The 72,089-nt window shown below is 32.7% G+C and overlaps 7 protein-coding genes across 9 annotated transcripts in view; 5 read left to right on the top strand and 2 right to left on the bottom strand.

Moving 5' to 3' along the window:
• Positions 1-2,084, top strand: part of LOC120579871 (heterogeneous nuclear ribonucleoprotein A0-like) — a 3,631-nt gene extending 1,547 nt beyond the window's left edge. The window contains exon 4 of the mRNA XM_039832604.1: positions 2,002-2,084. Within this exon, the coding sequence (XP_039688538.1) occupies positions 2,002-2,084 (83 nt within the window). The remainder of the gene's footprint in view (positions 1-2,001) is intronic.
• A 6,905-nt stretch (positions 2,085-8,989) lies between these two features.
• LOC11424035 (protein DETOXIFICATION 53) lies at positions 8,990-10,431 on the top strand. Its single transcript, XM_024781770.2, has one exon. The coding sequence runs from the start codon at positions 8,993-8,995 to the stop codon at positions 10,400-10,402; it is 1,410 nt and encodes a 469-aa protein (XP_024637538.2). The 5' UTR covers positions 8,990-8,992; the 3' UTR covers positions 10,403-10,431.
• A 14,818-nt stretch (positions 10,432-25,249) lies between these two features.
• On the top strand, positions 25,250-32,848 carry LOC25491698 (MACPF domain-containing protein CAD1). Its single transcript, XM_039833110.1, has 7 exons — positions 25,250-26,069; positions 27,940-28,178; positions 28,943-29,138; positions 29,242-29,319; positions 30,609-30,792; positions 31,142-31,305; positions 31,660-32,848. Exons 1-7 carry the CDS (start codon positions 25,812-25,814, stop codon positions 32,293-32,295), a joined length of 1,755 nt encoding a protein of 584 aa, XP_039689044.1. The 5' UTR covers positions 25,250-25,811; the 3' UTR covers positions 32,296-32,848.
• Positions 32,849-38,984: 6,136 nt separating this feature from the next.
• LOC11423089 (non-specific lipid-transfer protein) lies at positions 38,985-40,181 on the bottom strand. The gene is made up of 2 exons (XM_024781667.2): positions 39,791-40,181; positions 38,985-39,222 (listed from the first exon to the last, which is right to left on the bottom strand). Exons 1-2 carry the CDS (start codon positions 40,126-40,128, stop codon positions 39,210-39,212), a joined length of 351 nt encoding a protein of 116 aa, XP_024637435.2. The 5' UTR covers positions 40,129-40,181; the 3' UTR covers positions 38,985-39,209.
• Positions 39,088-53,643, bottom strand: LOC11425012 (non-specific lipid-transfer protein). Of its 3 annotated transcripts, none has more exons than XM_039833783.1 (2): positions 53,233-53,643; positions 39,088-39,222 (listed from the first exon to the last, which is right to left on the bottom strand). In XM_039833783.1, exons 1-2 carry the CDS (start codon positions 53,568-53,570, stop codon positions 39,210-39,212), a joined length of 351 nt encoding a protein of 116 aa, XP_039689717.1. In that variant the 5' UTR covers positions 53,571-53,643; the 3' UTR covers positions 39,088-39,209. The 3 variants fall into 3 exon arrangements, with proteins under 3 accessions (XP_039689717.1, XP_024637315.2, XP_003605266.2); XM_024781547.2 differs by lacking the exon at positions 39,088-39,222 and adding an exon at positions 47,056-47,100; XM_003605218.4 differs by lacking the exon at positions 39,088-39,222 and adding an exon at positions 52,621-52,815 and having other exon boundaries at positions 53,233-53,640.
• A 5,364-nt stretch (positions 53,644-59,007) lies between these two features.
• On the top strand, positions 59,008-68,176 carry LOC112420737 (uncharacterized). The gene is made up of 13 exons (XM_024780349.2): positions 59,008-59,246; positions 60,052-60,160; positions 64,253-64,488; positions 64,613-64,765; positions 64,844-64,999; positions 65,136-65,285; positions 65,367-65,768; positions 65,874-66,121; positions 66,208-66,411; positions 66,519-66,611; positions 66,737-66,838; positions 66,943-67,323; positions 67,769-68,176. The coding sequence occupies exons 3-13, from the start codon at positions 64,272-64,274 to the stop codon at positions 68,000-68,002; spliced, it is 2,340 nt and encodes a 779-aa protein (XP_024636117.2). The 5' UTR covers positions 59,008-59,246; positions 60,052-60,160; positions 64,253-64,271; the 3' UTR covers positions 68,003-68,176.
• Positions 60,518-63,944, top strand: LOC112420824 (uncharacterized). The gene is made up of 3 exons (XM_039832603.1): positions 60,518-63,054; positions 63,143-63,307; positions 63,338-63,944. The coding sequence occupies exons 1-3, from the start codon at positions 60,518-60,520 to the stop codon at positions 63,942-63,944; spliced, it is 3,309 nt and encodes a 1,102-aa protein (XP_039688537.1).
• Positions 68,177-72,089: the final 3,913 nt, after the last annotated feature.

The raw sequence follows: 72,089 nt of genomic DNA, 5'->3' as shown, positions 1-72,089 counted from the left end.
AAAGGCCTCAAGGTAAAATCTCATAAAATTATTCCAACAACATATTCATAAAACTTCACAAAATAATACGTAAGGAACATAAAGCAACAATAAAATTCTCATCCAGTTACGTATCAGAGCACCTAAGACACACATGAGAGAATCCACTCACGACCGCAACTATTCTTGGTTACCTGCAAGTTAGCCAATTGTGAGGGCAACATTTCCAAGCAGAAGGGGTGAGATTTTACATTCAATAATAATAAGCATTTAATTCATCAAATGCATATAACAACTTAAACCTCATAAATTAATAATAATAATTCCTCATATAGTACTTCATTAATAGCTCAATCAACTTCTAATCATCATTAACTTCATATTCATCACATTATATACATCATCATATATCACATAATAATCAAATCATAAACATCATCATATAACAACATAATCATCACATCATAAACATCATCGCATCAAGCCCTCAACGTAAGAGCAAAAGCTCACAGGGCATCAAGCCCTCAACTTCAAATGAGTATGCATGGACTCAACAACTTACAACTTGGACACCATCAACAACTTATATGACTCCAATACTTTGGAAAAACATCTTACAACTTTGTAACTTAGACCAACACTTGTAACTTAATGACAATAATGGTTCAACAACAGCAGAAACAACAACATAAACATCTTGCAACATAGAAACATCAATAATAACAACTTGACTGATATAAACAATAATAATTTCTATATCATACATTTTCAACACATTATATAAATATCTTAAACTAACCAACAATCATTAATCATTTGATTCAGGCTCTCTGTAAGTCTATAACTTAATAACAACTTCCATTCCTATCCCAAGATAAACTCACAACATAGGTTAAATACTCTTAAACACCTTAATTGAACTCATAGTACTTCTAGTTTTGAGGTTTGGAATTTTCAAGTCAAACCAAAGTCATTGAAAAGCTAACAAAATTATCTAAAACTTTCATGTTTACACCAAAACCCAGTTCAAAGCGGAAAGGGGTGAAAAATAGTGAAATATGAAGGATCTGTTTCACAAAAATCGTGCCACATTTTTATGCCCAGAACCATTGAACTTTCGGCCAACAAAATCGTGCCACTCTTGCAAATTCGTGACACGTTTTGACAGCATCAGGTCCAGAAATCTGCTTCTCAAAAAGTGCGATTTTCACCATTTCGCGCGTAAAATTCAAACCGTTAATCAGATTTTGATGCCGTTTTCGCCTCCACTCTCCTGACACTTGACTATATCATAATCTACAGCTATTTCAAGTCTCAACAATCCTAAGAATCATTTTCCCAAACCTCACATAATCCCTTACTTGCAAAAACGTTTAGACACCGACTTTTCAAGCGAAAATCTCAATTTTCATCAACTAAACCCCAAAACTGGTTCTAATCATTGTACTATGAATAATATAAGGTCTGAACACTGTTTCTTCATTAATTCAACAGGTTTCTATCATCTAATCAACCAATTACAACTTCTAACCCTAATTTCCCAAATTCCCAAAACTACAACCTACATCATGTCAAATCCAATTTTCAGAATTATACAACTTAGAATTATGGAAAGTTAGTCCCACCCTTAGCTTAGATTGATCGACGAAGGACTCTACCACTTTCTCTCCTATGACTCTTCTCTTTTCTTGGTTTTCTCCCTTTTTCTCCAAAAACAGGTTTCACGTAATCCTTATTTTCTAATTCTAACTCTCCCCTTTTATATAAATCCTTAACCTACTTATTTTCTCTTAATTTCAAATCTGCCCCCAAAGCCACATAATTCTATTTTAATTATATTTCTCCACTAAATAACATATATATTTCTACACTAGATAACATTTATATTTCTATACCAAATAACATATATATTATACTAATAAATACTAATATATAACATAACAAAATATCACTCATCAAAATAAATCGACTAAATTATAAAAAGACATCTTAACTCAATAAAATAAATAAATATTAAAATAGGGCGTTACAGAAATGGGAAGGAGGTTGGTGGTGGGAAGAAAGACAAGGGGAATTTGGTTGGGGGACAAATTCATGTACGGTGACAACCTTCAATCCAAAAATTGGTGTCAATGTATCGGTCCCGAGAGGAGGATTTACAGTGGGCTCGAAAAGGTTTTATGGCTACGGTAATTAATGGTGAGGCTATCCCGATTGTCCGAAATAGAATTGATGATGCGTGTTTTGAGGACATTAACATAATTCCATTGGGAGCAGACATGGTATTTATCCATAGTTTATCTGATGCAGATGTTTCCACTATTATTACTGAAGCTCGGGATTTTTTTGCTCATTTTTTCACTAATATTGTGCATTGGGACAAGAAGGTGGTTCTGTTTCAAAGGGGTGCAGGGTTGAGGTTGTATGGCATTCCGTTACATGCATTGAATGAGAGCTTCTTCAAACTTTGTGTTCTTGATTGTGGTCGGTTTCTAAGTTCTGATCCTTGTTCAATGGAAAAAGAAAGATTTGATTTTGCCCGGGTTTTGATAGCGACATCCTCTTTGGAAATTGTTAATTGTACATAGTCGCTTTTGATAGATGGTCAGTTGGTGGAGGTGAAGATTATCGAGGAATGGGGTTTTAATATTGGTGAAGACGCGTGTCTCATGGAAGATGGGGATGGTCTCATTCTTCGCAGTCAGATCACGAAGACTTGAGGGTGGACCCAAAACACAGTAATAATGCATATTTTTTGGTTGACAAAATTGTGAATGAGTTAGTGGATGTGGAGGGTACTGGTGTGCCTAAGGAGGATATGGCGATGTCGGTTGAAATAGAAGTTGTGAATTGTGAGGTTGAAAGCATTCCGGTGGCGGAAAAAACCTATGGGAGTGTCAACTCGGCAACTGAACCATATCTGGCTATCTCTTTCTAGCGTGTAGAACAGCCGGTCGGGTGCATTTCTGGTAGTCCTATTAACAGTGTTCGATGTCAAGGTGACGCTCCTGTTGTTGATGGTGTGGTACGCCCTTCAGATTGTGATGGTCATGCACATGTGGCCTCACGTAATTTTAGGTTGGTTTCTAAGAAGTGGGTTGCGACACTCGCACAACTTCTTGCCCTCCACAGGCGGCTCGTTCAATTGTATCTAGTATGTGGAGCTTGAAGTGGTTAAGTGATCAACATCATAGTGAAGTCGAGGTTGTTTCTTGAACTCGTAAAAATATAAAAAAAAAAAAAAAAAAAAAGGTGGTGCGATCGAAGGAACATATTTCTAAGGCAGACATTAATCATCAGAAGTGCATGAAAGTGGATGGGGTGTTGCGTCATTCAGTTCATAATTTAATAAAAGTGGCAAGGCTCCCTAATAAAGATCGGACAACAGTTATGCATATTTTGTAGAAAAATGCATTTAAGTATCAAGGCTCAGTTCAGCTGAAAAAGGCGATGATGATGATCTCTAAAGATTTATCTCAAGAAGCTTCTTCTTCAAGCTCGGTTAATAATGATTAAAAGCATTGGGTGGTCATGTGTGGGAGTGAGAAGGTGGTGAGGGAGGATGTGAGGAGTATAGGTGAAGCAATTGGTGTTCAGTTTAGTGGGAACAATAACATATTTAGGGTGTTGGCAAGGATGGGGAAGGGGATGAGGAAGGTGTCGGTTGAGGGTGAGGGAGGGTCAGGGGGTAAGATTGAGCATGTATCCAATTCAAACTCTAAGGTCCTAACACATATTAACACTAGTGTTTGTAGGAGGTAAGATTGAGCATGTATCCTCTTTGGCACATCCTTGCTCCTCTTTCTTATCCAAGGCGATATCAACCCTTTTATCTTTATTCCTCTCTCCCCTATCTCCCTCACATAATCCCTCTTCTTCACCACCCCCTCCCCTTCTCCACGACACATTTCTTTTCATCTTGAACATGACTATAATGAACAAGCACAAAAACCTATACGCGGACATTTCTATTTTTGAGACAAGTACACATCGAACAATATACCACACACATCAAACCCTTTCCTTAATTCAACATACAAAAATTGCTTTGGAACATTGGTGAAATATAAGGAAGCGACGCCAGTCTCTCTTTGATCATGATTTCGCCATGCATCGTGAATATGATGATTGAATCATATTTGTTTAGCCATGCATGACTAAATTCCACGTTAATAAAACTTTTCTAGATGGTGTGATCCAATTACCACTACGATCGCTACTAAAGGCAAACCACAGTCGACTAGTCTTTTGCGAATGTACCCATGAGCGCCCATTCCTTGACCCCGTAACCACAAAACCCTAACCTCTGAACCATGTTGAAGTCTTCAACCCTTTGATGACTATTGATTCTCCCCCTTGCCGCGAGAAACTCTGAAACTTGGCATGTCCTCGATCATCCTCCCATGACCCATATCCTCCCCTCCCCCACGTTATATCTCACCCTTAGTGGAACCCTTCCGCTCCCATGATGTCTCACCTCTGGCGAAATTGCATATTTTGTAGTGGTTTTATCCTAAAATTGCATAATATTATTTACATAATATAAGAAAATATTCAATCACAACACTTTCATGATAAGTTGTGATTTTATTTCATAATATATATTCACGAATATTCAAATAATTAATTATGTGACTGGAACACCATGTAAATTCTTTTTACATTTTTTTATTTTGGGGAAAGTTCTTTTTACATTGTCAATTATACTAATTAAAATTTTAATTCAATGAACTTTGATATTGGGATAAGTAGAAAGTTAATAAAAAAAAATGATTTTGTTCCACAACTGTTTTTGAGTCCCAAAACTTCATATATTCTTTTGCAGTTACACTTGTTCTATAAACAATCAACGAGACTTGGAAAGCTTAACGACATCCTGCAGTGTCCGTACACATTTTTTCTTAAGATACTATGCATAGGTTTATAATTATTATTTTATTTAATTAGGTTATAAGCTTTTGTTTACGATGTTTCATTGGCTATATGAAAACTCCTTAGTTTAACCATTCAATCATTTCAAAACCAAGTTGATAATTTTTTTTAACTTACTTTACATTTCATCACTTTTAAGACATTTTAATTATTCTTTGGTCTTTTGGGGGGATGGGGAAGGATCAATGTTTTGCCGTTGTTTTCCTTGCATTCTTATAGTGGCTTTTATAATGTTGACATGCAATATAAATTTCATATCTATGAAATTATTGTGTTGTGTTGTACTTTTTAAGGTTTATTTTTTCTATCTTGTTTTACAAAAGGTTTGGGAGAAGCATGTGCAATGGTGCTGAATCTCGAGGAAATATAAATGGTGAGGTAGTGATATCAAAGGTTGAGAATTGCCATGAAGAAAGAATGCGAAATACAGAAGGTAGTGAAAGAGCTTGCAATTGTGGCACTGGTCTTCTTCAACGTATATATCTTCATCTTAGTACTCTTCTTCCTACCATTTCAGTATCCGAGGTTAGTAATCTCTATCTATCTATCTGTCTGTCTATCTGTCTGTCTGTTCGTGTTTTTGTTATGTGGACTGAGCAAATTTTTTCTCATGTTTTCTAAACTTGTTTGTTGGGTTTAAGAACATTTTGAAAACCTAACATAATATCATATAATGAACTAACTTTTTTTGTTGACACATACACATATAACAAAAACAGAATATAGGTGTCATGGGATCCATGTCCAACCCACACACCTAAACTATGTCCCAGTACTAACCACTGCACTTCAACAACATAAGGGGCACATAATGAATTTAAGGGTTTCCATAATTAATGTTTGTAAGGTGACTAGAAGAACATATACATTTATAGCAAAATGATAATGATATTTATGTGAAAAATATTGTAGGTTTAATATAATTTTTTTAACCAACCGACATCAGTCTTAACAAGCATGAGTAATAATGTACCAAAAAAGCATGAGTAATACTTGGCTTAAAAAAAAAAAGGCCATGGTATGGCGTCACCTCGTGAAATTGTTCAAATAGGTAGGAAGCCTCCTTTACCGGGATGGGTTAAGTTGAATACGGATAATTCTTATAGAGGTAATGGGTTACCCGGTTGTGGTGGTGTTAACCGTGGAAGTGATGGTGAATGGTTGGATGGCTTTGCTAAAGGTGTTGATATGTGTAGCGCCTATATAGCAGAGCTTTAGGGAGTGTTTGAAGTATGTGAATGTGGATTTTCTAGTGGTTTCTAGTGTCCTTTCTAACAACGAGAGTGGAAGCCTTGGTTGTGAAGATTCGTTGATTGCTTGAGTTGGAGTGGGAGATAGTGAGACTCTTACTGTGAAGCCAATCAGTATGTTAATGTCTTGACAAACTTCAGATTCTTGAATGTCGATATTGTTTATTACTAGAGTTCTCCAACTCAATTATCTCTTTTGGTTGGCGTTGATATTAAGGGATTTACGGCCCCGCGTTTAGCTATAAATGTCGTTTTGGTTGACTCATTTTACTTTCTACATGAAAACTCTATTTATTTTACACCGACAAGAGTAAGAAAAATATAATCTCTTATAACTAAGTGATTGCTTTCAAGTGGTTAATGAGTTTCACCAAATGACGAATCATTTGAAAAAAAAACTAGAGTTTGATTTTTGGTCAAACCGATTCTGAATTACTAGAGACCCCTTATCTTATGTGCCGGAGGGTTAACACACAAAATATATATATATATATATATATATATATATATATATATATATATATATATATAATCTCATATTGTTGCAGTCGGTTATGTATGCCACACACGCTCAGGCATTAAGAAGATTTATGATCATTAGATTATCGTCGTACTCCAAAAAGTAAGCAGATATTTTTTTGTAAAGATTAAAATTACTAAGCCTTAAGTAAACTAAAACTACTTATTTTGATCACATACTCTTTCAAATCACAAATTCATATCCTTAAGTACTTTGTCATGAATTGGATCTACAACCTTAATTAAATAATTAATCTTTTCTGTTGTACGATGAGCTAATACAAATGAACTTCAATAGAAAATTGTAAACACAAAAAAACACAAATGGAAGACATGCCCATGAATCAGATTTTGGGTTTCCATCTTCATTGTTGTGAATGAGTCAGCAGTGTACTATTCCATATTATTTAATTAATACTACTATATATTACTATTATAATACTACTATTTTTTTTACAATATATTATGCGCGTGCGTGTGTTTAATACAGTTCATCATCATAAACCATGTCTTGTTTTATTTTTTTGAAAGAAAAAAAAAAACATGTCTTGTCCTTCATAGGGTTTGTCCATAATTATTGAATATTTTATTTTTGTCTTTAAATAAATAAATTATGACTATGATTATGTTGTTCAATACTATGCTTTTAAAGCATCCATCATTTCTTTAACATTAAGTTTTAGATTCAAATGATTGTTGTTTTATATGACCCCCTTTTTTTCCTACTATAAATTTATGATGACGTCATGACATGGATCATCTTCCCTTAAAAAAAAAATGTAGAACCATATCCTAGCTAGTCTAAACTCTAATTGTCTAGGATGCTACTAATAATATTATGAGAGAAGTGAGATTTGGGAGCAACTTTTACGGTACATTATTATTATTATTATTATTATTATTATTATTATTATTATTATTATTATTATTTCCTTTTATTCATTTTCACTTATTGTGTCTCTTTCTTCCTCTTAGCTACGTTATCTTGTTATTTTCTTAAAAAAGAAAACATCTTATTATATTCCTATAATGTGACGAGTTAAGGTTTGAATTCTATTTGAGAAGGATGTTTACATTTAGTGGCCTACATTCATCATAAAATAGTACCTCTACTCTAGGGAACTTAACCAAAAAAAATACTTCATTAATTCTACATTAACAATCTAAAAATAAATCATAGTGTTGTGAATTCGTTGAAAAATCACATCAATAAAATACTTGATGTGTGGAGAAAAAATAATCAAGAAACCAAAATAAAGTGGGAACAGTTATAAAATCACAAGCAAAAGTAGAAAACAACGAGAGAAAGAAAGAGAGAACACACGAAATTTGTTTACCCAGTTCGGTCCAATACTGACTTAGTCTGGGGGGAGAGAGCAGCTCTCCGTTCCACTATAATGATGATGAGTAACTTTACAAAGAGATATCAAAAGGTTACAAGAATTAGTCTTCAAACTTAATTCTACCCAAAGTCTCAATCTCTTCCCGTGACCAAAAGACTCAATCCTAATAGGGTTTCCCAAGGTGAATCAAACCCAACCTTAGTGTTTGTTGCCAAGAACAAACTCTACAAACCCTAGTTTTTGTTTTGGCTTCTAAACCCTTGTTTTCAGCTCTCTACTATCTCAAGGTTTCATCTGATACAAGGTCTATATTTATAGAGAAATATAACTTGAACAGATATCACGCTGAAGATACTTTTTTTTTTTTTCTCCTTCAGCACAAAATATATTTGCATCAAATCTTCCTTCATGCACAAAAATATATTTATTGTTCATAAATATATTTTTAGCACAAAATATGTTTGAAACAAATCATTTATATTTTTAGTAACAATATATTTCATCCAACAAATTTTGAGTCATATTACAACACATAGAATGTCGATAATATTTATAGAGATGTTTAGAAAGTGATCTCAAACTGAGAATATAGTAAGATATGATGATTAGATACATGTGTAATTTTTTATTATTTAGTTAATGTATAGTACGTATTCTCCATTAGAATTGCTCATTTCATGGACCTTTTGCCAGCAGTTTTACTTGAAAGTTTGGCATGGGTTAGTTTTTCATAATACGCACACACTTTCTTCCCTAAAAAAATGGTTATAACTTTCTAAGTGTTTCCCTAAAAAAAAAAAAAAAAAACTTTTTAAGTGTTTATATATAAAAGTTAAATAAGTGTACTTCTGAAGTAATTAGTTTTTTTTTTAAGGATTTAATATCTTTTTGATGAACAACACAATAGTAATTAGTAAAATTACAATACTTTTTGTTTAAATATATGAAATGACAATTCAAATAATTTGCATGCAGGTGAAAGAAGAGCTGCGATCGCTCTCAAAGATTGCGTGTCCCATAACAATGACAGGCCTAATGATGTATTCTCGGTCAATTATCTCAATGCTTTTCCTTGGTCGACAAGGAAAAGCAGAGCTAGCTGGCGGTTGCCTAGCGCTTGGTTTCGCCAACATCACCGGAAATTCCATTCTCAAAGGCCTAACAATGGGAATGGATCCACTTTGTTGTCAAGCATATGGAGCAAAAAGATGGTCAGTTCTAAACCAAACACTTTTCAGAACACTCTCTCTCCTCCTACTAGTTTCAATTCCAATTTCGCTTTTATGGCTAAACATGGAACCACTCCTTCAATTACTAGGTCAAGACCCTAGTGTCACAAAAGTTGCACAAATTTACATGCTCTACTCAATTCCTGAACTATTAGCTCAATCTTTTCTCAATCCATTAAGAACTTTCTTAAGAACTCAAGGCTTAACAACACCAATTACTATGATTGCATCAATTGCAGCACTATTACACCTACCAATAAATTATTTCCTAGCTACATACTTAAAATTAGGTGTAAAGGGTATTGCATTAGCCACCGGAATGAATTCAATAAACATAACATTAGGATTGTTGGTTTATATTGTTTTCTCAAATAAACCACTTAAGCCATGGCAAGGTGTTAATATATTTGACTCAATTTTTCATGGTTGGAAACCATTGCTTAGCCTTGCAATTCCTAGTTGCCTTTCAGTTTGTTTAGAATGGTGGTGGTATGAAATAATGCTATTTCTTTGTGGTTTATTAAGTAACCCTCAAACTTCGGTTTCTACAATGGGGATACTTATTCAAACACTTGGTTTTCTGTATATCTTTCCATATTCACTTAGTGCATCTTTGACAACAAGAATCGGTCATTCGTTAGGGTCAGGACAGGCCTCTCGAGCACAAGGAACAGCTATAATTGGAATTTTGGTCGCATTTTTACTTGGAGTTTCGGCTTTTATTGGATCGATTTTAGTGAGGAAAAATTGGGGGAAATTATTTACCAACGAGGTACAAATTATTGATATGATAAGAAAAGTACTTCCGATTTTAGGGTTATGTGAAATTAGCAATTGGGCACAAACGGTATCGTGTGGGATTTTAGCTGGCACCGCACGTCCTTATGTTGGTGCTAGGATTAATTTGTGTGCATTTTATTTAATTGGGTTACCGGTTTCAATTTTCGCTTCATTTGTGTACAAATTTGAATTGGTTGGTTTGTGGTGTGGAATGTTGGCAGCACAAGTTTCTTGTTTTTGTATGATGGTGTATACATTGATTCAAACTGATTGGGAGCAACAAACTAGAAGGGCATTGGAGTTGGCTAAAACATCAACGGAGCAAGAAAGCGTAATCGATGAGGAAAGTGTATTGCTTGATTCTCTTTAAGTGAATGTTTAGATCTGCGTTTGAAAGTTGCAAAATTGCATTCCAATGCATGTAATTGCGGAAGTTACAACTTTTTGTAGCCGCGGTTCCAAACATTCTACAAGGCTTATAATGCTATTAGAAGCATTTTTTTCCCTTTCAAATTACACTTTATTAATAGGTGGATTTTGTTCAAATTTCATTGATATGAAAGAATACTCAATTCCATTATATTTTCAGTGAAATTCATGGAATACCCCCTATGATAAAGTGTTAATTTTGAAGAGTTTGCTTTTTAATCAATGAGATTTTTATAATTTTGAAGAGTTTAGCAATTTTTGTTTAGTGATGGTAGTCTTTTTGAGTGTAAGTTATTTTCCTTTTTGAGTAATTTTATTCATTGTTCATTCATTATTTGTAATAGGCAATTCAATTTGTAAACTTGCTGGTGATTAATTTTTTTCCATGATACATATTCACTATTGTGTGCAAAGGAAAAGCTAGCGGCATTGTGAACAACTCGTTCACAATCAAGCTTTATCAATATTGTTCAAGTGTTGATGGAATTGGAATTAGTATTAGTTTGTTATGGAGTAACATTAAGTTGGTTAGAGGATTCATTTAAGTTTGATTATATTAATAGGTCAAATACATCCTCCGGTCCTTTAAATTTCTTGTTTGTTTCAGATAGATCTTTTAAGTTTCTAAGGTTTATGTTGAATACTACTAATTCCATGTTGAATGATTTTTTTTTTTGTTTGGAATGTTATTCATTTGTCCTCAATCTATGGTAAGAGATACAAAATTGACAAAATAGAGGTAAAGATTAAAAAGGATTGCTCATTGATCCTCATTTTCTAATCCCCACGATGTTTAGTGTTGGGAATTTGTCCCTAGTAACTACATGATTTATCCTCTTGCAACATAGTTTTGAAAGATATATTACAACAGAAGCATGTAAACAAAGGTATATTAAGTTTGCCAGATTTATTAAAAAAAGTTTTGAAAGTTTTTCCATTCAAAGAAAAACCCAATTTTTTCTTTAAAACATTTTGCTACTGTATTTTTCAAAATTTAATTTTCTTCTACTAAACTTGCAAAATTTCGCATTTGAAAGAAACATTAGAACATCTAGTAGTTTGGGATTTTTTTTATAAGAAATCTTTAAGGATTTGCTCAAATCTTTTTTTAAAATGGAAAACTGGTTTTCTAAATCTAAAATATATATAGTTTTCTTTTGAAAAGCAATTAGTTTAATAACCACATTGGGTTTCTCTTATAATTCCTCATATGTAGGCAATGGATTAAGTATATCATCATAATGGCTTGCCATGAGATATGGTTTGGAACTTCATAAGTTATTAGGTCCTTCTTCATTTCTTGTCATTTTCAAGTGACCAGGTTTTCTTTTTCTATTACATTCATAATTATTTTTTATAAGCAATTTTTTTGTTGATAATGAGTAAACTAGCACAAAAAGTGCAAAGCAACTCCAAATAAAACATATATTTAAAATACACACATTGCCTCCCAATAACTTAAAAAAATAAGGAAAATGCTAACAAGTGTTCTTGAGTCATTTGTTAAGAAACAGAAAAAGTAACTTTCTTCTACATAAAATTTAACAATTGTTTCCTTTTTCGAATCATTAACTAACGTCTTAAAACACTTGTTAGCTTAACCCTAAAAATAATTACTGATGATATTTCAGGACAAACCAGCCCCCATAACATAAAACCAATTATTTACAAAAAGAAAACCACCTAATGTACAAAGATCCATCTCTTGGTGCCGGGTCTCGAACCGAGAACCTCTTGGTTGTAGGGCAAACTTCACAACCAAGTGACTTCTCAGGAGACAAGCAATGTACAAAGATTCATCAACAAAGCATCGCAAATCTCCAACATCTTTCATTGTATCACGGTAAAATCAAACGCGTTGAAGACAATAAAGTGGATTCGCCACCAATCTTAAAAAAAAAAAAAAAAAAAACTAAGCTTTTGTTTCCTACTTATTTAACTTGTTGAAGAGCCTTCCATTTTTGTTTGCTCCATTTTGGCCTTTCTTTCACTTTGATACTATTACATGGTTACTTGGGTAACTTACATTCAGGTTTTATTAGAGGTTATATGTCAAATTAGACACTTGACAGTTGTGTGATTAGGTATGGTGAAACTAAACTTTTGGTACCATTGTCTAGAGACTTGCCTAAGACCATATAAAGATTTGTTTAATTTACAAACAAGGTTCTCCCCCTGACTGAATAACCTTTAGGTAAATGCATATACACTTCCTCAAATAAATCACCATTAAAAAATGCATTATTAATGTCAAGTTGAAGGCGTTCCCTCTGCTTTTTAGCAGTTATGCAAAGAAAAGTTCTAACAGTGGTAAGTTTGGCTACAGGTGAGAAAGTATGTAAGAAATCCACTCTAGCTTGCTGAGTGAAACCTTGTGCAACCAAATGTGTCTTATATTTGTCTAAAGAACCATCTACCTTGTATTTTACTTTATACACCCGTCTACAACCTATTGCTTTTTTGTTAGCAAGAAGAGGTTGGAGTTTCCATGGTGTGATTAGCTTCTAGTGCTACTAATTCCTCGACCATTGCAAGCCTCCATTCAGGTTTAGTCACATCACAACTTGGTGATAAAACAAGGTTCATATATAGTGTCAACATGAGAGAGATACTCCTTGTAGGTAGAAGACAAACAATCATAGGAAATGTGATTTTGAATGGGATATTTTACATTGCACTGATAGTTATCAAGAGTTGACAGAGGTCTACAGATTCTGGTTGACTTTCTTAATGGTATAACAGGAGCAGAAGGAATATCTTGGGATATTCAAAATATGTTGATGCTTCCTTTAAACTAGAGTTTTGTTGTGACCTATGTGGACAAGAGAATTGATGTAAAACTCCCAGTTCCTGCAAAAAAAGAAGTTAACTGTAACTCCTTTGCATTGTCAGTGTGAATTGCCTTGATAGTGATATTAAATTGAGTTTTAATGAATTTAAAAAAGGAACTTCTACGGTACACCTGCAAATTAAGGTGTACCGGTACTCTTACTTCAAAAATTTATAAATTAACTATTATTTTTATGAAATAAAAAGCTATTTGTTGATATTTATATTTTAGAAAATATCATTTTATAAGAAAAAAAAAAAAACATCAATTCATTGTTTATAAAAATCATACTAATTTTTTTACATTTTACTGTAAAAAATAATCAAAATTCTCTACTACGAGTACTAAAAATTCTAGAAAAAATCAAATTTTATTCGTTGATGTTTTTGATAAATAAGATTTAATTATTATAATTATAGGTGATAGAAAACAATTTTTCTCTTCAAAAAATAACACATTTAACTATTAATTTAATGATTTGGTGTATCAATACACTCATATCTTTGGGTGTACTATAGAATTTGCCTTTAAAAAATAGTTTGTATAGAAAAGGTCTTTCACCTTATATAATTACAAAATAATAACTAATTGAAGTAGATACCTAATCAACAACTTTGAAGTGTCTAATTTGACATCTGTCACATAACCTCCTATCATATAACCTCTAATAAAAACTGAATGTAAGTTACCCAAGTAACCATGTAATAAATACATGGTTTCAATATTTTCATCATCCTTCGTCTTAAATAGTTCATATTGTTGTGATGGGATAAAACAGCAAGTGCACGGTTCTACTAAAGTAGTAAAAATAGAGTATCGTTCCAACAGGGAGTTGTTCAATTCAATTAACTTTAGTTGATGATTAGAAGAGATTAAGTTGCAAAGCTAGGGTTTTCAATTGGTTGAAAGAAAATACAATAATAAAAAGAGCTTTGGGATTATTGGTTCATCATAATGACAAATCCTTTGCAAACCAAAACCTTAAACCTAGAACCTTATGTTAGACCTAATTTCTAAAGATAAGTTTCTCTTTAGCATATCACATCTCCTTTCGGTCTCAGTGAATGTGTTCCTCTAGCAATCATGCCTATTTCGCTGACTTGATTGCTATTAGAATGTTTTAAGTTCGAAACTTTATATATCTTAAGGATTGCAAAGACTATTTCGCTGCCTTTGCAATCCTTGTCTATATTCACTTGTTCCAATATTAAAATTTCATTATTCGATCCTTCGCTTAATATTTGTGATGAGTCAATAACAACTATTAAACTTCATCTTTCGATCCTTCGATTAATACTTGTTATTGATTATAAGAATGGTGAAATAGATTAGAAATTAGGGTTACGTAAAATTAGGGTTTAAAGTTTGGTTTGATTAGGATTATGTCATTAGACTTATCCAACAATCCCAAGACAAGAAGAGTCTACTCACTCATGTTCATCGTAGACATGGAGAAGAAGAAGAAAAGCATAAAGTAAAATAACAAGGAAATAAAGAAATAAAGAAAGAACTTTAATTAAGAAAGACAATTGTCACTTATTGAATTCCGAGAATAAAAGATGAATGTTAATGATAGCTAGCTACTCTATTTATAGTCTTATGTCGACTTAAAACCTTAGCAACTATTCACTAGAATGTTCCACAAGAAACCACGTGCTTTTCGATCAAAATAGGCAGCTTGTTCATGAAGCAAAAGCAGCAAAAGTAGGTCTGAAGCTTGGCACGGCTGTGCCAGTGGGAGCACGGGCCGTGCCACCTCTCTGACTTAGGGAGATCATATTTTTGTCTTCAATCTTCGTATTTTCAACCCGAATCAGCTCCAAATCTTCTTTCTTTTGCTCCATGACTCAATCTATCAAACATTCGTTCCTGAAATATAATAATATGCAATTGAAGTAAAATAGTTCTAAAAGGAAATAATATTTAAATAAAATAAACTTAAATCTAAATAAAACGAAATCAAATATTATATTAAAATAACTAATTAATGACTCATCAGTTGGACAAGAAGATTTGTTTTAGTTTCCTTCAATTATTGATTTCCCTCATAAGGTAAACAGATGGAATTGAATATACTCTTGTAGATTTGTCAACAATTTTGGTATATTCCGGAAAAGGAAGAGTTTCAACCATGATTTCATGAGCTTTGTAATGTTTCTTGTAGACCTTTTTTTTTTCCTCTATCAGCCCTTTTTTTGTTCCTCTGATGTCATCTTTAATTATATCTCATAGTTCTTCATCAATGTCAATGATATGACTATACAACTTGTTTTTTCCACCAAGAAATAAGAGCTTTTGATATTAGAATTTGAGGTGGAGTTGTTATAATCACCAGAAGAAGGGACAACATTGTTAGAAGTGGAAGTAGACATGTATTTCTCGAGATCTTATAGTTGTTACATGATTAAGTGTTGAATCAACAAACCGTGTGCTCTTGTATCAATCGAAGGTGAGAAAAACACAAAAATGAAGGTTGAATTGTGTTGGTTTTTTTTCTTATGAGAATTATTGTCTAGGTTATAAAACAAAATAGAGTATGAAAATATATACAGAGAAGAGAGTAACACAAGAAATTATATTGGTTCATCCCATAATCCGAAGTTAGTCAAGTCTCATAACACTTTAAGGGATCGCACAAGAGTACAATTACTTAGACGCAAAGGTTTAAAATTTCATGTCTCCCCTTGAGGATTTCTACAATCAGAGTTTACAAATAAAGTGATTTGTGTTTACACTTGATACTCAAAGAGTGGTAAACTAACTTAAAGTTCAATAGACTTCTCAACACTTAAGAAATTCTAAAACTGACAGTTTGTAAGATTTTTTATTTTTAGCATTCACAAATCTCGGCCCCGGGTTTTTTATATTTACAAGTCACAAATCTTGATCCCATTTTTTTTTTATATATATTTATAAGTTAAAAATCTTGGTCGAATGTTTTTTTCTCCTTCAATTTATTAGTCACAAATTTTGGTCTCGTACTTAGTAGAAGATATCTAACTCTGCTTTTTAGCTTACATTTTTTCTAAATAAAACTTACCTTAGCCTAAGACAAGTTATAACCATTAAAGACCTCTAAAGTGTGTATGTTTGTAATGACTATTTAGAATTTCTTCAAGCCCTTTGTAAAATGACATTAACATGTTGACTCAATGGTTAACTAGAACACTTACTAAGAGAGAAATTGTGAGTGAGTTAATACAAAATTTAGTGTAGTTTAAAGCATGGACTATATTTTCTACGCCTGCCCTGATTGAATTTTTGGAGAATGGAAGTGGTAAGATACTATGTAGTCAGAAGTAATACACGATGAGGATATGAACACCGAAACAATTTAAGTTACTATGTAGTCTAGAAATGTATGACACTCTACTGATTGCAAATTGAATCTACAGAATTTTTTTTACTTGAGGACAAGAAAGTTTCAAATTATGAAGACTGCTCATCATATGATATTTTGTTGGAGTTTTATCGAGTCGTCTATTGTTTATTCTATGACTTCCTAGAGAAATTTAGAGTCAGCTTCTCATGGTTTGGGAAATAATTTGTAATATTTTGTATTGAGTCGTTGTATGTCTTTTTATTCCATGACTAGACAACTCTATAGGTAATTTTAGTCTTTTTTTGGTATAAACCACGGGGTTAATCCAATGAAAGGCATCTCATAAACTTTATGGAGTCAGGGTACAATGGAAACTCTGAAGTCTAAAATACCTTGGTAAATTTTGTCTAAAGTCCCAAACTCATATCAAGGATGAAAAAAACATGAAGAATGAAGAAAATGAGAGAAAATATCATTGACTCGTGTGCCCTATGTAACACCCTGAACCCCACATACTATTTTAAAGTAATAATCCAACAATTAAAAGAACATATTAATGTGTTACTCTTCATCTTTCAACACATATCAAGTTTTCATCATAAAATATCAAGTCACAACCGAAATAAGTCTCAACATTCCATCATAAAATATCAAGTCACAACGGAAATAAGTCTCAGCAACATAAATGTCATACATCATATCTCAGAATAAATACATCATTAAAATGAACTCAAAGTTCCTCAAACATAATCTGATAACATAAGTAAAATTCCAACAGTTCTAATCAGAGCACCACTAGATAAGACTCCAAAATCAAAGCGGTAAAAGACGAGTAGGCTCCAAGTTGTCCTGGAGAAACTCATGGAAACTATGCATCCTCAATCTACAAGTCTACACCATAGAGGTGTAGGCGACCATTTGCCACACATAGGATAAGATATAAATTCAACATAGGGGAAATATAAACGAATGTATAATATTAGGATCACAACATCATATATACACATATTCATCTTAAGCAATATTATATTCACATTTATTCTCATTCAATCATTTAAATAGATACAATAAATCTATTTAAATAAGATATAAATAGTCATGTATGCATCTCTCACCACAAGGATATAAACAAGTATTCACATCATCAAATTATCACCAAGTTGAATACATGTCATTCACTTCATCACCATCGTCAAATCACACATTTTTCACATAGATACACATAGTCATGTATGCATCTTTCACATAAATTCACATAGTTAAGTACACGACTCCCACCTAGACTCATATGCATGCAATATTATAATTCGACTCTATATGCATGTGGTACCGTTTTGGTTATTAGAGGTATTTTTTTGAGTGATCCCACCGTCACTTTGGATATCAGAGGTATGTTTATGAGGGATCCCACCGTCACTTGGACTGATCATGAATGCATGAGCATCTCATCATGAATCAACAATGCATAAATTCACAGAACTCAACAAATTACATCAACAACATCGTCATATATTCACCGTCGTTACTAAATAATCATCATTTACGTCATCGTTATATCATCATCATCATATCAACATCATTATATCATCATCATCATCATCATTTTCATCATCATTATATGAACGTTTAATCAAATCAATAATTCAACATCGTTATAGCAATCATATTCATATAAAAACATCATCATATAAAGTCAACCAACATTCTTATATCATCATATCCTCAACTCAATTAATCATGCATATTATCAAGCATATCAATATGTATTCACATTATCTCATAATCACATTCACTCTCATTGGATATTCATAACACATTATGCATAACCAATTACAAGTCTATTACTAGTCATGATAATCTCTATGTTCACTTCCATCAAGAACTTGGTTAATTACACCAACAATGCCAAATCATACTCCTATTAATTCAATCAATCACCAATACGTCATATTTTAAGAAAACACATCATTTTACTTAAATTTAATCATGGAAAAAAAAATTTTGTTATTAGAGAAAGTTCCTACCCATTTTATAGAGTGTATAAACATTTGAAATGGATAAAAATGCATTTTTGGAGTTTATGTCCTGACAAAATCGTGGCCCGATTTTTTCGATCCAAAACACCAAATTTCTGGTCCAAAATTGTGGGCCGATTTTGGCAAACAGACATCAACCAAATTTCATTATTTCAAAGCTTACCAAGTTGTTTCTACTCAATTTTAAACTGATAATTCTACTTCTAAACATGATAACAACAACAACAACATTCTCTCATCTTCAATGCATGCATATCTCCACATTCAACTTTGCATACCAAACATTAATTATGCAACAACTTCATGGCATTCATCAATTTCAACATAGAACTCAAGAACACAATACCCATATATTAAAATCATGTAATTATCATCTCAATATCAAGGATTTTCAAATAAACATATACCCATAATCATAACAACATACAAGAACACAAATTCAACATTATTTCATCACAAGATTCATGAAAGTAGAAAAATATCATACAAACCCATAAGTATCCAATTGCTCATAAATCTCATAAGGTGAAAATAATATACTCATGTACCTCTTATCTATTCAAAATTAGCATCCCTCTAGCTTGGGTCTCACTCTCCTCTTGATTCCATAAGCTCACTTCTTTTTTCTCTCTAGATCCCCTTTTCTCTACTCTTGCCTCTATCGCAAAAAGTGTGCAAATGATTTTTTAACCCTAATTCATAAAGATTAAGTTGACAAATTTATACTTATTTTAAGAATCAATTAACATATGTCGTATAAGGATTAAATATATGATTAATTGACTGAATTTTTTTGACAAATAAGACAAAGTTCAACAAAATTACTAGTAAAAAAAAGTAAAAATGCAACATTATGTCCAAAAAGAGGCAAATGAAAAATAATTTGAGAGTGGAGATTAAAAGTGGAAGATCACGAATTGTACAAATGGGCACATAGAGGTTATGGTTAGCAGCTATGGACGTAGGTGAATACATTAAAGTGTTCATGTTTGATTTTGGGGTGAGAAGAAAAGTAACCCAATAGTTAGCAAGAGTAAAGAAATTTGACAATTGTTTACACATTGAAATATGTCTTTGCAAATGGAGAATAGGACAATATCAAATACAGTAAAGAAAGTGACACATTGGATTGCAGGGTTATTGGGAAGTGGCTAGTAGAAATTTGTATTGTAGTTCTTAATTCTCTTTGACATGTCTGCTTCCACTGACTACATAGGTAGGTGCATTGTTCTTATTGGTTGGGGACTGTTTTTGTGGTGTGTTGCATGTTTCAGCGTTTCTTTCTTCTGGTACATCATGTACCTTTTAATTTATTTTTTTGGTTTATTACAAATTAATTTTTTCTATTAAAGATATTATCAATTTTTATAGAGAACATATTATAATTTTTTTACAAAGATATTATCATTTTATTGTCCAAAATTTAAGTTGCAATATAAACACAATTTATAAAATTATACAATTCGTCTCTTAACTTAATTTTAAGTAACATTTTCGTCATTTATTTTTTTTTTGTTCCCATTTAGTCCTTTTTGTTATATAATGAGAACATTTTATCATTTTTTTATGAGATTTTTTCAATGAAATCCGAGTATCTAAGTTTATATGATTTCCCTAAAATAAAGTTTATATCCACTTGTTTTGGATTTGGTTCACATAACTCTTAATGGGCTTAGTCTCTATTCTTCTTCATAAAAAAAAAACTACACAATTACTTCACTTAAACCTCTCTTTTACTCATACACCTCTTTCTCTTAATTCCTCAAAGTTTTTACTAACTTCACAAAAATACCATACACTCATAAATTACCAAGATACTCTTCACTTTTAAATTACTAAAATACCATTTACTTCTCAATCTCTAATAAAAATCAACTAACCCATCAACTCAAACACATTAATTAAACAATTAAATTCTAAATAATTAAAATAATAACAAATTAAAAATCGGGATGTTACAACTCTCCCCCACATAAAGAATTTTCGCCCTCGAAAATTACCTGAAGGAAACAACTTCGGATATGACTCCTTCATCCGACTCTCCAACTTCCAATTAGTTATGCTTTCTTTGGTAGATCCTCCGCAAATCACTTTCCCCCTATCCATTTATTGGAATTAAATAATATTCATGTCGCGTTTAGTTATCTTGAGTAGAATATACAGATGATAAGCCTGTTGCGACATTCTAACCTAATCGATTCATCAAGTTGCACCTGCTGATAGCACAATGATCTTTACGTGCAAGGTCTTACTCTCTCAATTGATTTCGGTATATCCGTCCAATGTTGAGTTTCACCTACTAGTCACACGGTGATCCTTAAGCATGGGGTCTTAGTCCCTCAAAGGTAATTGAACACATAGACTTAACTTGGCATTCCTAAATTTCCAAAGGAAATGAAGGACAATGTTCCTAAAGGGGTTTCCCATATATAAATCTTAGGTATCAGTTAGCACACTCTCCCTCTCTGTAGTTCTACAAACGGACAACCCTATCAGTGTCTACCTTACCAAGGGTCAAGGAGAATGGTTCTACTAGGTTTGTATTAGATCTTGCAGTACTTGTTTCCTTAATTAATAAATAGTTACATCCCAGGTTCATCAGATTTTACTCAATATTAGTAATGTCATCTTCTAAGTACTTACTATTAGGGTTAACTCTCTTTCGGTATCTTTTGTCTAGTTATTAACTAATTACTTCCTAGGTAGGAAAATATAAATATCAAGATATAAGCATCATTATTAGGCCTTGTCACAACCTAAGTACCTAAACTAGGGTTGCACTACAATACAAATAAACTAAACCTAATAAAACTAAATAGCGGACATAAAATAACTAAATAAACGACATAAATAAATAATTATCCAACAAAATAAATAGAGGTTCATCTTAGAACCATAACCTAACAAGATTTAGTTACTCATGGTAACTAAACGACTAATTACAAAAGAAGTAAAACTTACCTTATAAAACTTGGAGAGGAGAGAGAAACTCCTCCTGAAAGCTCCAAGAATCTGCCTTCCTCTTATACCAGAATAGTTCTGAACGAGAAATTATGAATGAGGAATGAGGTATTTATAGGAAAAGTTTCCACCAAAACTTGGGCTAATAATGCGGGATTTAGGGGCAAAAACGTCATAAAATACAACATTTTCAGCAAGGCAGCATGCTCGGGGCGCACAAAGCATCCCCGAGGCGTATGTGCCTGCTTCCTAAACCGCCATTAGGTATCTGGAGCACCATTTCATGCGCCTGGCATATGTGTTTGGTTGCTCCATACTCCAGGCGCATACTTCATGCTCGGGGCGCATGTACCTCATTGCTTCCTGGCCCTGAAACACCAGTTTCTTTGTCTTTTTAGGTGTTTGTTTCTATGTAAGTTGTCTTGGAACTTTGGGAACAGAATTCCTCCCTTTGTAAAGTCTTCTGAGACCTCTTGAATTTTCATTCTTTATCTTCCCAAGGACCACATAATCTTTGGATGTTTTTGCTTTGCCGATTTGCATGATTTCTTCGTGAATTACATAAAAACACCCTAAAATTGCTATGTTTCGGGAAGAACAAAATTACATACTCAAATATAGGAAACTTTACAAATTTCTTGAAATCATAGGCAATTGATCTAATACTCCTTTGTTTTGTTGGTAAAACCTACTAAAAATGACTGAAAAACATACTAAGAATAACGTAAGATGACCTGTCATCACCACTTCTCATACCCTCTCTATAATCTGATAAGGACCAATAAAACACGGTGTCAACTTCTTGGACTTCAAAGCACGACCAACACCGGTCACTAGGTCAACTCTCAAAAACATTTGATCTCCGACTTGAAATTCAATATCCTTCCTCTGTTTATCATGACAACTCTTCTACCTACTCTACGATGCTTTCATCTTCTCCTGAATCATCTTAACCTTCTCCATAGTCTGCTGAACAACTCCTGGTCCAATCATAGCACTTTCTCCTGACTCATACCAACACAACATTATTCTATATCTCCTTCCGTACAACACTTCAAAAGGTGCCATACTAATACTCGAATGAAAATTGTTGTTGTAAGTGAATTCAATCAACGGTAAGCATTCACTCCAACTCACTCCCTGCTCCTAAACACACACCCTTAACAAATCTTCTAAAGACTGGATGGTTCTCTCCGTCTGACTATCATTTGAGGTTGTTAAGTAGAACTCAACCTCAACTTCGTTCCCAACGCTTCTTGCAAACTCTCCCAAAACTTTGATTTAAACCTCAGATATCTATCTGGCACAATGATAGATGGAATACCATGCAATATGATAATCTTCTCAATGTAGATCTCTGCAAACTTCGTTAAAGACATACCTGTCACGCTCTTGACATCGTGCGCTGTGCACGGGCAATGCGTAAAATTGCCTATTTAAGTGTCCTCTTCACTCATAAGTATTCATTCAAAGTCCTAAAGTCTCAGAGACATAAAGCTGCGACTAAAGCGACCAGAAGTGGCATTTTTTAACATTGGAAATAAGATTCAAGGCAATTCTCTTCGCTTCATATATTTTTAATTTATATAAAATCTTTGATGATGTATTTTGCTACCATAAGTAACTAAACACTCTTAAATTAGGGTTGAATGATGAATCTCTATCGAAATGTTCGAACCATGTAATCTAATTGTCCTCTTTTGATGCAATTTGAATTATGATTGTTTAATATATCTTGTTCTTAATGTTTTTCAATTACTGATCAAACATAAATGAATCAAGGTTATATAACTCACTACTAACTGTAGGCTTTCTAACCAGATCTAGATATATTATTTGCTAAGGTAATTCACCTAGACATGGGAGATTAGTTAGTACGACATAGTTGAAAGTACTCTCATGCTTTCGATACTATGTGTTCCATTAAGATATTATGGTTCTATATTAGATAAACGGGACATTAAATCGTAATTGGGGTAGGTCTACTTTATTATGTGTTGTCCTCAAACTCTAATTGAAGAAGGAACTTGTATTATCGAACAAAGAGATAAAAAGGATTCCAAAAAACCCTAATCGCATTCGCATCCATCATTCTGATTCTCTCTATTTTATTTTCTTTGCAACAACTCCTATGTAAACCCCTGAATTTATTATTTTTGTTTAATTAAATATTGCTACAATATTTTACTTACAACTTTGTTACTTGTACGATTTGCAACAACTTTTTTACTTACAATATTTTTTATGAAATAATGATGGTTTAAAACCTTGTTGAAGATGATATTCCTAATGAGTATCTAGGCCTACGAGGGGAGGATTAAATGTTAGGGGTTTTGTAGCGGAGATTATTTTGTCATCATCTAGGTAGAATTTGACAAGCTTAAGTGATGTTGAGAAAATAATTATAAACGAATCACGTAAGTGTCTTGTGTAAGAGAGGGTCCATGGGGACAAAGCAATTTTGATGTGTTTGTAACAACATAATACTCTGGCGTGTACATAAGAAATTTGATGTGTTTGTAAGGATATGATATTTTGATGTGTCCGTAAGGAGAAGACCATTTTGACATATTTGTATGGACAATACCATTTTGACGTATCTGTAAGGACAAAGTTGATTGTGATTATTTCTCGCCCATCCACGTGGTGGCATAGTACTATCAACCTCCTAGCAAAGTACCTTATCGTGAAATTATCCTGTGAGAAGTAGAGTCTAGGTACTATCGACTATCTTAAACTATTTTATTTATCTATAAACTTTAAATATACAATATTTAGGGTTTAGGGTGTTACACGGGATAACCTCTACGTGAAATTGTATATACTAATCCCACGAACCAGATATGACTGTCATGAGTGACAAAAGTGTTCATCAAGAGATTAAACATTAATGCATTCCTAATTCTGGAGTTGAACTTATGAGCTCTATTAAAGTTTGAATAGATCTCTTATTGTATCATCCAAGTGATTTGGGTCTTATTGATTTGATTTTTTTCTTTAATTAGGCTAGTGGCTCACCTTTTTAAGATAAATAAGTAGGATGTTCGAGATTCAAATTCATGAAATGAGTCTTATTAATTTTATATATTATGCATCGTCTCTATCAACTGAACTAGACTCACGGAATGTGTCTTATTAATTTAATATACAATTTTTACAACAACTTAATATAACTTTTTTATTTATTATTTTTTTTATATATTTTGTATGCATTTTAATATACCGCGTTTTTTTGGTACAAATTTTAATAAACCTTAATTTGAGGTACTTCTTGTAATGGTTTATTTTAATTAATGTATATTTAATAACAAAAATAACCTGACCCTAAAAAAACAACAACGTTTAAGTTCATTTAGGTGTCCTCATGAGCTTAGCTCAATTGATATGAACAATAAATAAAAATATATGCAAACCACGGCCACCACAAAAAGAAAATCTATTTATGTAAAAATCAATTAAATTATAATAAACTTGTGTGAAAATCAATTTTAAAATAAAAAACTACAATACTAACTTTAAATAAAATCAATTCCACTAGACAATAACCAAACGCAACATCACTTATGCTTCATAATCAATTACTATGAAACTAGTAGAAGTGGAATGAAACATAAATGAATGTTTAATTTCATAAAAAACGGAAATGTTTCCATTTCTTTATACGTTGGACACACAACCAAGAATGAATGAAAGGTCAAGATATTAGACAAAACAACACGCAAACGTTTTCAGATGAAAAGTAAACTGAAGCTAATGAAGTCAATGTCTCTTTTGACAAACTAACCACACGGAGTCTCCTATGGTTAGAATTTCCAACACTATTCTACACTGTACGATGATGTCTAGAAGTTAGAAAGAAACAACGAGGTTTTGTTTTTGTTTTACAGAGGGAAAAAAAAACATTTAGAGAGAGAAAATCAATTAATCCTTAATCTCTCCGAGATCCATTGTTTTCATCTTCAATCAATTGTTTCACATCAATACAAAAATGGGGTGTCCTCAAAAGTCATGATTTTGTGGGATTATTCATCTGGGTCAACTTTGTTCAATGACTTGTAAATTCAGATGGTGAAAAATCGTGTCTTTTTGATGTTTTTGTAGGATTTATTCATCTGGGTTATTGTAATTTTGTTTGATTGTTGAGGTAATTTGGTTTTTGGTTTAATTAAGAATCTGGGTTGGGAGAGTTTTTTGATGAGATATGGAGGAGCATGTAGCAGCTTTGCACACTGCTACTAACGCTTTGCAAGCATTAGGAAGGGGTTTTGATGTTAATTTTGATACAAGGTTGCTTTATTGTAAAGGAGGTTCAGGTTCTAGGGTAGTTGAGATTGATGAACAGTATCAAAGGGATTTATTTTTGTATGATGATGTTGTTGTTCCTAATGTTTCAAGGGATATTAGAAGCTTCCCTGAACCTATGGGGCGTTTGAGTTCTGGTGTCTGCAGTTTTCAAGAGGTAAAGTTGAAGATTCAATTTTTGTTTTTCTTTGGTTATGTGATAAAAGGTTGCATGTTGACTTGCTGAATGTTGTTTTTCTGTTTTTCTAAATGTTGAATGTTTATTGATTAATTGTGTTTAGTTATTTGTATTAGGATGTTTGGCGAATTTGAGTGTGATTTTAGATTTCAATTCATGATTGTGAAGAAAAAGTTGTTGGTTTAATGAAATTGTTGTGTGGAATGGTTGCTAACAATGGATGTGTCGAAACCCCCAAACCCAAAGTGATATCAGGACCATCTTAAACATTTTGGAGGCTCTGTTATAATTTTGGGCCCTCAAAATTTTGGACACTGAAATTGATGTAGGCAGGAATTTGGGTCCTTAAAATTGGTATATGTAGTAATTTGGACCCTTATACACTTTGGAGGCCTCAAAATTTGGAATTGATTGATATAAATAAGTTAAGAATTTTCAATTTGATTTAAAATTTGGGTAGTTAAACATTTCTATTTATTGTGTTTGGGGGGGAATTTGGGCCCTCAACATTTTGAGGCCCTGTGCCATGACTCTCCTTGAACTTGTTAGCCGGCCCTGAGTGATATTATTGAGGATGATTTTGTTTCTCGCATATGTATAATATGAAAAGTGGTGGTTTAGTATTTGTCAATTATATAGGTATGGCCTAAACTAAAGTCACTGGAGGCTCTACCTTTAGCTAGATATAGCCAGTCCTTTTTAGCATGGACACAAAGATCAGGGTTTTAAACTGCGGTAGCGATTAGCTGGTTATGGTGTGAATCTTTATATTGCAGCCGATGCAGCGAAATTGCAGTTTTGCTGCCTTTGCGGGGAGACCTCAAAATCCTTTATATTGCGGCTGCAGACTGCAATTCAAAACCATGACTAAGATGATTCACTTGTTTGCTAGGAATTTCCAATCATGTTTAGTAGTGAAATTTATATCTTATGCTGTACTTTGTCTTTGTAAATTGCTTTGATAGTGTGCTGTGCAGGATGATTCCCTAATATTTTGTGTGCATTAAGTTTTTTGTGGCAATCAAAGTATAATAATTTCAGTATTCCCTGTATTATAGAACTAGAGTCTTATTTTTACTTTTTTAAGGCCTAGTTTTGTTAGTATCAAGTTTATGGCAGTTGTTTTTAATTGAGATAAGTGTTTAATTCTTAACCACTGGTTATGGAGAAGTTATATGGAAGAGCTTCCCTGTATTAATCATTTCAACTCATAATCATTGCTGGATAATTGCAATTTTATTTTGCTTCAAGTTGTTGTTGAAAAGTTTATCCAATTTGGCTAGAAATCGTAGCTGCAACTTCTAAAAACTAAAGGCCATAGCTATTAGTTGTCACTTGTCACATAATAATGGAAGCCATATGATGTAACCATGGTTTTTAGTATCTTACCATACATATGATACAAAACTGAACTCAATCGATACAAATTCCTAATGTGCATCTATTTTGGACATGAATCCCATCTTTAATACCGATTCACAGTGATGAAGTTAGATTCGTTCTGATAATCACTACCTAAACTAATTGTAGCCAGTCAGTTTTTGTCAACTTTGTATAGTCTGTCACTTTTCTTGTCATTTTATTTATGACTTGAATCTTGAATCATTAAGTTCTGCTATGATATTGTAACTTATAATTTTTGCTGTGTCACTTGTTTTTTATTTAAAAATGCCATTTTTATTGGTAATGTGTTTTACGATTCATAATAAGATTCGATTCACAATTCTGAGATTCTGAAAATTAGTCGTCTGATTTGCCATTTGAATCTCGATTTGGTAACCATAGTTATAACCTTTTTCGTTTCATATTTTCTTAAATCATTGATTGTTCATTTGTCACTTGGCTGCAGATGGTAGATTATTTTAATCATAAGGCAAGTATATCAGGGAGCTTTCCTCTTGGAAGCTTCAACTCTGCATTTAGCTTTACTGGTTCAAAACATGTTGATGCCGCAGCTACAAAAACCTTGTCTTCAGATGGGTTTTACATTCCCCTTGCAAAGGTTCAGCTACAAAAATCGAACTTAATGTTGCAAGAAAATGTCAAAAGGGCTATCCCAGTCAATTGGGATCCACCGTCCTTGGCAAGGTATTTATATTTATACAAGTTATCATTATGTCCTGTTTGGATAAACAACTTAAATAAGTGCTTATCATATAACTGCTTATGTATAAGCTATTTCTATAATATTTTTTTGCATTAACAAGAGTTAGCAAATATTAAAACAACATCATCAATTAGGGGCACTTCGGATTTCCTCTTTTGAGTTGTCCAGTTGTTATAGCACGGACACTCTTCCTTGTTTACTCTAAGTCCCTGATGGGACACACAAACATGTTGCACTGCACTTGTTGCAAAAAAACAAGCATGGCTTCATATGATGAGTCTGTGAACATCGATAATCACATGCAGCACCGTTTTCTTCTGCAAGAGGTGATCCCTCACCACCAGCAGAGAAAAGTTGGATCACAAAAGCCATGGCAAGGATGAAAGTAATGACATCTCTGAGAGATACCATTTTAGCCGTAAAGCCTTGTTGTTTGATATATATTTCAGACTTTTCCAATGAAGATGACTAGTATGCTCAAGCTATTTCTATAATAAAGATTAAATAAAGTCAAATTATTTTCGTATACTTTAAAATATGTTTGTATAAGTTATTATGGAGAGCTTGATGAAATAAGCTGAAAACAACTTATGGATATGTGATTAGTTGTTTTCTTAATCTCTTTGAAACAGTCTCACAAGTGGTTATTGGTAGATACGCAGAAATAAGTGAATTCAAACAGGTTCATAATGCTGTAACAAGGTTATCTTTGGATGACCTTTGACTTTTAATTACATTTTGACAGCTTCATCGAAAATTTTGGGACGCATGTCATTACATCAATAACCATCGGTGGTAAAGATGTTATTTACGTCAAGCAACACCATACTTCACCTTTGTCGAAGTTGGAGATAAAAAACTATATTCAAGATATTGGAAATCATAGGTTCTCTGACATCAATAGCCACACAAGTTCAGGTCAAACAAAATCCAAGGACAAGGCTAGTTCACCAGAATTCCACTTTTCCTGCATTAATTAATATTATTTAGGTTAAATATATAAGGAAATATAACACTTGGTTATATAAATTTTATAATTTGCAGGGCGTTGAACCATTTTCATTCAATAGTCAAGGGATTTACCCTCAACCTACGACTGCAACATATCCTACCGGGAAAGAAGTATGTAATTTATGTTCTAACATACTATTTATAAGAATTTATTTGCACTGATATCCGAAATCTTGGTGATTTAACTATGTTCTGATGAACCATTTTTATATTTGAAACAAGTGCACTCTTGTTATAGAGTCTTATGATAATCTAGTAGACATTTAGGCATGATAACATACAATTACCAATGTTATGACCCATTCAGGACTCACCTTAGAGAACCTTATTTCAATTTCTCCATCCCTTTGCGAATGCATAGACTGTAATTTAAAAAACAAAAAGAATCTAGCTAGAAAGCCCTGAATGGATATGACACCTTTATGACGCGTGTATAACGCAATTCTGAAAGCACTGAAGCATATATTATTTCTTGGTTACATGAAGTTTAAGCAAGTTGGGCGCCTGAGGCTCACCAGGGCCAGAGAAAGCCGCAAGGTTTAGAGAGCGCGTACAAAGATACTTACATATTATCCTCCAATGAGGTCCTCATATCGGCAGCAGGATTTGAACTTGAGTTCTTTTAAAATCTGAGCTGAATAGGTTGACAGTGAAAGATAGATTATGGAAGAACACATGACATTTACCTAATAAAAATAGGCTTAAATACCTTTTTGGTCCCTTAACTTATTTTTTAAGTTCTGTTTGGGGCCTCATTTTTTAATGAATCAGTTTGATTCCGTAAGTACTGACTGTTGACGCAAGTTGGTCCTTTCTATGAAAACTGAAATAGATGCCTTTAACTCTTGCTGATGTGGCATCTTCTTCCTCAAATCTATTTAGGGTTTATGAGTTTTCTCTTAGAGACATGAATGTCAAATCTGTTAGTGGATTTTTTTATTTTTTATTTTTTATGATTTTCTATAACGGATTTTGTTATGTATATTTAATTGGAATCTGGTCCTCTATAAGTCTGGTAGGTGATGTTTCTTCCCCTTTTCACTTCCACTTTCTTTGACATTTGGGAATATAAGTGCATAGTAATGTGTGTATAAGGATCTGTGCACCAGCATGCAGCTGTACTGTGAAGCATTCGTGCTTATTGTTGAGAGTGTGCTTGCATGTTTTTATGGTCATCGATTGTTAGTTACTGGCTGGTCTGGTGGAGACAATGTTGTTAAATGGCGTCACCATGGTGGAATAACATGGAGGTTTTTTTGACAACTACCACAGTAAATTCATGAAAGGATGTCCACCATGGTGGCACCATACGCGGTTTCTCCATCTATTTTATCTTCTGAAAAACAAAAAAAAAATCAAGTTTGTTTTCCTCTTAACACCATCAAATACTTATTGTTCAGGATGTCACAGTCATTTTCAGAAGAAGAGGAGGGGATGATTTGGAACAAAACCACAGTATATGGTTAGAAACTGTCAAGTCCTCGCCCGATATCATAGAGATGACTTTCTGTCCAATAACAGATCTCCTTGAGGAAATACCTGCTAAGGAGCATTTGACCCGCGCCATTGGTCTTTATCTAGAATGTAAGTCAACTTATCCTTTATATTAGATGATTTAGGGCCTGTTTGATTGACTTATTTGAGTGTATAGACTGGCACAAGTACTTATGAGACTATTTGGGAGAACATATCGAAACAACATATGACATGTCCATAAGCTGTTTTTCAGCTTATTTTCACAAGTTCCAGGATAGCTTATGAAAACATCTTATAGCTTATATGAAAATAGGTTGTGTTCATTAATTTATCGTTTGTTATAGAAATAGCTTATATTAGCCCTTAATTGGGTTGTTATCCAAATAGGGGTATATATTTTTTTTTTGGTTCTTCTAGGAGTGTGATCTAATATCAATTTCCTGCATTTTGTGCTCAGATAAACCACCTATTGAAGAACTTAGATACTTCCTAGAGTTTCAGATTCCTCGTGTTTGGGCTCCTTTACATGACAGGGTTCCTGGTCAACAAAGGAAGGAACCTGTTTGTCCATCTTTACAATTCAGCATAATGGGCCAAAAGCTTTATGTCAGTCAAGAACAGGTAAATGATCATTTGCTAGCTTTTCTTTTGAAACTTTTATGTCACAATTTTTTCGAAGATATTTAATGTATTTGCAGTTTCTAAGTACACGGGGGTTCCCCCTTTTTTTACTGCGATGTTTTTTGCTTACTGTGAGTTGCTTTACAAGATGGTGCCTCTAGCAAACTTCTATGAAGTTTTAGGAAACAAATGATTGAATTTAGTATTTATAGTACACAATAAAATGAGTAACTCCCTCGGTTTCTTTTTATTTGTCGCTTGTAAAATAATTTGTTCCTATTTATTTGTCTTTTTCAAAGCTCAATGCAACATTAACTATTGTTTTGTCAATATGATGGTTCTCATTGAATGCAGATAACAGTTGGACGTAGACCTGTAACTGGCATACGTCTTTGTCTTGAAGGAAACAAGCAGAATCGGCTGAGTGTTCATCTTCAGCACTTGGTATCCCTACCAAAGATCCTCCAACCATATTGGGACAGCCATGTAGCAATTGGTGCTCCGAAGTGGCAGGGACCCGAGGAACAAGATAGCCGGTGGTTTGAGCCGGTTAAGTGGAAGAATTTTTCTCATGTGAGCACTGCACCCATTGAGAATCCCGAAACATTCATAGGAGACTTCTCTGGTGTTTACATAGTCACTGGAGCACAGCTTGGAGTATGGGATTTCGGATCACGTAATGTACTTTACATGAAGCTCTTGTATTCAAGGTTACCTGGATGCACAATCCGAAGATCACTTTGGGATCACATACCAAATACTTCACCTAAATCTTCGACTGCCGGAAACACTTCGAACACAGATAACTCAACAAACTTGGGTTCGAGAGAAAACAACATAACAAACAAGTTGGTGAAGTATGTTGACTTGTCGGAATTGAGCAAAGGACCTGAAGATCCTCCTGGTCATTGGTTAGTTACCGGCGGAAAGCTAGGTGTTGAAAAAGGGAAAATTGTTTTGCGATTGAAATACTCATTGCTTAATTACTGAGTTCACCATCAATGTTTTTTTTTCTTTCTTTTTCATATCCCTTATGCTGGTTTCGATCTAGAATTTCGGAAGGTGTAAGAATGATCTCAAGACCAACCAACCAATGAAGAAACTGGCATTCCATCAATGTTGTAGTAGACTAGTGCTGGTTTCGATCTAGAGTTTTGGAAGGCGTAAGATGATCTCAAGACCAACCAACCAATGAAGAAACTGGCATTCACCATCAATGTTGTAGTAGACTAGAGTTTAGTCTTCCCTTGCGGGTAATGTGAAAATCATTTTGCAGTTTGGTAAACTGAGTCGAATAGGAAACTTAATCTGTTTAGACGGCTGCTACTACTTGATCCATATTGTGGTAGCAAATGCTGTTTTCATTGCTGCTGCTGATATGGTGATGTTGATATCTCATAGGTGTTTACTTAGAACCTTTTTACAACCATGACAAGTTAAAGTAATGTCTATATTCTTATAGTATTGATAATACAAAATGACATTATCCTTTATTTTCCTCTCTGCCTCATAAGAAAACAAGAGGGTAAAATGTGTTTTTGAAGTCTTGAACATCCTTAACCAGTTGTGCATTTTTTTTTTAATGATAAATGTTAATATGTTAATTGTGTTGTTAGTTTTTTATATCTTTGTCGGGACTTGAACTCTGGACCTCTAACTCTTAACCCTTAGCTCAAATCAGTTGACCTACCTAACTCTACTTAACCAGTTGTGCATCTCTTTACCTTTTTGTAAGTCACAATACCTATTTGCCTCGCAACCTTCTAAACTCACGGGCTAAGGATTCTCCATTTTTCCTCTATTACCATAGTTTTGAAGTCTACTAAATAATTGGATCTACCAACTGTCATATTATTGTATTTATATTCTCAAAACTTTGGTAGCGGAATAAATGGAAAGAGCAAAAAATGGAGAGGATCTTGACTTATTTTTCATAGAGGAAAAATGTTTCATGGGCACTCATACACCCTTTTTACACCTTGAGGAAGAAAACGTGGTTTGATATAAGCGATATGTTAGTAATGTGATAGGAAGATAAATAAGATAGAGAGAAAATGAGGTGTTGAGTGAGTGTCGTGGTGTTATGGGTGTTTGAATAAGATAGAGCAGCTATAGTTCCGTTTTTATTACTGTGATAATTTTGGGTTTAAGTATAACAAATAACAGCAGGAGGAGTACACCCACCCCCCCCCCCCCCCCCCCCCCCCCCAAGACTTTATGCATGCCAATCACATATTGGCAACTCAGAAGGTACTCTTCCTGCTTAACACCGAGAAGTATGTAATAAGTCTAAGGAGTGCTTGAACTTGTCACTGATGAATGAATTGGTCAACATATCAGCTGCATTCTCTGAAGTATGAACCTTTTCAAGTAATTTATGTCCAGATGCAAGTAACTCCCTGATCTTGTGAAACCTCGCATCAATATGCTTGGTCTTGGCATGATACACTTGATTATTTGCCAAATAAATGACACTCCAACTATCACAGTGCAACCAAACTCTACCTTACTCAACACTCGATTCTCTCACCAATCATGTAAGCCATACAACTTCTTTGGCAGCTTTAGTTGCTTCCATGTACTCAGCTTCGGGTTGTCGACATGACCACTACGGATTAAACCAATGATTTCCATTAAATAGGTCCTCCTGCTATAGTAAGTACATTACTGTTGGTAGACCTTCTATCATCCATATCACCAGTATAGTCTAAATCAACATATCCTACAACTGAAGGATTACCTTGTCCTCTTCTAAACATGATAACATGACGCATTGTACCCTTCAAGTACCTGAAAATCCAATTGACTCCTTCCTAGTGATGTTTTCCCGGACATAAACTTACAAACTTGTGTCAAATATGGTCTAGTGTAGACCATAACATACATTAAACAAGCAACAAAACTAGCATAAGGAACCTTTTAACATATACTCAACTTCTACATTTGTCTTTAAACACTAATCAAACGAGAACTTAAAATGATTTGTCAATGAAGTACTCGCAGTCTTCAAATTGCTCATGTCAAATTTTTCTAACACCTATTCAACATAGCTTTTTTTAGAAAGCCATAACTTTCTAGCACTCTTGTCCTTGTGAATTTCCATACCAAGAATCTTTTTAGGAGCACCTAAGTCTTTCATTTCAAACTCATTTTCCAACATAATTTTCAGTTCATTTACATCATGTAAATGATTAAAAGCAATCTACATAGAATAACAGGAAAATAAAAGAACCATCATAAGGGCTAATAACATAAATAGAGTGAGGGTATGACTGTTTTAAATCTACAAAGACCTCTTAGATTTACAAACTAGTCTGTCATGTCTAGTGTCCTTGAACCCCTCTGACTGCTCCATAGAAATTCGCTCATCTAGATTACCACGAAGAAATGTTGTCTTCACATCCATCTTTTCTAAATGCATGTCTCGGTTGGCTACCAAGGCTAACCCTTCTGTTATGAGTACCCCTTTGCTACAAGACAAGCTTTGAACTTTTTCCATTCTTTTTCTTTTAGTGTCGGTTTTCTCTTGAATACCCACTTGCAAGTAATGACCCTTTTTCCCTTAGAAAGCTGAACAAGCTCCCATGTCTGATTTTTCTTAATGGACTCCATCTCCTCCACCAGATCACCCATCCACCTATCTTTCTCCTGGCTAGCTATATCCTATTGAATGGTGGAAGGGTATGCAAAAGAATGAGCAAGTTGAAGAAATAGAGGACATTGGAAGGATATGTCTTTGGAGAGTTAACTTTTCTAATAAATGGGTTTAGTCATCATGTGACACGTGTGCAAATCATCATAAAAGTGGGGACAGGGACCAAAATCAAAACGTGACATATTTGTAGGGACCAAAAACAACAAAAAAAATTACATGGACTAACGAAACATATTTGCAAGGATCAAAACCATATTTTAGCCTTTGGGAGAATTCAAAAATTGTTTTGGGGAGGGTTTTAGAGGGTTTATATGAATTCTTCAAAGTTAATCTATGTAGTTATAATTTTAAAGATAATAAACCTTTATGATTAAAGAATTAATGGACTTTGATTAATTCCTTGGTATTTAACTTGTGCTCTTGAGTGTTTTACTAAAACAAGAACAAGGTTTTAATCATACCAAGATTCAAGAAATCAAAGGACATTTGAATTCATGATCTAACACTGACGTCAGAAAGTTAGATCAGAATGTTGCCTAGAGATCAGAAGGTTGTTCTTATACAAGCACATAATCTTAAGAACATTGATCAAAGTCATGCAAGACACACATGTCATGAATAAATGTTCAGGAAAATACATTTGCATGGATCAATCAAGCAATAAAGACATATACAAGGATTATGTCAAAAAGGATACTCAATGTTCATTTAAGACTATGAACATTGAAGTACTAGGAATATTCCAAAAGGGAATATCATCCTAGATGTTTTAATCACTGCTCTTCATTGTTGTTTCACTATTAGGATTTGATTATATCAAATGGTAGTCTTACAAATCATCCTAAGTGAAACAAAAGGAACATTCTGACGATCAGAATGTTCAGCTCTGCACATGCTTACTTTATGAACAGTACAGTAGGTGAAAAGCAAAAAGCAAAAGCAAAAGGAAATCTGTCTTGCTCAGTCAGAGATAGACACGCATGAGAGTTGATACAGTACATGGACCGCATAATCTCTCAAAGCACGGGCATGAAGATGCAGAATCCACCTTACGTCTCCTACACCAGTCCCTAGGCAAATTTGGAAAAACAACTTTCTGATGTATGTGGAAAAACCATTACTCTTGGATATTGCCCAGAAAATCATATGAAACGCATATGATGAGCCCATAAATTCATATGTTCATTCATACATGATCAACTCGGATAAATATCATGATGAACCCAAATGAAGATTATCATGAACACAACAACATTCTGAAGTTCATCTTTGATCAGAATGTTTACCCATAATTTCAAGTAAAAGTTTGTGGGGCCCAGGACACATGACATAACACCATTGGACACCCTACAATGGCTATGTGAGCCCAAAAACTCTATAAATAGAGATCAAATGCTCAACATTACTTGCACCATTGCAAAGCATACAAGAAAACATTTGAAACGTGTTTGAACCAACAAACTCTTCACAAACAACATCACTCATAAATACACGGTATACATGAGTAAATTCATAACCAACAAACGCTTTGAAACACATACCACACCTACTACATGCAAACAACTGCACATTTAATTTTCTCATTTCTCAATACATATTTTTTTTGTTATTACCTTCTTTCTTCATGTATCATCTCATCATTCTCTCTTCTTTATATTAGAGTTGTTGTTTGTTGATTTTTATTTTTGATTTAATTTCTAGAGGTAACACTTTTGATGCATGCATACAATATTCGATGGAAAAGTTCAACAACTTCTTTACTCATTCTTATCCCATGTTATTATTTTCTATAATAATTTGCTCAAAAAAATAAAGAGAAGTAATATTTGGTTTTCATTTTACAATGTTTGCTACAATCTTAGTCCATCTTTTTTTCTCTTGAGGATTTTATTTTTATTTTTCTATATGGAATGTTTGATTTTAATTTGTTTGATACAATCTTAATCCTATTCTTTTTGCATAATTATGGTACTCTTTGTTCTATTTTCTTATTTTTTTTTCTTTCTATCTATATATTAATTATGATGAGATTTTACAAATGTGTTATTTTTTTAAACAAAAAAAAAACTATAGGTGCCGGAGAAGGCAAACCATTCCAACTAAATTGACACCCTACAAATTTTACAATAACTCTTCCCTCCCTTACTCTCATTCTTTGAATTAAAATTATAAGAAAACCATTTTTAGCTATAATCACATAGCTACCCAACCTCCACAACTCAATTATTATAATCTCACTAGTTCTACCATAACTTTTTTATTTTTTATTTTTATTTTTCTTTTTATAATCCTAGAAATTATCCCATAAATAGAAAATTATTTGTCTTAATATACTATTTAGTTGTGTGTGTATTTTTCTTCATTCATTAACGTCATATGTTCAATAAGGTTACAATATACTAAAAGAATATTATAATTTATGATTTATTATACGATAAAGAATTCATATTTCCTCAAAAAATATAAAATATTAAAATATTGGATATTTTTAATTACAAAATTTTCTTATACACGAGAATATTGATTCGAACGAGCTCTGCAAATTTCTTACCTTCTACTACCTCCGTTCCTTTTTAATTGTCACATTTTGACATTTTACACAAACCAAGACAATCAACAATTGATACTACTTTCTCTTCAAAAAAAAAAAGAAACAATTGATACTACTTTTGATGCAAATGATCTTATTCATTTAATATCTCATTTAATATATTTCTCTCTCCGCAATAAATAACTAAGGACAATATATGTAAAATAAGATTTAATGTTGCATTGAACTTTAAAAGTGACAGTTAAATAGGAACAAAAAATTTCTCCAAAAGTGACACTTAAAAAGGAACTGAGGGAGTACCATTTAAAAAGTTTTTTTTTTTATCTTATTTTCATTTTACTATTCTACCCCTCTTCTACTTCATTTATTTTTTATTTAAGAGTGCCAGAGACATTATCTAAGTGGTTTATTTCCCTTATTTGTTACATTTATACCTTTTTATTTTCAGTATTAAAATAATGTAAAAAAAAAAGTATTAAAACAATTAACTTATATTCTTGTTTAAAAAAACTTATATTCTAAATTGAAAGCAAAATCAATATAACAAATATTTATATCAATATATTCTATAACATTTCTTTAAACTACAATAATTATCAATAATAAGTCAATAAAAATATCATTATATCTAGTCTTATTAGAATTATTAACATTTATCTTATATATAATGCATAGTAACTTAATTTCTCATGGTTTTTTAATAGTTTCTAAATTTCTCATTGTTTTTTTTAGTTTGTAATTAACTGTCGGTTAATACTAGTATCATTGTTTATAAGAAAAAATTATCATTATATTGTTTATAACAATCGTACTAATTTTTTTATAAAAAAAAAATCAATATTTACTACTATAAATGATAAAAATTCAGAAAAACTAAATATTATTATCCAACCGACGTTTTTGGTAAATTATAATATTTAGTCATTATTATTTTAAATGATAGAAATAAGTGTATCATAGAAATTGTCCTTTTTAATAGATTGTGTTGTTGATCTTAATTATAGTTTTATTAGTATGGCTGAGTTAAGGACCCGAATCCTCTATTGCCGCATGACGGTTTTGTACGATCTGAATCATTGATTTCTGTCAACTATAGGAATTTAGCAACACAAAGTAATTGATGGATGGTTCAGATAAAGAGCATGACGAAGACATGAGAGATCTTCTTTCATGAGACATTAATGTTATAAGATCTCCTTCCCGACCCACCCTAAGTTTTTTTGAGGGAAATCCTTAGACCTGTAATTGATCAGTTATGTTATGTTTGATTAACATTTGTCCCATATATTTTAATTCCTTTGTCTTAACTTTGTCTTATTAACCGATGAATCTAGAACTTATTTCTTAGAAGTTTTAAGGTTTGTGTGTTTATTTTAGCTTTTTAACCGCTTTCTTTTTTCATAAAAAAACGAGATAAAAGATATTATGATAACGTGATGAAAACTCAAAAAAATCAATTAAAATAAGAGTATATTGAGATAACCGATATAAAAACCCGATTAAATAAGAGTATATATTTCACTACATAATTGTAATTCATACAATGCCACAATAAGGGACTATTCAACAAGTCTAGTAAGAGGATAGAGCCATACATAGCATGAGCCTCCACCACTCTCATTTTTATTCTTAATAGCATTGAAGACACTCTCATATACTAATGAAAAGTTTGCATAATTTGAAGCTGCAACATCATCTTCAAGCCCTGATGCTGTAAATATGACCAACAAAAAAAATAATCAGCAACTATTAGAAAATAAACTAGTGAAGAAGCAATAGATTAGCAGTGATTTAATCTAAAACATAAAAACACAACAACAAAGAATATATTATAAAATATAAAAATATACTAAAAAACTGAACAAATAGTGTATATATAAAATTCTCTCAGAAAAAATATATAATTTTCTTAGTAAATGAAACAGTATATTCATAATATTATCCAAAAATTAAAAGTATGAATTAGTTCTATAAAAATTCAACAGTTATCACAATAGTCTATAATAGACTAAAATAACCACGAATTTGATAAGCAGTTGAATTTTTTATTTATTAAAGATAGAAAATTAAAGTGAAAATTATATAAAATTGTTGTGATCTGACTGAAAGGTCACGGGTTCAAGTCCTGAAAACAGCCTCTTGTGTAAAACAGGGTAAGGCTGCGTACAATACACCAAATGGTGGGACCCCTTCCCGGACCCTGCATATGCAGGAACTCTAGTGCACCGGGTTGCCCTTTTTAAAGATTGAAAATTAAAGTGAAAATTAGATAAACATACGTAGCACAGTTGGTAGAGGTACTGATCTTGTATGGAATGTTAACACCACATTTGCCAGGGAGAGCAGAAGCTGCAGCTGTATTCAAACCTGAAATAGCACCAGCTGCTTGTTTCAAGCAGTTGCATGCAGCCTGACGGTCAGGTGTGGTGGCGGCGGCACCGTTAAGTCTCTTGACTCCACCACAGCATGCTGGAGATGGACCAGGACCACCTTTAAGATATCCAATGCATGGACCAAGAGCACTAGTTACTGTTCCACATGAGATTGCAGCATCTGCCATAGGTGCAACAATCATGCACATCATCAAAACAATACATGCTACCTTCATGCTTGCCATTTTTTTTCTTAAAAGAAATTTTGTAAAGATAAATGTTTCTTTGTTTTTCTTTGTTGTTTGTTTGGTGAGTGTAAAGTGTAAGAGGGTGGAGGTTTATATAGAAGAAAGATGAGGTGGGATTTGGAATTTGGAGAAGGTGCGAAGATGAGCGGATAGCACTTGTGTACCATTATGTTATATAACATTAGCTAATTAAGGTGTGACATGTGACACACACTTTAAAAAACATATATTAAATAAAACATTTATAAAGTAACATTGGTATGTGGCACATTCTTGTTGGTCAATGTTATATAACATTGGTACCTTAATGGTATACAAGTGGTACCAAGATGAGCATAGTGATGGCTCTGTCGGTATTGGGTGGTTGCATGGTACAGTGCTCTATTATTATTTGACACTTGTCTCAATATCTTTCAATTTTAATTTAATACAACCGTGTGCTGTAAGATTTGATAATTTGATACTCACATCACATTCGACCCAGTGCCCAGGTTGATGATAATGGAATTTTTTTTTTTTTTGACCCTTTTGTCCAAAAAAAATATAAGTCTGGCCCCCTTTGAAAAAAAATTTCCAAAATGATCCAATTTTTTTTTTTTTTTTTGTCCTTTTGAAAAAATTTCAATTTTGCACTCAAGGGGAATGGAACCAGGCACATATGGATCATTGTCATTCAGTGTTATCACTAAGCCAATGTACATTTGATGTTAATTTTCGCATCTAATAATATATATACCCTTAAAATCTAAGCTCATGGGGCCCTATATTAATTTTTTTTATAAGACTTGTATTAAAAAACCAAAAATGATTTTTTTTTTTGAGGGAACAAAAATGAAAAATTGGATGGTTCATGCCTCATGGTGTATGAAACTGATTTAAAAAATGGTATATATATTATTTGATACGAAAATTAACATCAAATGTATATTGGTTTAGTGGTAACATTGAATGGCAATGACCCATATTCGCCTGGTTCGATTCCCTCTAGGTGCAAAATTGAAATTTTACGGCGAATCATTCTCGCCGTTTCAAATGGCGGGAATGAGGAAAAGGACAAAAACAAAATTGGGTCATTTTGAATTTTTTTTTTTTTCAAAGGAGGTCAGACTTGTATTTTTTTGGACAAAAGGGTCAGAAAAAAAAAATTCATGATAATGGACCCATACTCACATTCAAAAACTAAAAAGATTTGTTTGGGACTTTTGAAACTTAAAGGACCACTTTAAGAAAAATAAAAAACTTAAAGAACCTTTAAATGTATTTGACCTTAAAAATAAGAAGGTTAGATGACATCACACTTTACACTTGGTGGTAATGTCTTGCATTAAGTTATGGAAGACATTTACTTCACGCCTTGCCATTAAGAAACAGTAAGAACTCTACACATAAAAAATAGATGATCGTAAAGCACCCCAAACAAATTCATCTTGTAATTGAGAAAAAGAAATTGATAATTGAAGTTGTTGAGCCCCAAAGGGGGAGAAAATTTCATTAATTAAAGGGGTATTTCAACATCGAATATCATGATGAATGAGATCTGAGACAAAAATAATATCACAATTAGGGGGTATAGGGGACCAAATCGTGTACCTATTTTGATAAGAAAGTCAATTATCATCCCATATTTTAATTAGATGACCATCAGCTACTCTCCAAATATCAACTTTCTCAATAACGGCACACGAGCTTGCAATATACTTCTCCAGGTATAACGTGGGCAGTAACAAATCAAAGCTTTCAAGAAATGCAAAATACTTCTCGTCGTTGTGTATAATACGTCAACCTTGTTTAGACAACATGACAAGGTTAAACTAAATAAATGTTTTAAAGCCTATTCCACCCTTCTTTTTCTTCCTTACATAATGTCTCTCATTCGTTCCAATGAATTTTACGCTCACCTTGTTTGTTTCCCCACCAAAACTTACTAATCATGCCTTCAAATGCTCACATAAACCCATCAAAAGTATAAAAAAAAAAAAAAAAAAAAAACTCGTCACATAAGTAGAAATTGCTTGAACCACTGGTTTGATCAAAACTTCTCTCCCAACAGTTGATAGTAATTTTTCTTTCCAACCTTTCAGCTTCTTCCACACTCTATCTTGGACAAAATTGAAAACTTATTGCTTAGGTCTGCCAACAAAAGCAGGAAGCCCCCAAATACTTTTAATTACACGCAACAACTTTAATTTGCATCCAACCTTGGAACAAGATTTGACTATCATCAAGTACATTTCGGTCAAAAGTGATTTCATATTTATCCAAATTAATAAGTTAATCAGAAGCAGATTGGTAAATATCAAAAACTTCTTGAATACACATGTTTTTCCTTCCCTAATAATCTTCTTAGAAACCGAATTACGCAAGTTTTATTTAAACACAATTACAAATGAAAAATACTTAGGTACATGCATGTAAATGAGATAAATTTAGTCACATCATTTAGTGTTTTCTCTTTTACTTTTTTTTTTCATTTATTTGTTTAAAAAAAATTGTGTTTGTGACCAAATAAATATTTTTCTTACATGCAATCACTTTTTTCATATCATTCATAATAATATTGGTCATCCGATCTTAATGTGACAGTCTCAAAATAATAAATTTAAAAAAAAAACTATAATCTATAAAATATCGAGTTTACATTTGTACCATTTTATTTTAGCCAAACAATCACAAACGCATGAGTGAGCGACTTTGTGACTTGATGCATTTGACCTATTTTTATTATTTAAACGATTTTTTACTCCTTAGACTCGTTTATCATTTAAACACATTTTTTTACTTCTTAAGTAAATTTTAATTTTCCCCTTGTTGTCTCCTTTTATATTTTCTTAAGATAATGATACCTGAACAACTTTAATTTTCTAACATTCTTCCAACATTTTATTTTTCTCTTTATCTTTCATTCCATTACACATCAACACATGTAATCTATCACGTCACTTTTCTTTTTCTCTATCAAGATTTAAATTTGTAGGTGTCCATTATTTTTCTTTTCTTGATCAAATAAATATTTTTTTTTCTAGATTAAAACAATTAAAATTATTCTGACACTAACCATCTTGTTATGACTATTCAGATCGCTTTTAAATATTTGTTTTCAATGTTTTGAATTATTTTATCTCCGAAAATAGAAGATAATAAAAATATATGCAAAAATATATTGATTTGGGTGGTAGTTATGGGTAGCATTAAATGATTTATGGTACACGGGTCTCTTCTTGTTTTTTTTTTTTTGAGAGAACGGTCTCTTTTTGTTGGCAACTTGTCGCACTATCATTCGATTTTAATTTATTTCTATCGTATGTGTGTTATATTTGATGATAATGACTGTATGCCCCATGTATGACTATGTACCATACTAGTTCTTCTTTAAAAAAAGGAAATTTATCCTGTGTCTGCGGGACATTAGTTAAAATCTTTAAAGAATAACTTATCATAAAAATATGTGTAATCAATGTATCGGAAATCAAAATATTTGACTTTTTTATAAAATAATTTTTTCTTTTAGAATTTTAAAGAGTGTCTCGGGAATACTCGTTAACAAGACCCAAAAGAAAACATCTTTGTTTTATTTTTTCTTTCAATTTTATCTATATATAACCAACTAATTTATAAAGTAAAAGGGTATTAAAACATGAATTAAATTGGTTCAAATCAATTAATGAAAACAATAGGTTATAATTACATTATAACTCAAATAAATAAACAATACTTCCGTTTCTAAATATAAGTAAAATTAATTTTGTAGGTTCATTTAATTAATAATGTACGTGTTTCATAATATGAACTACATACATCATTAATTAAATAAACTTAAAAAATCAATTTTATTTATATTTAAAACGGAGGAAGTATATCTCAACTTATTATACATGCACCATGATTTATTGGAGGTTGCCGACCATACTGTTTGTCAGCAAAGCTAGCATAGTTATAATCACGGCACCGAATTCATAATGCCGTATATAGTATCGGGGGCCTACCATGGTACCCATTCAAATACATTCCCTTAAAAAAGAATCAAATACAAACTTGGGGTATTTGGCTAACTTATTGTAATTTTTTAGGTAGACAAAGTGGCAATAATCCTAAATTCAATTGGTAAAATATTAAAATGGAGAATTTACTGTTAGATCGGTGATCATAGGTCATGTTACGTTATTTTTAGTATGTTTTTGAATCAGTTTAGTAGATAATTGAGTTACTATCGAAGAGTTTTAGAGAAATTGCACATGGTATGAGGGATATTTTATATTGTTTTCAATTGAGTCATGTAATTATTTTTCACCTTTAAACCATAAATTTTTATAGGCGTTTTGAATATTTTATTGATAACTCATGTAATTCGACAAACAAGACAGAAAGTTTTGGAAGAGATGAAATGAAGATTATCAAAATTATATAAGTTTTTAAGACATTAAAGTGGGAAAAGTCTTTACCAAGTCCCAAGAACAAATCAAAGAAAGAAAACACTTGAAAAACAGTGAAAAATTGCATTTTTCGCACATCAGCAGTGTTTTACGCCCAAACGCATGGAACAGAGAGCTAAATCTCTCTTATACATTGATCATGTGCCTTGCGCATGTTGTTGCGTGCTACAAGTTGGATGAAAAAGCCTATAACTTGAACTCAAACCCAATTGAAAATATGCCTATAAATAGATTATCTTCCAAACACAAATGTTCATTCAAAACATGTGGTTCAAGAGGAAGGTTGGAACTAGAAGCATCAAGGAGGAGTCTCAAAGCTCCTCAACTTTTGTTTTTATAGTATGTTTTATTTCTATCTGATTACGTCTTTTGTAAGATGAACTTCTATTTATTTGTTAGATTTTATTTAATGCACTTCTTTTATTCGGTTATGATGAGTTATGTGTAATTTTCATATGTTTCAAGCTCATAGCCTTCATGCACTAGTGAGTGTGAAATACCTAGCCATGCGATATAACTTTGATCTGGTTATGATTGAAGTCTTGCTTAATTCGACATTGTTGTATATGAATTTTATTATAATGTCTTTAATTTAATTAGAGAACGTTAGGGTCTGCTTTTAGGTTATAAGCTTCATGTGCGATGTGGTTCCTTAAAATGACAATTTTGGAATTTCAACGTTTGTCTCATTTCAATTATTTGTGAAAGTGTAAGTTTCATAATTAAATAACGATATCTATGTGTATGAAACCCTAAAAAATTGACGACCATTTACCGTATTGCACGTATGACTTTTAGGGTGATGAGGAGCAACATGACATATGGATGGATGATATCCAACGAACCTAACCACTTAGATATGATACTTACTTCATAATTTGTTATCGTATTTTTAGGATAGATTTATTTTCAATTTATCTTTTAGGGATTAGGGTAGTTATTTGTTTTCCTTTTCTTTAGATAAATTATCTTATTACACCAAAAAATATGCATCTTGGTTCCGAACCTAATTACAACAACACTGCTTAAAATACAATCTAAATGGTTGTGAATCCATTCATAATACATACAAGGATTTGAAGTACATTTAGCTAAAAATCTTTTCCAAAAACCACATTTGATATTATCAACGACCACCATTGTGACTTCCTTAGAAGAAAATTTATGAGTTTTGAGCACACCAAATTGCCCAAATTATTGAATGCAAACACCACCTGTTACCAAGTAGAGGCCTTTCTAGGATTTGCATCGATGAGCAACCCAAGATAAACAAATGGAAGAGTTTTACAATTAAGAAAAGATGCCGTTAGAGAGACGAAAATTTCAAACACCGGTTTACCAATAAAAAAGTGTCGTCTGCATATTGTAGGTGTGAAACTTCTTGACTTTCGACAATAAAGAAACCCAAACTCACTGCTTTATTCGTTAGACCACCAAGCCCCTCCGCCACCAAAAGAAAAAGAAAAGGTGCCAACATACCACCTAACCCAAACTAGTTATTGCATTGAAGAGATGGGAGAGTGGGTCAATGGGCACCGGAGCTTGAAATTTAAGTGGCAGAGAGAGTTTTTGTGTGGGTGGAAGCTTATGCATCTAGGAAGTACCACTCAATGGATTGTGGGATGATCACTACTTTTATTTTTCCCCCTTGCTTAGGGTAATGTATTTCTTGTACTTGTATCCAACCCTTATTGAATAAAAATTCTCTTTTGCCAAGTGTATTATTGATTAATGTTATGCATTTTAAGTCAATATCTTGATTTTATTAGAGACAATTTCTAGATTCTTGTAAAAAAAAATTAAATAAAAAAAATCTCTTTGCCGTTAAATCAATCGAAATATTTGAATTAACTAGAATTTTCCATTTTAATTTGCTTAGAATTTTCTATTACATAAAGACACTCTAATATGAAAATATGCCTCCATATTTTTAGGAAAGGTATGTGGCAAACTCTATTGTAAAAGCTAAAGATGATCTCGAATTTTTGAGGTTGTCTCGAATTTTATTTCCTTTGTCTTACTAGTAGATAGATCTTGAACAAGTATCCATTCATAAAATAATTAGAAAAGGCATCACATTTCCTATTTTTTAAAGAAACAATATTTGTACCGCCATTTTATGTTAATTGTTTGGACAACTTGTTTCTATATTCTCATTGCTCTCTCTCTCCATTGTTTTTATCACAAAAGAAAAAGGAAGAAAATATTGTTCTAAAATAACTGTACAGATATCATTTCTTCTTTTACTAATCCATTTGTTTATATATAAGAAAGAATAAAATTATTGCATTCTTTTTTCAACAAATTATTAACGTGATGAATACTCAGAAATTCAGAAACTCAAATTAAAATAAGAGTAATGAGATAACCAGGAGAAAATCCAATTAAAATATTTTACTATGTAAATTGATACAAGTCTTGTACAAGAGGATAGGGCCATATATAAGATGAGCCTTCACCACTCTCATTTTTATTCTTAATAGCATTAATGACACTCTCATATACTTTGGAGCTGCAACATCATCTTCAAGCCCTGATGCTGTAACCAAGAAGAAAAAAAATAGTCAGCAATTGTTGTCGTTACTCTTCAAAATACTAGACCTCTTGAAAAATCAAAATATTATTTGTAAATATGTAATGTTATTATATGTTATGAATACTAGACCTCTAGAAAAATGAGAATAGTGATGCCATTTGCTTAGTGCATATAGGCTCTGTTGGTAACCGTTGGTATGGTATGCATGGTACATTGCTCAATTATATTGGACACTTGTCTCATTATCATTCAATTTTAATTCAATACTACCGTGAGCTGTTTGATTTGATGATAATAATGGACCATACTCACATTCGACCTAGTGCCCATGTGGATTGTATGACTCTCTACTATGTGTACTGGTTCTTCCTTTTGAAATAGCCTCTTAGAAACTGAACCACAAATGTTGCATATATTAAGCATTATATTTATTAAATGAGTTAAGTTCAGAGGAACTAAACACTTGTATATAAATGAGATAAATTTAGTCACATTATTTAAGTGTTTTGCCAATTAATTTTTTCCCTTTATGTGTGTTTAAAATAAAATTATGTGTTTGTGATCAAATAAATATTTTTCTTACCTGCAATCACTTTTTTTACATCAATCATGACAATATCGCTCATTAAATCATGATGTGATTGTCTCGAAACAATAAATTTTTAAAAAATTATGATCCATAAAATACCGAGTTTAAATTTGTACCATGTGATTTTAATCGAATGGTCACAAACACATGAATAAGTGACTATTGATTTGATGACTACAGCAGACCGAGATCCCACTTTTACGGCTCTTTATGTTTTATTATTCAAACACATTTTTTTTACTCTTCAAGCTCTTTATGTTTTATCATTTAGGGTGTGTTTGGTTTGCAAAATAGTAAGTACTGGACAGAACAGTACAAGATAGAACAGCACAACACAAGGCATAACAGCACAGGACAAATTTGTATGGCATTGAATAATTTTATGTTTTATACGATTTTTGGAGGACGAAATGCTATTTTGGTATTTTAGACAACTTGTACGTAGGACAAAAAGTTGTACTGTGGTTTGGTGAGGACAAAAAGTTGAGTTTTTGTCCTGTCCATTGCATCTAGTTTGTCTTGTACCTGAAACAGTTTTACAAATCAAACACTGGACAACTGAAGTTGTCCTGTCCTATCCTTCATGTTTTAGCAAATCAAACGCACCCTTAAACACATGTTTTGCTCTTTATGTAAATTTCGATTTTTTTCTTATTGTCTCCTCTTCTATGTTTTTAGGGTAATGATATCTGAACAACTTTGTTTTTCTAACATTCTTTTAATACTTCATTTTTTTTCTTTATCTCTTTATTCCATCGCACCAACATATGAAATCTATCCTATCACTTTTCTCTCTCTCAAAATTTAGAATAGGTTTCTAGAGAGTTATGATCCTCTCTATTTAGAATAGGCTTCTTGGTGTTTATAGATTATTTTTCTTTTCTTGATCAACTTTAAATGTATCATCACATGACAAATAAATACATTCTAACACTAACCATATTTTTATGACTATGCAAATCGGTTTTAAATATTTGTTTTACATTTTTTGAATTGATTTTATCTCAGAAAAAAAAAAGATAAAAAAAATATTGTCAAAAAAAAAAGATAAAAAAATATATGCTAGATAAAATATATAGATTTTTTGTTATTAACTAAAATATATAGATTTGGGTGGTAGTTGTGGGTTATATTAAATGATTTATGGTACACGGTCTCTTCTTATTGGCAACTTGTCCTATCATTCGATTTTAATGTATTTCTTTCGTATGTGCTATATTTGATGATAATGACTGATAATTGTTTGTTATGTGAAAGAGAGTGCGTAAAAAAATAAGAATTTGTTGGAGAAAAAGATAATAACTGATAATTGTTTGTTACGAGAGAAAGATAACATATTAAATTTATTAGAAAGATAAAGTGTGTGCAAAAAATAGGAATTTATTAGTGGATTAAAATGAGGATATAATAGGAAGAAAATGTGAAAAATACACATCGCTATTTTGGTGTTAATTTTCTAAAAGACATTTAAAAAGGAACGGAGGGAGTAATTTTTTTTGAGGAATATGTACTTTACTAGTTCTTCCTTAACAACAAATTCTTTATTTTAATTTTTTTTATCTATATACCATCAACTCATTTATGTGGTAAAAGTGAATTAAGACGTGAATTAAATTGTTTGAAATCAATTCATGAGAATATTTGTATTAAATATGTTTATAATTACTATTGTTTTTACAAATTTATCCTTCAAGAGAGAGAGTTGATTTATGTTTTCAACATGTTATTTATTGCTGATTGAAGAAAAAGATGAATAATAAATAAGGGCATGTATGTAAATAAATAATTAATGTAGTTAGAAATAGCAAAGGGGTCTTATAAAAAGGGACAAAAAAAATTCTCAAAAGGGTCTTATATTACCTAAATAATATATCTGAACTTATGCATGCATCATGATTTATTTGAAGGTTGCCGACCATACTGTTTGTCGGGTAAATAGGAACTGGAAAATAGATGAAATTTTTAAATGTAGCTAACCGATTTAATTTATACATTTTAAATCGGGTCAAATGAAACACTTATTAAATCGGCCACCTACAAATCGGAAATAGAACCGATTTAAAAAGTCTTTTTCACCTGATTTAAAAAGTGTTTTCTGCACTGGTGACCATTAGGTATTTTATAATCACAGCACCAAATTCATAATGCCATATAGTCGGGGGCCTACCATGTTTTGCTACCCTTTTAAATACAAACTCTGGTTATTTGGCAAGAATAAAGATAGGTTGACACCCTTAATATGTACACCCTTTTGTACCGCTATGAAAAAATTCAGTTAACTAAATATATGGTCTGCGTGACCACATTTTTTCAGTTGCGTGACCACTATTTAGAAGCTGAAAAATGTAGTCACGCAACTCAAATGCGCGTGACCACTATTTTTCCATTTAGTTAACCAAATAATTTATGGAAAAAAAATGGTCACGCAACTAAAAAAAAATGTGGTCACACAGACCATATACTTGGTTAACTTAAAATTTCTAGAGTGGTACAAATAGGTTTACACATTAAGAACCCAGTTTTGGCACCCTTTCAAATACAAACCCGGGCTATTTGGCAAACTTGTCGTAGTTTTTTTAGATAGACAAAGTGATAATAACCTTTAAATTTTGGTTACGGTATCAAAAGCAACCATTTTGATATTTTATCAATTGAGTTGGGATTAACAGGCAACCGGATAAAATTTTTATTTGATAATACAATAACTCGTTTCTTTGTTGTTGTATAAATATGTGTGATGGTTTTTCATTAACTCTGAACAACCACATATAAATACTTGAATACTTCCTATGTTTAAAAATAAATTTCTTTTAAGGTTTTTACACACATATATTAAGAAATATAGTGATGAAAAAAATAATTGTTATTTTATCAAATTATCCTTGTTATTTATTGGTTAGTTTTCCTTTAAAGTAAAAATAATACTTTGAAAGTAGTGTGCATAGTATTAATTGGTGGGTACAATCAGAGGCGGAGCCACCCCCATCTTGCCTGAGCACTAACCCAGGCTTAGCTCAAACTTTCTTTGTAGCAAGTCCAGCCATTACAAGAACTTTAAATGCAGTCTGTTTAATTTCTCTTGAATTTAGATTGGAGCAAGACTTACATGGGCACAAACACAAATAAGTAAGAGTTGGACACACTCACATAAATGAAGGAAAATAAATGAAAAGAATTTAGTCACCTCATGCAATTATTTTCTCTTTTATTTATTTTTTCCATTTATGAGTGTGTGCCTAAACCTTTTTTATTTGTGTTTGTGACCAAGTTTGCATTTCTCGTTAGATTGATTATTATTTTGACTTAGTACAGTTTGAAGCTAAGTTTGAGGTTGCTCTTTTAAATTAACAACATTTTAAGTTTGAGGTGGGGTACCAGTAGAACTTATTTATCAAAAAGAAAAAGAAAAAGTGGATTGTCATGGGTTTACACAAAAATAGAAAAAAAAATCAATAGCCAAAAACATCACTAACTTGGTCTCTTTAAAAGAAGTTTATTTATGTTGTTGAAAACGATAAATAGTTCAACTTAGTTCCCATCTTGTTTTTTACTTTTAACGAAGGAAGGTTGACAACACATCAATATTTAGTATGAATTCCTAGGTTGATAATGTAACTCCAAGGTTCTACTGGAAAACAGATGAACTTTTTAAATGTGGCTAACCGATTTAATTTATACATTTTAAATCAGGTCAAATGAAACACTTATTAAATCGGCCACCTATAAATCGGATACAAAACCGATTTAAAAATTCTTTTTCACCTGATTTAAAAAGTGTTTTCTGCACTAGTGACCATTATGTATTTTATAATCACAACACCAAATTCATAATGCCATATAGTCGGGGGCCTACCATGTTTTGGTACCCTTTCAAATACAAACTCTGGTTATTTGGTAAGAATAAAGATAGGTTGACACCCTTAATATGTACACCCTTTTGTACCACTATGAAAAATTTCAGTTAATTAAATATATGGTTTGCGTTACCACATTTTTTCAGTTGCGTGACCACTATTTAGAAGCTAAAAAATGTAGTCACGCAACTCAAATGTGCGTGACCTCTATTTTTCCATTTAGTTAACCAAATAATTTATGAAAAAAAAAATTGGTCACGCAACTAAAAAAAATGTGGTCACACAGACCATATATTTGGTTAACTTAAAATTTCTAGAGTGGTACAAATAGGTTTACACATTAAGAACCTAGTTTTGGTACCCTTTCAAATACAAGCCTGGACTATTTGGCAAACTTATCGTAGTTTTTTTAGATAGACAAAGTGATAATAACCTTTGAATTTTGGTTACGGTATCTAAAGCAACCATTTTGATATTTTACCAATTGAGTTGGGATTAACGGGCAACCGGATACAATTTTTATTTGATAATACAATAACTAGTTTCTTTGTTGTTGTACAAATATGTGTGATGGTTTTTGATTAACTCTGAACAACCACATATAAATACTTCCTATGTTTAAAAATGAATTTCTTTTAAGGTTTTTACACACATATATTAAGAAATATAATGATGAAAAAAATAATGGTTATTTTATCAAATTATCCTTGTTATTTAAAGTAAAAGTAATACTTTGAAAGTAGTGTGCATAGTATTAATTGGTCGGTATAATAAGAGAAATAATATTAATTGGTGCATATATAGTTTTATTTTTTAAGCCAACATACTTGCTATTTTATTAGAGAAATAATATTTGTACTTTCATTTTATCCTAAATTTTAGGATAACTTACTCCTATATTCTCATTGTTTTGGTTGAAAGAATATATTGTTTTAAAATAGTTGTATAAATATTATTTCTTCTTTTTCTAATTTTTTTTTTATATACAAGAAAGATTAAAATTCTTGAATTATTATTTCAACTAATTATTAACGTGATGAATACTCCGAAAGTCAGAAACTCAAGTTAAAATAAGAGTAATGAGATAACAAGGAGAAAATCCAATTAAAATATTTCACTATGTAAATTGATACAAGTCTTGTACAAGAGGATAGGGCCACCACATATAAGATGAACCTCCATCACACTCATTCTTATTCTTAATAGCATTAAATTGCACTCTCAGGAGCAGTTACCATAATCTTGGAGCCGTAACATCATCTTCAAGCCCTGATACTGTAAATATCACCAACAAAAAAAACAAGTCAGTAATACAATTAATAATATAAAATATTTTTCAACAAAATATGTTAGAAAAATATCCTTAAGAATTTTTTTTTATAAAGTTATACACTAGAAAACAAGACAGCGTATATTATAATAGAGTTATGCCGACAAAGACCCTAAAGACATTGTTTAAAGAATATAAAAAAAAAAAAAAAAATTGTCTTGAAAATACAAGTCAAACATGCTCTTAGGGCATTTGTTAGCGTTTTTCATTAAAATATACTTGTTTAATCTGATCTATAAACAGATATTCGAAAATCAAAATATTATTTGCTAATATTTTATGTTATTATAATTTATGAATACTAGACCACTTGAAAAATGAAAATAAAAAAGTGAAAGTTTAAAGTTAGATGATGAACATACGTAGCACAGTTGGTGGAGGTACTGATCTTGTATGGAATGTTAACACCACATTTGCCAGGGAGAGCAGAAGCTGCAGCGGTATTCAAACCTGAAATAGCACCAGCTGCTTGTTTCAAGCAGTTGCATGCAGCCTGACGGTCAGGTGTGGTGGCGGCGGCACCGTTAAGTCTCTTGACTCCACCACAGCATGCTGGAGATGGACCAGGACCACCTTTAAGATATCCAATGCATGGACCAAGAGCACTAGTTACTGTTCCACATGAGATTGCAGCATCTGCCATAGGTGCAACAATCATGCACATCATCAAAACAACACATGCTACCTTCATGCTTGCCATTTTTTTCCTTAAAATAAAATTTTGTAAAGATAAATGTTTCTTTGTTTTTCTTTGGTTGTTTGTTTTGTGAGTATAAGTGTAAGAGGGTGGAGGTTTATATAGAAAAAAAGATGAGGTGGGATTTGGAATTTGGAGAAGGTGGGAAGATGAGCATAGTGATGGCATTTGCTTAGTGCATATGGCTCTCTATTATTATTGGACACTTGTCTCATTATCATTCAATTTTAATTTAATACAACCGTGTGCTGTAAGATTTGATAATAATGATGGACCCCATTCTCACACTCGACCTAGTGCTATTGTATTTTTTTTTTTTTTTTTTTAAGAAGTTAAAATGGAATATATTTACTAGTATAAGGTGTACTAAAGAAAAACAACACATTCAAACAATATTTACAAAAAGAACCTGTACATGAACAAGAAAGAAAAAACTCTTAGCCTGTGACAGCATAGTGAACGGACTAAGCCACCAGCCATGATAATTGAAGGGAAGTGTAACGAATTTCGCCTTCAACCACCTAAAAGCAAGAGACTTGATCTTATCCACCACCTGAATAACAGAGCAGTCTTTATTATTAAACAGCATGTTATTTCTTTCTTTCCAAATTTTCCAAACCCTAACAAACCATATGATGTGAGAGATTGAGCGCGCTTCTTTGCAATTCCACCACTAATACTGAACCTGTTAAAGTGAGCCGACACCTGAGCTGGCACAACCGCAGAGATGCCAAGCCAGCTATAAATAAAGTGCCAAACTAACCGAAAAGTATTACAATGTAAAAATAAGTGCTATGATGATTCAACTGAATCACAACCTGCCACACGAAACCTTGAATCATGACCAAGAACACCACGATGGTGCAGATTGTCCTTTGTAGGCAACATGTCACGAAATAACTACCAAGCAAATAAAACAACCTTCAGAGGGACATCCTTATGCCAAAGGTCGAAAACTATAACCGGAGAATCGAAAAGAGGATGATCAATTAGGAAGCGATATGCACTCCGAACAGAGAAAACATTAGAGGTTTCCAAAGTCCAAAGCCATTTGTCATCCTTTTCGACCTGCAAAATAACATTGTGAAGAAATAATAACATATCCTCCAACATCTCCCCCTCCCACACAAACAACCTCATCCTCCAACTCCACGCCCCTCCCTCTTCACCCCAGCCTAACCGATACATTTCAAAAACTGATAACTCCTAAAACATCGACAAGTCATATAAACGACTAAACCTGACACGAAACGAAACTCCACCAAGCCAGACATATGACCAAAAAAGAGTGTGCTTCCCGTTGCCAAGAGAGCGGCTTATATTATCACTAAACCAACCCTCCCGACACAAAGCATATATGTCACGCCACCACACTGAAGCCTCTCGGCCACCCCCCCCCCCCTGAATGTGCCCTCCCTGCACGCCATACCTCGAGGCCAACACCCTGAACCACAAACTACTACTATCTATACCGCCAACCCCACCTACCTAACAAAGCTAAATTAAACTCCCTAATTATCCTTACCCCTAAACCGCCAACCTCCTTACTCCTGCAAACAGTGTTCTAGTCCACCCAAGATATTTTCATGTGGTTATCACTCCCCCCCCAAAAAAAAAAAACATGTTAAAATAGATTCAATAGAGGAGACGATACCTGACGGAGCCTTGAAAAAACAAAGAGCATAAACAGGCAGCGACGACAAGACAGACTTTAGAAGCACCAGACGACCACCCAAAGACAAATGTTTTGATTTCCAACCCGACAGTCTAGCCTTAAGGCGAATAATAATAGGCTCCCAAAAATACAAGCGTCTTGCGTTTCCACCAATATATATACTCAAATAGATTCTCAAAAAGCCCAAGTCGATTGTTGTACTGTGTAATTCTTCCTTCCCTAATAGATTCTCAAAAATCGAATTACCCAAGTTTTAGTTGAGCACAAATACAAATTAAAAATATTTTGGCATGTTTTTGTCTATCTTGATCGAGCAAGAAAATTACTAAAAGCATTAGAGGGTCTGAATCACATACAAAAAGAAATACATAAAAGATAGTATGTGAAAGGGTAACTCTAAACTATCCCTATAGAGTATAGGCATTACAAATGGAGAAGGCTCATTCAATCATTGAGAAGTATAATTGGTTAAACTTTGACCATTCTTTGGAATGGCATCAACGACCGTATTACATTCCCTACGATGTGAGTACATTTGCAAGATAGGTTTTTAACTAAAGCAATACAATTGTTCAATCTAGTTCTCAAACTCTAAGGCAATCTCTAAGGGATAGAAGATTGCAAATTGAAAAATTTGACAACCATCAAGGAATAATTAATCCAATTTGCATCCAGTTAGGCTCCATTGCCTTCTCTATAGCTGACATTGCAACATAAAGCTCAACCATGTAAGACATATCATTGCCTATATTATGAACAAAACCTCCAAGAAAGGGAAAATTCTAGTTCCTAAAAACAAATCTAATATAGTCACACGAAGGAGATCCAAAAGTTGATCCATCAATATTGATTTTAACCCATCCAGACTGAAGAGGAACAAAAAACAACTTATGCGGAAGTCACCACTCTGCCAGCTCTTAGAGGGAAATAAAAAATCTGAGAAATTTTATCAAGAATTAAGAAGTTACTTGCACCTAAAGTTAGATGATTGATAAATTTAACTCAGGGGGAGCTTACAAACCTCACTGTAAGTTAAAGCTCTATCTTTTTGAGAAATTGTTCATCAATATGCTAATGTATAAATAAATTGTTGGTGTTTGGCATCATAAAAAAAGGGGAGATTGTTAGACCAAAATTGGTTGATATAACAAATCCCTTAAAGTTTTGATGATAACAAAACAATGTAGAAAGCATGTTTTAGAATAGTTGGGATTTTCTAATGTATATTTAAGTGTACCGGAAATTCTAAGTAAAAGTGAAGTATTGCCTCTGCACGAGTCAAAGCTCAAGAAGAGAAGTCAAAGATCTGAACTATCAGTCAAAGCCCTGGACTCCTGCTGCTATCTATACACTAAGTTTTTGGAAGCCTTGGACCTTGATGAGCGCATTGTGCCATAGATAAAGACAAAGCTTTGCACTTAGATTAAGGTCAACTATGGAAGTCAATATTGATGTACAATCATATGGAGTGAGATCCTCTGTACCAAGCATCTGACTCAAGTAAATCATTATCATTGTATGTAATGACTAGTATGTCAAAGAAGGAAAGTTTATTCGGACTTATGCAATTAAATTAAACTCATTTAAGATCATCATTGATGGAATTGAATGATTGAAGCGTTGACCTCCAACTCTCCATGATATCTCAACATTCATTCAGGCATTCAAAGACATGGATTTTTTCATCAATGATCATCTACTTCATCTCTATATAAAGGACCAAGTTTGATTGCAAAAGGTTACGACACAACACTACACTTAAGCGTGCATACAAAGTCAAACTTGTTCATATATACTATTGTAATTATATAGATACTTGTATATGTATATACCTTGTATTGATCAAAAAGAAAAAGAAAGGTATGTAAGGTTACACTTTAAGTGTACTGAGCTTCATATCTGTTTACTACTGCTGTATATTTCCTATTCACGTCTTAGTGTTAGGATAAGATATTTTGTTATAAGGGTTTTACCAATAGTACTTATTAACGATCAAGTTTATAACATGTCCTTGCCGTTACTTCAAAAAAAAAAAACTTCATGTGTAACACTATTCGCTTTAGTCTTTGTGAAATTATTCTAGATTTTTAGATGTTACCTTATAGATGTTGATTTATCTAATTGATGATTGGTTAGGAACTAGTCACTGTATTGTCAAACATGGATTTAGAAGTTCTCATGAGTTTAGCTCAGTTACTTTTAACAATGCATAAAAATAGAGAAATGATATTTGTACAACCATTTTAGTACAACTTTCTCTCTCACACTCACATTATGTTTTTATTCTCTCTATCTTTTTCTCTCTCCATTGTTTTTGACCAATGAGAAGAGATAACAACAAAGTTGTCTCAAAGGTTATACCAAAATGATTGTCAAAATATCACTACTTTAAAAATATACAAGGTTTGGAGTTTAAACTTCGACCACCGTAAAAAGAAAAAATAGACTTAGAAACTAGTTACTGTTTTGCCAAACAAAAACTGTAATTCAGTCAGCCAAATAGCAAAAGTTAGTATTTGAATGGGTCCCCCCCAACTATATTTGCATTATGAATTCGGTGCCGTCGTTATAAAACACCGACGGTGAACTTTGCTGACAAACAGTATGGTCGGCAAACTTAAATCACGATGCATGCATTAGTTCAGATATACTATTATTAATTTATTTGATCTAAAATGTGATCAATTTTTACAAAAAATATTTATATATATAATAAATTCTACTAAAACACGTCTCTCACTACACCATTTGTTGTCTCTGGCAACACTTTTTTAGGGAATGTGCAAAAATTGTCCCCTAAAAGTCCCTAAGGGGACGTTTTATGATCTTCTCTAGATAAAAATTTGCAACCCTTGGAAATCGTCCCCTTAGATACTTCTGGGGACGTTTTTGGAGCGTCAGTCTGTTATTTCTTTGGTAACAATCATGAATTGTCCCCTCAGATACTTCTGGGGACGTTTTTGGAGCGTCACTCTGTTATTTCTTTGGTAACAATCATGAATTGTCCCCTTGAATACTTTTGGGGACATTTTTGGAACGTTACTCTATTATTTTATAAAAATTTCAACAACATCAAATTTTTGGTGGCAATCTTCCCTCTAAACTTTGTTCACCAAAATACAAATTTTCCCTCCAATCATTCTTAAAAAAAATAAAAAAATCAAAACAAAATATTGCTAACACATCATGTAAAAAAATAAAATAAAATTTTTTTAACACATAATAATAATATATCTTTACGTAAAAAAAAATATAGTTTTTTATTTTGTAATTAACACATAGTAATAATTATAATAATAATAATAAATCTTTATTTTGTAAAATAAAAAAAAACATAATTTTTTTGGGATTAGTCACTTTAGTTCCTGAATCAGAAAAGAGTAGTCACTTAAGTACTTGAATGCAGAGAAATTGCAAAACAGTGCTTGAACGTAGACTCTGTTAGTCAATTTCAAGGATTAATGTGACTAACTGAGTCTAAATTCAGGGATTAAATTGATTAACGAAGTCTGCATTCAGATACTAAGTTGACTAACATAGTATACATTCAGAAACTATTTTGCAATTTATCTGCATTCATGGACTAAAGTGATAATTTCTTTCCTATTCAGGGACCAAAGTGACTAATTTTTTTTAGAAAAAAAACATAATAAATAATAATAATAATAATAATATAACATTGTAATATTGATATTATCGTTTAATTGATTAACATTGATATTAACGTTTTTTTTTTTTGGTAACAAAGGTAAAAAGGGAAAAACATTGATATTCACGTTTCATCTTTCCCTTTCTCTTTCATTTGAGAACACACGTTCTCTTTCTTCTCCCACCACAAGCCAATCGACCGGAACCAAGCCAACGCCGGCGAGCTGCGACCGCGACCGCGACCACTCTCCCTCCATCCATCACTGTTTTCAATTGGGTTTGAGTCAATACAAATTTCAATAGTTTCAAACATTCAACTTTGGCGACTCTATTCTACTCAACTCTCTCTTTCTCTGGTAGGTTTTCTCTCAGTCCTAGTCGCTTTCAATTCTTCTTTCATGCTTTCGAAATCGCTCTGCACTGTTTTTGTTTTTTATTTTATTTTGATTCTCAGTGAAAATCACTCACTTCGAAACCCTAGACCCTAAATCAATCTCCGAGATGGTTTTTCCTTCAATTACGTGTTACTGCTTGATTTCGATGCTAACATGTGAACGAGCACTGCTTTCTACAGTTTCGATCATCATTTTTCATCGTGTAATGTGTAATTTGATTTTACAAACAAAATTACTATTTCTGTGTCGTGTATGAGTTCACTGTTTTTGTGTCGTGTATGAATTTTCTACATGTTCTTTATTGATTGCCATGAGTTTTCCATCTTTAGTAACTTAGTTGATTGCCACTGGTTTCCAATTCCATCCGTTGTTCTTTAATTGAAATTGAAATTGAATGTAATTGCCATGAGTTTAGTTGATTACATGTTCTTTAGTTGATTACATGTGTAATGTTTGAATAATTCATTGTAGATTTGTAGTGGGATTGTGTTGTTTCATATTATGCATAAACAGTATGTCAATTTAAATCATTCTTCATTATATTGAAACTCAGTTTATGAACCATGTTTGGATTAGGCGTGACCCGTTGTCAGACACGCGTTGTGTTCGAAACCGACACGACACTGACATATATAATTACACATAATTATATGATTTTGTTAAATTAGTAGCGTGTTTTTGTCCGGTGTCGGTATCCGTATCCGTGCTTAATAGGTTCTAATTTAAGTAAAATATTGTTGTTGTATTGGCAATATTGGTGCTGAAGCGTCTTTGGTTTATTGCAACACTGTTCTACGTTTACGGCATTTTCGGGGTTGTTGCGTTCTTGCTTCTCTGTGTTGATGTATTGCTGCTTCTTGCGTTGGTGTGTTCAGGTATTATTTTCAAGTTTTTTAACTTCTTTGCTGCTGTATATGTTTCATACATGCTTAAGATATTATTTTACTAAAAATTGAAATGTTTGCTTCAATTTGATTTTGCCTCAGCAGCTTGTATTTTAGTTAAAAGTTAAAAGGGTAATATTCCTCAGCAGCTTGAATTTATCCTTTTAATTGTCGACTTAAAAAACTCTAAAATGTATATAATATATAATCTTATGTTTAGTTAAAATACTTTTATGATGCATTTATTAGGTTTATAATGCCTTATTGTAGTTATTCCCTTATAGGCTTACGGTAATAAACTAATAATAGGCTTATAGTAAACTTTTATTTCATTTTAGTAAACCAAACATGATAAAGAAGGATTGGGTGGCGTTGCCTCCACATAGTCAAAGTTACAAGGATGGTGTTAATTACTTTTTGGATATTGCATTCACCAAAGGAATGGTTGAAGAAGAAGAGATTTTGTGCCCCTGTGTTGTATGTTGCAATGATAGTTGGGAAACCAGAGATGTAGTGTTCGACCATTTATGTAGCAAAGGATTTGTAAAAGGATACATGGAATGGATTTATCACGGTGAAGATGAAAGTCTTATGGATCTTGATGGTGATAGTCATGACGAAACATCATCTCATGATGATATTAATGGGTTACTTTTTGAGACGTTTAAAGATGTCGCTGATGGAGGTAGAGTACATGAAGGGCTAAATGAAGATGCAAAGAAATTTTATAAACTAGTTGATGATGCAAATCAAGAGTTGTATCCTGGATGTGAAAGTTTTTCCTCGTTATCATTCACTATTCGAATCTACTTGTTGAAATGCCTCCATGGATGGAGCAATGCATCATTCACTGCTCTCTTAGAATTGTTGAAAGAGGCTATGCCAGATTTGAACATCCCTGTCTCTTTCAATAAAACAAAATCTATGATAAAAGATTTGGGCTTAGACTATAAAAAGATTGATGCATGTCCCAAAAATTGCATGTTGTTTTGGAAAGAGCATGAGAAAGATGACTCATGTCATATTTGTGGCGCATCAAGGTGGATAGAATATCCTGAAGTTGCTAATGAGCCTGACGAAATTAAAAAAGCTCACAAGGTTCCCGCCAAAGTTCTAAGACATTTTCCTTTGATTCCAAGATTGAAAAGACTCTTTATGTGTTCAAAGACAGCCGACACATTAAGGTGGCACTCAGATAAGCGTTCAAGGGATGGGAAGTTAAGGCATCCGGCCGATGCCAAAGCATGGAAAGACTTTGATGCAAAACATTCAGATTTTGCTCGTGAAACCCGTAACATCAGGCTTGGGTTGGCAAGTGATGGGTTTAATCCATTTAGGACTATTAGTCTTTCACATAGTACATGGCCTGTTGTATTAACAATATATAATTATCCGCCAAATTTGTGCTTAAAGGCTGAAAATTGTTTAATGTCGTTAATTATTCCTGGACCGAAGTCACCCGTAAATGCAATTGATGTGTATTTACAACCACTTATTGAGGAGCTGAAGATATTGTGGAATGTCGGTGTAGAAACGTATGATATTTCCAAAAATGAAACATTTCAAATGCATGCAGCTCTTATGTGGACTGTGAATGACTACCCTGCATATGCTATGCTATCTGGTTGGAGTACAAAAGGGAAGTTGGCTTGCCCCGCTTGTAATCATAAAACTTCTTCAAGATACTTAAAACATAGTCGAAAGATGTGTTATATGGGTCATCGAGTCTTTTTGGATTCAAATCATGTATGGAGATCAAATTCAACTTCTTTTGATGGAAAGCCAGAATATAGGTCTGCACCTTCTTTGTTAGATTCAAAAAAGATTTTAAAAGACTTAAAAAAGATCCCTGACATGTTGGGAAAGGAAAAAAAGAAAAAAAGGCTTGGTCCATTGGGGAAGAAAAAAAAGAAAAAAGGGCTTGGTCCATGGAAGAAAAAGTCTATCTTTTGGCAATTACCATATTGGAAGGACAATTCTTTGCGCCATAATTTAGATGTTATGCATATAGAAAAGAACATTTGTGATAATATAATCGGGACTCTCTTGGAGATTGAAGGGAAGAAAAAGGACCATGCAAAAGCTCGTTTGGACTTGCAACACATGGGGATTAGAAAAAAGCTCCACTTGAAAGCAACGAGTGATGGTAAGAAAACTCAAATTCCTAAAGCATGTTTCTCCCTAACAAAGCATGAGAAATCTGTTTTTTGTGGTGTTTTAAAGACAGTAAAACTTCATGATGGCCTTGCTTCTAATATTTCTCGATGTGTTCAAGTTAATGAAGGAAAAGTTTCTGGGTACAAGAGTCATGATGCTCATATTATATTGCATTACTTGTTGCAAGTAGCAATAAGAGGGATAGGCCCTAATCAAGTTGTTATTCCTTTGCTTCAGCTTTGTTCATTTTTTCGTTGTTTATGCCAAAAGGTTATAGATGTGAAAACTTTGGATCGCTTGGAAGTAGAAATTGCTGAAACACTTTGTCAATTCGAGCGTATTTTCCCTCCAAGTTTCTTTGACATAATGGTTCACTTACCAATTCACCTTGCAAATGAGGTCAGATTGGGTGGGCCAGTTCAGTTTCGATGGATGTATTACATGGAGAGATATTTGGGTGATTTAAAGTATTTTGTTCGGAATAGGAGGTATCCAGAGGGTTCTATCGCTGAAGCATACGTGGCTAAAGAAGGTCTAACATTTTGTTCAAGATATTTGTCTAGTGCTGTTGACACAGGGATGAATAGAATGACACGAAATAGTGATGATACTCCAAGCATAGGTCATCCAATTGGGGGAAAGAAACTAGTTTTTTTTGATCATAAGGATCTAAACCAGGCCCATGGCTACATTTTATTCAATTGTGATGAAGTGCAGGAATATATTAGGTACAATCATCTACTTCCTACATCATTTCATTGTCACAATAAGTTTTATTTTTCTGTTGTATTGAAAAATTATTTATTTATTTTGTAGAGAGCATGAGGTTAATGTTCATAATCCTAAAAACAAAAGAAAGTCCAGCAAAGCTATCAATCAAAGAGAAGATTTTATTCAATGGTTTGAAACACGTGTCATGGATGAGGAAGTAACCGAATGGTTAAAGGTGTTGTCTAGGGGGCCAAATGAGGTTGTTAAAAGGTAATCTGGTTATGTTATTAATGGATACAGATTTCATACAACACAACGTGAAGCGAGGCTTAAAACACAAAATAGTGGTGTGACATTAGAAGCGGTGACTCAAGTTCTTAGAAATGCAAAGGATGAAAATCCCAAAAATATTTGTGTGACTTACTATGGGGCAATAAAAGATATCATAGAGTTAGATTATTATGATCATGAAAAATATGTGCTGTTCAAATGTGATTGGTTTGTGGTTGAAAAGGATAAATATGGATCCCCGTGTGTTTACTTTAACAAAAAATGCTACAAAAATGATCCATTTGTGTTGGCATCTCAAGTTCAGCAGTGCTTCTATATTGAAGATCCTTTTAACAAGAACAAACACTATGTTTTGACAGCACTTCCAAGGGAATCATTTGACATCGGAGAATGTTTGAGTTCAGATGGCCAAGAATATGATATTCCAACAAATCTTGATATTTTAAAGGATGATTGTGAAGTGGATTTTGTTAGGAAAGATGTACCAGATGATATCTTTGAAATGCCTTTGTCAGAACTCCACAAGCAAAAAGCAATTGAAAGTGATCATAGTGACACGAGTCTTGAAAGTGACGATGAAACCACTGATGATTCTGATGATTCTAGTACTGATTAGGCAGTGTTTACAGTGTCTTTTGGGAGCTTTTTTTTTTGGACATTTAAACTGGGTTGTTGTGGTTGTTTACAGTATCTAGGTTCCTTTTGTGTTGTATTTGTGTCCTAGTGGCTTCTGCTTATATGTAGCACAACCCATTGTAATTTTGTTTTGTTTCAAGCAGCGCAACTGTTACGTCTTGTGCGGGTTGTTTTGCCTAATATATTTGTCAACTCAAAAGAAAAAATCCTCTTTGAACATTGATTGTATTGTATAATTATGTAATTTTCCCCCTTTGTAGTTCATCAATTTTTTTTAAATGTTTGTAGTTCATCATTGTTGGACATAATGGAGAATGTAAGAAGTGTGAAAGCTGGTGGTTCGCGTAGGCCTACTACTCAAAGTCCTGCTGAAGGATTTGATTTACCTTTTCAAGCTAGATCAAGCGTTGAGTTGAAAAAGATGTTTCAACATCAAATTAAGCAAGAAAAAATTGAAAAGTTGCATGAGAGGCTGCATGGAAACAATAGAGAAATGCCTCAAGGGATTATAGAAGTTGTAGACGGTAAATCTTTTCTTGTCTCGTGATTATGATTTTATAAAATTACATATGTAACATCTATGTTTTGGATTTCCTTCATATATATTTGTTCCTAATATTTTTTTTTATGAATTTTCACAAAATTTAGAAACACCAAAAAAAGGAACTCAGCAAGAACAAGTTCAAAAGGTTGACGGTAATTTGGAGAAAGATGCAATGACAAAGAAATTGAAGAAAGCCAAACTCTCGCAACCTCAAGCAATGAAAGATGGTGCACATCGTGACAAAGAAGTTGTACAACGTAAGTTTTGTTATTTGAGTTATGTATATTATTTTAAATTATTGCTAATATCTTTTGATGAATTTTGACTAAATTTAGAAACACCAAAAAGCAAAGGAACTCAGCAAGAAAGAGTTCAAAAGGTTGGTGGCGATTTGGATAAAGATGCAATCACAAAGAAAATTAAGAAAGTCAAACTCTCGCAACCTCAAGCAATGAAAGATTATGAACATGGTGACAAAGAAGTTGTACAACGTAAGTTTTGTTATTTGAGTTTTGCGGACTGTTGTATATATGTTGCATTTTTTCTGAGTGTCTTTTAGTGAAACCTAAAGGGAGTTAAATGTATTTTTCCCTTAAATTATTGCTAATATCTTTAGACTAAATTTAGAAACACAAAAGAGAAGAACTAATGGGAAAGCTACAATCAATGGACTGAATGAGAAACTACATGCAAAAAATAGAATTCTAGAGGTTGCTACAAAGCAAACAGAGAGGCCTAGGATTTTGCAACCACAAGCTAAGAACGATTTTGCTCAAGGTAATTGATATGTTTGCATTACTTTAAATTTTCTTATTCTTTATATGACATTATTTTGATGAGAAATTACATTGAAACTAGGAATGCTGAAAAAAAGAACTCATGAGAATCTACTAGACAACAATAGAGAGAAAATTCAAAAGGTGGATAAAACAGTTGCAAGGAAGTTACTTATTCCTTCCAAAATAGCGAAACCTGATAAACCTAATATATCTTTGGACACAATGATGTCAAAAACTGAATGCTCTAAAAAGGCAAAGAGGGTGCCTACATGCCCATCAATGTTGATTCATGATTATGTGGAACTTCACAAGTCAAAAGAGATGGAAGCAACCAAGTCAAACAATGGAGAAAAACCGGGAAGTAACTTTCACCCTAGCTCTAGTAAAAATCAGCCACTATCTGGCAAAAATAGAGTGGAAGATTCGAGAGAACTGGTAGTCAATGAAGAAGAGGAAAACACAAATAGAGAAGAAGAACAAGGTAATTAGTTTTGTATTTCATAATAATGATTTCATGTATTCTTTATATATTGGTAACCAACATGTGATATTGTTTTGTCATGTTAATTACTTTATAAAATTGTAGGAATATCTCAAAGAAAAACTCGCGGGAGAACTTTGTGCAGAAAGATTCATGCAAGAACTTTTGAAGAGCGAGTAGAAGTGACCTATAATGATGTTGATCAGCCTATCGGTCCCACTAAAAAAGTAGTATCTGACTTGAGCCTCTTCCTGGGAACATTGGCTAGGAACTCAACATTTTGTCCTCTAAAATATACCAACTGGTCAGGAATGCCAGAAAAAAATAAAAACCGTGTATGGAGATATGCTAATGTATATGGGTGTATCTATGAATTTAAATGTATAATTATTATAGTCTTTAATTTATTGATCTTGTGTTCTCTTATTCTTTTTTTTAGCGGAAGTTTATCTTGTCGGTTGAAGCACGAGATTGGGTTGAGACTACTGTTAGAGATGCATGGAGAAGATATAAGTACAAGATTAAGCAGCATCATTTTCTAAAGTATCCCAACATGACCGAAAGACTTAAACATCGTCCTCCAAAGGTGCCAATAGCTCATTTTAGGGCGCTTTGTGAATACTGGAGTAAGGAGCCTATACAAGTAAGATTAATATATTTTTTTAATGCATGTGCATAATTTTGCACCTTTCTATGTATGTCATAATCAAGTAAGATTTATTATAATAATTCTGTAAAACTTAAATGCAGGCATTGGCTGAAAGTAACGCTAGAAATAGAGCTCAACTGAAGTGGCTGCATCGAATGGGTCCCCAAAACTTCTCTCTGACTCGTGAAAAACTGGTAAATTTCGCGCTCAATTAAAGTATTCCTTTGATGATTGGTTTCTTTGAGCAGTTTTTTAATTCATGTCTGGTTTCTACGAGAGGCATTTTAATTCATGGGATGTTTTATTTTGATTCGTGCAGCGTGAAAAGGAAAAAAGAGAGCCCACTCAATCAGAAATGTTTTTTGAAACTCGAAAAGGAAGTAGAGGAAAACAATTGGATGAAGAAACTGAAAAAGTATTTGTATGTAAAAAATTACAGTTACGTTAAATTGTGTTTACTTAATATTGTTGCCAAACATTGTTTATAATATTAGTAATGTTTTCTTGAATATATTTTTTTGCTAGTCCCAACTTCAAGAAATGGTTGAAAAGAAAGGAAGTGATACTGAAGCTTTTAAAGCTGTTATGGGAAAGGAGCGTCCCGGAAGGTTACGTTGTTATGGGAGAACAGTAACTAAAACTTCCTTAAAGCGAAAGGTTGAGATTAATGCTTTGAAACAAGCACATAGTCAAGAGGTATCTACTTTGAGGCATGAATTTCAAGATCAGATTGATAGATTGCAAAATGCGTTTAAGACCGTCATACAACAATGCAATCCTCAATTAAATATGGTCTCAATAGAACATTTGCTTGGATTATCTCATGGAGATGCTAACAGCTCCCCAAAGGATAGTGGAGCACAAATGCATTCCTCTCCTTCAATTCATACTCCATGTCCTGAAAAGGTAACCATATATAGAAATATTGTTGATTATGTTATTGTAATTGAATTAAACTAGTTATATTTTCCTTGTTAATATATGCAAAAAGTTGTTAGTAATGACATCACTTGGAATGTAGGCAAGTGTCTGAAATTGTTAACTTGCGTATGTTGGGTCTAAATTAGAGCTGTGCGAACTTATGATTATGTTGTTTGGCTGAATTGTTTAAAATGCATGTCCAAAGTCGGATTTTGATTGTGTTGCAGAATTTTATGCATAAATTTTGTTTATGCAATTTGTGGTGTTTGTGCAAACTTGTGATTTATTTTTCTGCATTTTGTGTTTCTTTCTCTATTGCATAACATGGCATAAGTTGCAGAAACTTAAAAATGAGCTTGTAATGATAGAATAAGAAAGGGAAATGTGTAAAACAAGTTTTCTATGGTTGATGTATTTTGTTATTATGCAGCAAGTTATCAATGAAGATGCTGTACAGGATGACATAGATGAGGAGGAAGACGGAGATGATGAATTTCTTGAGGACGAATTTCTTGAGGACAACTTAAGTGATGAATTTCAGGAGGATGATGTAGATGATGAATTTCAAGAGGATGACCTAGATGATGAAATTCAAGAGAATGACATCGGTGATGAATTTGAAGTGGACGATTTGGCTAATGAATTACAAGATAAACTTGAATGATCGAGTTGGATGGTGTTTTATTTTGGATTGTAGTTAAGCCACTAAACTTGTCCGAACTTTAGTTTTGTTATTTTGCTAGGCTTATACTTCGAAGCATTAAACTTATCAAGTAATGTTTGACATTTTGATTACTATTATGTCTTGAATTAATGTTTGAACTATGTTATTATATTACTTCTTTTGTGGTTGCATTGTTAAATTCGATTTGTTTGAGTTATAATTGACAATTCTAATATTGCCTTTAAGCTATAGTTACATTTCTAAAATAATTGGAAAATTTTAAAATTTTACAAGGACACTCTAAAAATGTTGCCTGTAAGCTATGGGGACGTTTTTATGATTTCTTAAAGAATCAAATTTTAGGGGACGATTATTAATTGAAGCAACCTAAGGGGACATTTAAAAACGTCCCCTCAGAATCCCAAAAAAATCGTCCCCTATTCCTAAGGTTTAGGCGACGTTTTCAAAAACTGTGCTCAAAGAACATGAAAAATCGTCCCCAAAGACTATAGGCGACGCTCGTATAGGAGACGCCCGAAAAACGTCCCCTATACCTTTAGGGGACGTTTTCCTTAGTTCTGGCAACATTTTTCGATTGTTGTTAAAAAGGATAAATGGTGTAGTGTCTCTAATATAAAATAGATGACGATCGGACAACAAACTGTGTTGTTAAGCCCTTTTAAATAATTAAAAATAAATCCTCGTAAACACAAAATTTATGAATTTATTATGAGTCATGGACATTGTAGTGCGTGACCCTTTGAGCTCACCGTAGAAGATCAATAATGTATGATGTTAGGAAATCAAAAGTGTCAAAAGTAAAAGGTATAAAAGCAGTGGTTGAGCTAGATAAAAAAGTTTGGGATAGCTGCCATCAGAATAAACTAAAATATATAAGAAGTTTGGAGTCATTCATGTCTCTTCTGTGAATTCAAATTATAAGAAGTTTGATATCGTGACATGCTTAGTCAGCTTTTTGTTTAAATCCTTTGAGCAGTGGCGGAGCCAGACAAAAAAGTTTGGGGTGACCGCCATCAAAATAAACTAAAATATATAAATCATATTATTGACAACATCCTTGATTTGCAATAAACATAAAATCGATTATCACAAATTTAAAATACGTAATACATAGAGTCGATCGTTAAAAAAATTAAACTACAATTTATCAAAATGATATATAAGTCATAGTTATAGTATGACATGGTATTATGTTATGGGGTCACAACTCACAATACATAAAAAGTTAATACATTCCTTATTCACAGCTAATGCTACATCACTCTTGTTATCGGATCTCTGTCTAAAAAGGCTAATAACAACGAACATGTGAATTGAAAGGGATCAAAAGGACAAGCATGACATGAGTTCTATTCCATTCCATGGATGATAACTAACAACTTTAAGCTATATTCAGGCACAGTTGAATATCAAACAGGCTACAAGTGAAAATATTCCCATAAATCAATTAGTCATATGAAAAAAAAATCATCATTAAACTGTCTAGCAAAATAAAATAAAAGAAAACACAGATTATAAGTTCTTCCACAATAAGAATTATATTGTATAGAATTCATGCAGGGAGGTATAAAAGCATATTGATTGTCGGAACACACATTTTATCTTTGACCATTTTGATTGACGCAGTTTTTAAAACAACATGTGTTACCGTAAAATCCTCGGTCCCTAATCCCACTAGTGGCGAAACCCCGATCAAGTTACACATGCTTGTTTTCCTCCTACCTATCTGTACACCATAGCATCTGCAGATCTAAATGTTGATCTTCTACCACACATGCATATTTCAACCAAGTAAAATTGTTCAGGTGGTGTTCAAATTGCAATCCACTCTTTACAGGGATGTATCCAACATGGGGCATAGTGTGGCTATGGTCACACTTGTTTTTTTCAATTTTTCTTTTTTAACATATAAAACACAATAAATATTTTTTTCTTACATATAAACACAATAAATAGGAAGAAGAAGGAAGCAGCGGAAGAAACACAAAGTAGCAGAGCAAGAAGAAGGAAGGACAAAGTGCATAGTAATAAAAGATGAATTCAAATAACCCTTTCTCACAATTTTAGAAGGAGTGATTAACTAGTAGCATTTGCTTTGCTAACACAGTGACACTTTCTATTTGTTAACTAGGGTTTAAAAATTGGGCCCATTTATTTGTTGGCCTCAAAATAAATTAGTGTTATATTTTACAAATATGAATTTAGTTTAGCTTCTTTATTTAAAACATATCATATCATTATACTATAATTTTTTTTTTCTTCTAATTCTATTTTTGACAAAATCATATCATTATACTCTAATTCTAAATAATACTTTTTTAGGAGTAATTTTAAATAATACTAGTGACAATATTTTTGTTTAGAAAAATATACTAAACTTATTTTTAACAAGCAAAAATGAATTGTATTAACACTGACAGTCTCCTCAGCACAAGGTGTACCGAAAAGACCACTAAAAATTACAAGTAGTCACACAAGTGATACAAAAAGTGAACTAGCCAATGTCTAAACACGACAATGGGCTTGTCCAAACTCTTTTATAGTACTTTACTTTATCTAGTAGCTGATTTATTTCTTTATTATTAAATAACGTGTTGTTTCATTCATTCCACAAAATCCTGACACTAAGTAGCCAAACAAGATGGAGAAAGGACCGTCGCGATTTCAGACCACCTGTGGAGAAAATAAACTGAGAAAAGTGATCTGAAATATCCTGATAGTTTGCCCCTTCGAATCCAAACCATGACCCTAGTAAAGGCCACATAGATCCTAAGATGTTACACGATATAACCAGATGTCGAGCTTCCTCCACCTGACCACAATCAAACACACACAAGCACGCCTCTGGATAAAACACCTCGATTCGCCAAAATTTATTTCGTAGGTAGTTTGTCACAAAGCAACCGCAAGCGAAAATGGAAACCTTCAGCGAAACCTGTTTATGCCAAACAAAGTGAATCGAAACTTGCAAGCGAAACTGTGCTGAAATAAAGTGATCTGAAATAATGACTTTTTGATGAAGTTAAATTTACTACATCATATATATAATGCAACAATACTCTATTGTGAAAAAAAAAAATACTAATATACAAGATTTTGTAGCAATTAACCACCAAACCAACACTATAAGTACCTTAATTTTCTTAAGTAACTCATAGTCTCTCATCCCTGGCATGCAATGGTCTGTGATGACTAAATTTACTTTGGAACCCTACAAAAATCACAAATAGTCACTTGTTAGCAAGTGAGAAATGACTTGTACGAAAAGAATGAAAAAATAAAGTAAGGAAAAGGAAATCAGGTGCATTAAAAAATAGCCAGAAGATTATGCTGAGGCTATTCTGCCACTGCTTCTCCTACTATGCCAGTAATTTACTCTAAACTCTAAATTATTTTCTTAATCTTAGATGAATTGAATTTAATTGAGACTTTATGATAAAGTTTTTAGTCTTAGATTGGTCCATCAACAGAATACTAACTGAAATGGCATCAAACTGTTATATTATTAGCTAAACAAAATAACTTATTTAAAAAAGTCAATTTCATAACTGCACCGTAGAAGTGTCCTTGTCTATAATATTCAGCCCCTCTGCATTGACATTCAACAATGCAGCCAAGTCTATAATATTGAGATAAATATATGTAGTGAAACAGGACTTTCAATGAGTTATAATGCCTCTCGTATATATATAATGAATGATTAATATTTTCTATTTCATCAAACATTACACTTGAAAACTTCAAGCATCTTCAAACCATATTTATTGATATGTAACCGCCTTCCTTTTCTCTTTGTTTCCTTTCACCGTTTGCAACAATTATGTAACTAGGACTCAAATGACATGGAGAAAACAGCATAAAAGTAGAAAATACTTCCTCCGATCCTTATAATAAGCAACAATTGACTTTTTAGGTTTATTGCATGATTAATGCATCTCGTTATAAATATAGACTAGATACATCACTTACACAATGAACCTAAAAAGTCAATTGTTGATTATAATAAAGACTAGAGGGAGTATAATCATTATCTAGCGTGGCGGTAAGCGGCTCCGACGTCCCACCA

Source organism: Medicago truncatula, chromosome 4 (genome assembly GCF_003473485.1).
Source record: "Medicago truncatula cultivar Jemalong A17 chromosome 4, MtrunA17r5.0-ANR, whole genome shotgun sequence".
NCBI lineage: Eukaryota > Viridiplantae > Streptophyta > Magnoliopsida > Fabales > Fabaceae > Medicago > Medicago truncatula.
Note: the sequence above shows the minus strand (reverse complement) of the source record. Positions and strands in the feature narration are given on the sequence as shown.

Excerpts from the sequence above, each read along its gene's own strand:
- LOC25491698 (XM_039833110.1), top strand. The coding sequence starts at position 25,812 with ATGGAGGAGCATGTAGCAGCTTTGCACACTGCTACTAACGCTTTGCAA. Across the intron at positions 26,070-27,939 it reads GTGTCTGCAGTTTTCAAGAG|ATGGTAGATTATTTTAATCA; the intron begins GTAAAGTTGAAG and ends ACTTGGCTGCAG. Across the intron at positions 28,179-28,942 it reads GATCCACCGTCCTTGGCAAG|CTTCATCGAAAATTTTGGGA; the intron begins GTATTTATATTT and ends ACATTTTGACAG.
- LOC11423089 (XM_024781667.2), bottom strand. The coding sequence starts at position 40,128 with ATGGCAAGCATGAAGGTAGCATGTATTGTTTTGATGATGTGCATGATT.
- LOC112420824 (XM_039832603.1), top strand. The coding sequence starts at position 60,518 with ATGATAAAGAAGGATTGGGTGGCGTTGCCTCCACATAGTCAAAGTTAC. Across the intron at positions 63,055-63,142 it reads GAAGTGCAGGAATATATTAG|AGAGCATGAGGTTAATGTTC; the intron begins GTACAATCATCT and ends TTTATTTTGTAG. Across the intron at positions 63,308-63,337 it reads CCAAATGAGGTTGTTAAAAG|ATTTCATACAACACAACGTG; the intron begins GTAATCTGGTTA and ends TAATGGATACAG.
- LOC112420737 (XM_024780349.2), top strand. The coding sequence starts at position 64,272 with ATGGAGAATGTAAGAAGTGTGAAAGCTGGTGGTTCGCGTAGGCCTACT. Across the intron at positions 64,489-64,612 it reads GATTATAGAAGTTGTAGACG|AAACACCAAAAAAAGGAACT; the intron begins GTAAATCTTTTC and ends CACAAAATTTAG. Across the intron at positions 66,839-66,942 it reads AAGAAACTGAAAAAGTATTT|TCCCAACTTCAAGAAATGGT; the intron begins GTATGTAAAAAA and ends TTTTTTTGCTAG.
- LOC11424035 (XM_024781770.2), top strand. The coding sequence starts at position 8,993 with ATGCAGGTGAAAGAAGAGCTGCGATCGCTCTCAAAGATTGCGTGTCCC.
- LOC11425012 (XM_039833783.1), bottom strand. The coding sequence starts at position 53,570 with ATGGCAAGCATGAAGGTAGCATGTGTTGTTTTGATGATGTGCATGATT.